This window comes from Botryllus schlosseri, chromosome 8 (genome assembly GCF_051294905.1).
Source record: "Botryllus schlosseri isolate E-star chromosome 8, Bs_hap1, whole genome shotgun sequence".
Lineage (NCBI taxonomy): Eukaryota > Metazoa > Chordata > Ascidiacea > Stolidobranchia > Styelidae > Botryllus > Botryllus schlosseri.
In genome coordinates, this window is record NC_137243.1 from 12,456,809 (window position 1) to 12,528,897 (window position 72,089).

Genomic DNA, 72,089 nt, shown 5'->3' on the forward strand with positions numbered 1-72,089 from the left:
TATAGAAACGATGCTCACCAAATTTGGTTCAATTCCAACCAGTGGAAGCGGAGTTATTGCCGTCGAAAAATTTTGATTTGAATAAAATAGTATTCACGGTGAGCACAACTACAATAAATAAACAAGGAATCGGTCACCGTAAAATAGTATTTACGGTAACCGATTCTTTGTTTATTTATTATAGTTCTGCTCACCGTGAATACTATTTTATTCAAATCCAAATTTTTCGACGGCAATAACTCCGCTTCAACTGGTTGGAATTGAACCAAATTTGGTGAGCATAGTTTCTATAGACAGCCTAACACTTTTATGGGGTGAACAGAAAATTTTCAAATTTTTTATTATTTATTTTTATATAATAAATAGAAACTTTCATCTCCTGTAGCAAAGCGGTTACTGGCTAGAATTGAACCAAATTTTGTGTGTAGGCTTAAATTAGGTAACCTAACAATTTTAGCAAGTAGCCAGTACGATTTGAGAAAAAAAGTCATTTTTGAAGAGCCCTATTGCACACATTGTAAACTTGTGAGGCCAACCAAAAATTTGATTAGTCAGGCCGCAACACTTGAGATGTGATGACTAAAATATCAGTTCCGATGCATCGGCGGAGCCAGTCACATATTGGTAGATCTTCGTACACTACAATAAAGCAGAATGATTTGCGATAGATTTATCAGAAGTAAAAATTTTCTACACGCTCCGCGCAACATGTTGTCACTCGATTTCTTGCTTTTAATATTGTTGCCCCTTTGTGAAAATATAAGAACGCCTAATGTATCAGATTGAATCTAACTATATTCGCGATTACGAGGCAGAGTGTCGTTCAATAAAAAAGGTCAACCACTACCTAATTTACGTTCGAGCGGGTCTTTCGGTAGTCAAGTCGGAAAAAATGACCTATTTTTAGTATCTCCCGTAAAGATATCTCGTCCGACATCCGATACTATAAATTTTGTGATTTGTAAAAAGTGTCCTGAAAATATGGTAACCCTGGTTTAACACCTCCGGTTACCACTATTCATAAGGTCTCGCGCGTTAGCTTTAGGCGCATATTGATAATATTTACTTTGTAGAAGGAGGTTGTTATTTCGTGAACGCAGGTAATGATTGTCACTACTCAACAGATATTGAAGTCTCTCACACGTACCAGGCATCATACCAAACTAAAGGAAAAACTCTTTCGCGGGACAAACGCGCTTTCAAATTCCTTTGCAAGCTGGCGCCAGTGTCATCAAAGCCGAGATTCGCATGACCTTTTGCGCAGTGACAAAACTGACATTGGCGTACCAGTAACATACGAAATGGAAGTCACTATATGACGACACTGCGCAACATCAAAAATCAATCACGACTGCGAGGGTAATCCAAAATACGTGCCTACAAATCTTCAATTCCGAAATGGTCCAAAAATATTGTATCGATCGAGAGCCGACGCGCCGTCGATTTACAGTATGAAGCAGTGCAGTAACTGCTTAAATATGCACAACAACGCTGGTAACAGAGTAAAGTTTCTGCCATAAACCACGCCTGAAACAATCACCAGCGATCGAGGTATTTTTTTCAGGCTTGTGTTCTGAATTCAGACTGTCGACGATCGATTGTTCTACGTGTCCCATACGTACGGACGAAATGAATGTATTTCCAGGCATCAGCAATTGTTACACCATTTTATATTGAAATGAACTTCAAACATAGAAAGTAATACTAATAATAGGATCACCAAGATTCTAGAATGCGCGAGCGTTGTAAGTACAAAAGTCAGGAATGCGATACCGAAACAAATACGTTAAACAGTCAGCGAATATCTCTGGCGCAATCTCTGATCAACAAGGTGTCCTGGCGTGAAAGGACCGATAGCATGAGCGTACGTCACGTCCCGGCGTACGAAACCGGTAACGCCGCATAAATCGTGCTTCCTGCAATAGCAGGCAAGGTGCCAGAGCTGCAACGTGACCAATTGCCGAAGAACCACTCCAGTACTCACACGTTCACGCAGACTGTTTGGAAATCACTGCAATCACCAAATTCCAACCTAAAATTCTTCCAACAATGAGGAGATCCATTCATTGTGGCGTAGGTAAAATGTAAGATGTCATAATATCAGAGTCGAAAGTTAAGGGTCACCATTCGGCCGAAGGGTTCGATTCTATTGATGGATGCATAACTAGCTTCAAGCCAACATCATTATTGATTAGATTGCTGTCAATGTGGAGAATTTTAATGAAAAGCAGCCTCAGGTGTCTTTGACACGAGTTTGCATTTCAGATTCACACAGTTTGAGATTGTAACAGAGCCCGCCAGCTCACGAATTGCAATTTTCTAGATAGCATATGACGGCAACATTGAAATGTTTCATAATTGCTTATTCCAAAGTGAATAATTTAATGACAAACTGATACAGGGCTGTTTGATATTGCAGACCCTCAGGCTGAAAAATCCGACAAGATGATCTAACAGTATGGTACGATATTTGTGCACGGCTGATACACAGTTACTCAGATGGCCTCCGGAAGTTTTCTTTGAAAAGGCATTATGATCTTACCGTGGGAATCAACGCCTGGCTTTGTATATTTTATGATGTCATGTGTGATGTTGCGAAATTTATTCAATAGTGATTAAATTGGCGAGATGCGAACTGTCCAAGGTCACCATATCGATGCCGATTAACCTAAAATGTAAATCGATTGGATTCATCAGTCATTAAATGGACTGACACCAAATCCAAAGAAGTTGTACCAACATACACTGCTGCCCATGGGAAATGTCAAGGTGAGATATTTTCACAAATATATATATAAGAGCAGCTCACGAAAAATCGCAGCCTCGAAATGTTTACAATGAAAACCAATCAAAACATAAAAGCAATGGCTAAATATTAGATGGCAGCCAATTAATGTAAATCCAGAGACACATTTCAACACGTTCACTCAAACAAGTGCAGCAATAGTACTTAAAACGTTGTGCAAATCTTTCAAGTAAAATAACGGGTTCCTTGATACAAATATATCAGATATATAATTAGCCAAAGAGTGATATTGGTAAATAAAGTACAGAGTTTGTCAAAAAACTAGCCAACATCCTCTAGTCTCTATGCAGTTTACATCACACCGTAAATAAACGCAGTGTTCAATTGAAGACATCTACCACCCTCAGTGTTCTAAAGCTACGAAATGGGTCACAAATAGTACCATGGAAAGTCATATGTAGGCACAATACTCACATACCTGTATAGGATGTGTTGTGTATGATGGACAGTATGAGATAAAAATACAGTAGGCTACTGCAGAATGATATATTTTAATATATTATATACAATTAGCAATATTATCCGGTGATTTATAGTAATAGTATATATATAACTCTGATATTTGATACCATGCCACCTCCTCGTAAGGGACATGTATGGGTACCATGGGTATTGTTCTGGTTATATGTTCGCATCTTTTCCAAGGTGACCTAAGTCGCGACTGTATTTATTCGCATCGCATATTTTCATTTCTCATGAATTTTGCGGAATAAAATATTACAAACAAAAATATGAAGAGAAACAACTTCAAATTTTTGGTACCGGTATCAAATTCTTCCTTCACCACTGATTGATTGAAACTCTTTACCTTTTTCTGGCAGTCGGTGCTGATAGCGACATACAAGAGCAGCTAGTCCCTTATAGATGCACACAAATATGGCTAGTCCAGAAACTGCATTGCCAATGTTACACATTCAAAATGTGCAGTCATCTTCAATCTGCTCCACAAGCATATTGTAGTATTGGCCGTCCTCTTGTATCCCGCCGATTATACTTTGCTTTCTGAGAAACTCGTGACAGGTCTTCTTGTCCAGCCCCAAGCATTTCATATTGTTAATAAAACTGCCTAGCTGGCCGAAGGTAATATTTACGACAGACTCGTTTGTCATTTCCTTCTCGTCATCTGACTGCGCGGTCCACTGTTTTTGGATACACCGTCGTTTTCTTTCGTGATGTACGGCGGAAAAGAATGCAGCGTTCCAAAAACGTAGCGATTTCCATATTCTTTGATTCTTCAGGTGCTCGTATAGAAATATCTTCGACATGGGGTTGTAGGTATCCGGTTGCTGTGATGCCGGTGAATTTTCGCTGTTCGATCTCTCATGTGGAGGCGCTCGCGGCTTGTCGGATTTCGTCTGTGATTTGTTACGCCACAAACCTTCTTTCAATTCCTGAAACGAAGGTGTGTCGGTGAATATTTGCTCGATGTCTTTCTTGAATCGTTGCATGAACGAGTTTTTTCTGCCGAAAGTGGCTTCACCCTCCGATTTAGACCGCCGGCTTTCTTCGCTAGTCTCGCTCGAAGGTGATGGCGTAGTGTCGCCGGAACCGAAATTATCGCACGTCACTAACTTCTGATCGGGAATGTAATAATATGTGAAAGACATATTCATCAACGTCTTGCCAGGTAAATAATCGTCTGCTTCGCCGCATTCGAAAAGGACCAGCGCAAAACTGTGGACAAGCTTGTAAAATGTTGTCTCGGCGACACATTTACTGCTGCTTCTTTGCGCATCAATGTATTTAGCGAAACTCATCCGAGCCGCATCGTCTTTCATGAGATCTCCAAACTTTGCTTTATTTTCGTACGAGATTTCGTAGGTGTTGTCAAACAGCCAACGGACGTAGTCCTTCACGAAAATATCAGATTCCCCATCACTTTCATCATCATATTCTTCCGCGGAGCCGAATCCATTTTCTTCCGGCGGATTTTCATTCGGAGTTGAAGCGGCGGAAGTATCTGGGGACGGGGAGACTGTGTGTCCTATCTGAAATGACTTGCCATGATCGATGTTTAAAGACGCAGGCGGAACCGCTTCTCGATATGATGGCAAGGAATCGCAACCAACCTGAACCTCCATTATGACAGTAATTGAATCATACCTATCTCACCAAGCACTAGTCCACTGATAACGAAAATGCATAGTTCAGTTAATAAATATATTAGCTTTGTTGATCAAAACTCAACATCTGTCCAACAAGATGAACAAGGCAAGCTTTCATTCTAAACCAGGTACGAGTGTTGTGACTTTTCAGTGTCACTCGGTTCGACAACAGTCATGTTCAGATGTTCTGGCAAGTAAACACACTAGTAATAACACGGAGAATTTGATTTCAGGAAAGATGCGCACTGCGCTGCTGCATGATCGTTCGTACGTATCAACATCATGGTAGTAGTCAACATGACAGTTGACACTATAATAGTTTCGACGTGGTGAGTAACTTGCTGCCACTATCGGTACCTCACTGATAATATTGGAGTTTGGAGCAGGAAAGATGCGAAATCACTTAGCTACATAATAAACAGCAATATGCCAAACAGACACGAACGAAGCAAGACAACATCCGTCGTGAGGTGCATCCTTTTCAACACCGCTATCTAGAGTAGATATCCTAGTAAATAGCAGCAGTAAATATTATACGAGTACATGCCATCTTCTACCTTCTCTACATTCATCAGAAATACGACTACATGCAATTGCACATACTATTGATTACCAACCCACTGCGCAAGCAAGGAATTGTACCATCTTCATTCTACACGAGCAAACCTCAAATGATGGCCCTGTGGATATCAAGCAGAGATGAGCAGTGAGCACCTGAGCAGATTTACGATTTTGAAATCCAAATCCTGCTGAAAATTCATTTCAAATCCAAATCCATACAAATCTCTAGTTTTAATCAAATCGTCTCTTCTAGCTTGTGGTGATCATGATGGCCACAAGCTAGAAGAGACGATTTGATTAAAACTAGAGATTTGTATGAATTTGGATTTGAAATGAATTTTCAGCAGGATTTGGATTTCAAAATCGTAAATCTGCTCAGGTGCTCATCTCTGCTTGATACCGTAATGCACACAGAACTGAATGATCCATATTATGTATAAATGCTAAGCATACTATAGGAAACTGCTTCCGATATTGCTTAGACTACAGCGATGCTACAATTTTCATTCACTCGAGGCACGCAACGTACAATATGATGCACAAGACACAATGGGATGCACAGACCGAATGATGTCTAAAAGATTAAGGAAGTCATATTAAAATCAAAAGACCACATCGGCCTAGTCTTTATTTTGACGCTTCCTTATTGTATCACCCCTTCATCTGGTCTTTTTTCTGCGCTAGTGCTGCTTCAGTGCTATGATGGTGACGAGTAACAAGCACTGAGTTATATAAACAGTAAACACATGTCATACATTTCACATGTCATATCGTCAGGTTTATGGTTATTTTGACGAATCCATAAATTGCTGTGAAAACAGCGACGTATAAGAGGAGCCAAGATTAACTTCCGATACGTGCTACAGCCGATAAAACCGCAGTGGGTATAATGAATTAACCAACTGGCCCATCGCCTCCTAACATTATCTTTTATCACGCAGGTGGTATAAGTAGTCAAAAAGCTACTCAAGTAGAAGTAGAAGAAGCGAAGCAAAAATCGACTGAAGTATGAGTAGAAGTACTCGCTTTAAAAGCATCCTGAAACTACTTGAAGTAGAAGTAGAATTGGGTGACTGTTCGATTAGCGCGAGGAATGAGGATAGTAGTAAATACCATCATTACCGACTAACATTTGCAAGTTACTGTGTAACGAAAATTTTTACCCCTTCAAGGGCTATTAAAGTATGGACCGCAAAGGGTATTTTGGGCCGACACGGTGCCAGCGCTGTTAATATGCTATGTAATATTTGTTGAATTTATTGCAAAAAATCCTGCGATGGTTTTTACATATTGTAACAGTATACTATTAGTAGACTCATCGTGCCTGAAGCAATCATAGGTGGTCAAAGTAGTCAAGAAAGCTACTCAAGTAGAAGTAGAAGTAGTGACGAAAATATCTACTCAAGTACGAGCAGAAGTACTTCTTCCATAAGCAACCTAAAACTACTCGAAGTAGAAGTAGAATTGACTGACTTTTAATCTACTCAAGTAAGTAAGTATGTGAAAACGATCGTGATTCATTCGCATGGATTGTTAAAAGCTGTAAATTGAGCTATGAAAAGGGGGAAAGAGCATGATTCATATTGATGCATACCGCGAGGTTTCCAATTTTCGACAGCATAAGTATTCGTCCGCATCATGGGATGAAAATGATAGTATATTGATATGGAAATGCGATGCTAATCCTCTGTTTATTCGAATTGCACGTTTTAGAAAATATCATGGTATGGCGCCCTCCCACATATTAGAACGCTCTATTAACCATGGATAGAACTTTTACCAAATTAGCCTTTCAGCGAATATAAGAGGATGACATCCCGGGTTCGTTTGGTGTGACCGAGTTCACAATCCACATTCACACGCGCACTCCGGCAAAAGGATATATCATCATTTCCAAATCCTAATTTTGATGTGGCTACCTAAGATAACTCCGAAATTTAAATTTCAACTTATATATTTTTGTATTCATGTTGACACTTCGTATCAATCAACAGTCAAATTCACGGAATATAGCCTAGCTACTTTCTCACGCTGTTTCGGAAATAGATCGTTGAATTCGAATTCGCCGAATATACTGCAGAGGCCTGCATGCAGTGGCGTAGAAGCAGATGCCGCCGCCTTTGGCTTTCCGCTGAGAATGCCGCTCTAGAGTAGACTGCAGCAAATTTTGAAATGGTTTCATGTTGAAGCAATGTTTTCAATAAAAATAATGTGCTGAGTCTTATCAGTTCTATAGTATAGCCTATATTGCTTGAGAAAGCAGCCTCAATGTCTCAGCGTTAAGGTCAAAAATAAAAGACAAAAAATGGATAAATGCATTATAGGCAACTAAAAGATGATATCAATCCCAATATTGAACTTTTGTCGAAGCATAATCAGCGATAATATCTTCAAAATCAAGTTTTTGAGGATAGTCTCTTTCTATATAAAGAATCGATACAGCTGACAGGCCATCATCATTCATATATGATAGAACGCAAAAAACGTCTTTATCATTTTTAGCTTTGAGAACCTCCTCTCACAAAAAAACTTCTTTCGCGCAAGATATTGTCGAAACCAATCACTGATTTCAGTAGGGTTGTAACTAGGGCTGGGCAAAATCGAGTACCTCAGTGATTCGATTCTGAATCACATAATATGCTTCGAGTCGAGTCGAGTATTCGAGTATCACTCATTATGACGTCACAACAAAATGTACTATGTCAAATTTCCAATACGTACCTTTTATGCCACCACAAAGAGGATATAATGCCTGTTATCCATCACAATAAAGATACTCTGGTATTTTTTGTCCGTACTGATTTCATTGCACTTCTTGACAATGTTGTGGGATGATCATGACTTCGGAAATGTGTTATTTCCAGTAAAGTTGGTAGCTTTGTACTTTGCCCCGTATGCCGCGACATGGCCAATCAAGGATTCAAGGCATCCTCAGTGGAAAATAGTATCAAAACAATAATCCTCGTTAGTAAATCAACAATCAGTTTCGAGGAACGTATAATTTCAGTACTCGAAAAACTCGTATTTTACTACTCGACTCGAATCATTAAAATCAATACTCGATTCAGATTCGAGTACTCGAATCATTGTGCCCAGCCCTAGTTGTAACCAAGTCACATGACTCCGAGTCACAAGTCAATCTCGTTTTTATAGTTTTGACTCGAGTCATTTTCAATTCCCCACCGAGTCGAGTCCGAGTCCAAGTCAGCGAGCAGAGGGTCGAGTCCGAGTCATGGTATTATGAACCGAGGCTACCCTAAGAAACGCTGCACACCAAATTTGGTTCGGATCCAATTAAAATCTCTAAATTAATAAAATAAATTTTAAGAAAATTGAGCGGAGTTACTGTAGTTTTTCGTTGATAGTTATCGGATTATCCACCAATCAAGGATAATCCGAGAAGTATCAACAAAAAACTCCAGTAACTCCGTTTCTACTAGTTGGAATTGAGTCAAATTTGTTTAGTATCGTCTTTGAAGAGAAATCATGCAACAATTCCATAGGGTAAACAGAAAAAATAATTGGATCTGCGGGGTCTTATACCTGTGTCAAATATGGTGTGCAGCGTTTTTTAGGGTAACCTGACAATTTAATCAGTAAATGGCTTGAATCCGAAAAAAAAGTTATTTTTGAACTGCCCTACCATGCAGCTTCATTTTGCAGCCCCTGGCGAATAGCCAGAACCGCCAAGTGGCTGTTATTACACTGCTTGCATATTTAACACGTTTTACGAAGAACAACAATATGCCCTTTCAGGCCCAATACGCCGAAATTTGCCAACAAATTTACCTATGACGTTGACACGGCCTACCACATCATCTCAATAAGCGTCGATTACCTATAATCAGGGTTGCCATCGACATGGACCAAAAAATAAGGACAGTCGAAAAATTAAATTAGTATGAAAAAGCGTTTTTGTACATATACTGTATTTATACGAGCCGTGGCATATCGCATTTCATACTTTTCACCAGAAACAATCTGCTCCAGCAACCCCTGTTATTAGAAAGTGCTTCATGGATCTCGCGACAGCTTAGTTTTAGGTTTACCTTTATTTAGGGCCGAAACAGTACTTCGTCAGCCACCCCCCAAAAAATACCGTTGGTGTTGCCCCCTGGGGTGATAAACCAAATTTCGTCACCTCGTTAAGACGAGGCCTCAACTAAGATGGAAAAAGGCCGCACACCAAGTTTAGACAAATCATTTTTGAGCGTATGGAGCAACAACTCCAGTAACAGTGCTTGTCGTCTTGGTCCTGGCCGAAGAAAACTTATTTGCAATGTTGGAATCGCTTCTTTGAGGTACAGAACTTCAATATACAATTGAATAGTATATTCATAGTGAAATGAACCCGAATATTTTCGGCTGACACTCGTCAGGGGTAATCGTCAGCAACTAGTGGAGAATTTGAAAGAACAGCGTATATCAACAATCGTAACACAAAATATGACGTCACCAGCATGAAATGTCGAATACGAGAGCGTTCAATGTACTATTTTTAGATGATACACGAACTCTTTTTGTTGGCACAGCCTTGGCTGGTGTATTTTGATAAAAGTCGACTCCAAGGCACACAAATGAAAGTGTGAATGTTGGAATCGGAGAATATTGCTTTGAACAATTGCGATGTGTAATCGTTGGTGAGGAATGATTGCTGGTGTTTGACAGTATAGAATGCCTACAGGTACCCTCTGCAGCTGCTGCCTTGTAGTCTGAGGTTGTTGGTGCTGATCGACTTGTGGAAAAATTATTCATTGACTGGCTCAAATTAATCATCATGACACACTTCTTGTGTTTTGGGGTATAAATGTGGGTTGAAGTAGCGGTCTCTCCAATGGCTTCCAGGTTAATGTCACAATTGCAGATATTGCTATGTGCGAAACACTCGCCCTTCAATCTTCGTTAGATACCGTTGAATTCTCTCTCATAATCGACACGAAAAACGTTTTTACGCCTGTTTATTTCACTAATCAGATTAAGTCTTCTTTGTAGCTAAAACTATATGCACAAGTGCAATATAATTTGGAGAAATTTATCAATGATTTATAGCTTTACTACTTTTTAACCAATGTGTCGACTGCACTGCGCCTTTTTTCAGGACGCAATAAATGCGGCTTTCCCCACAGCTTGAGCTTATTCTGCTGTGGACCAAACAGCAGAAACCTGGCATTGCTGTTTACTGCTAAAATGACGTCCGCTGCGGTAGCTTGGTACAGCCGAAACTGCTGTACCCCCACTCACTGCCCTAGCTATCTCACCATTTAGAAGTCAAATCTTGTGGTGTGTACGTCTCGAGAGTTCCTTTCATTTATGATGTCATAAGATCTCGACGAATAAGCTTAATTTTAGAATATTATGCAACATAGATACCAGAGGAAAACGATCAAAGTTTTGTAGCGGTTGAAAATAAGACAAAATAAGGACGCAAGTCGAAAATAAGGACATTTCTTAGAAATAAGGACAGTCGAGTTTTCTAAGACGTGGCCCTTCAAAATAAGGACAAACCTCAGAAATAAGGACCCTGCATATAATTATACGTCCATAGCTTTCAGCAAGAGTATCCCCTATGTGCAGAATTTTCAGCAATTTACATATATAACCCGAGGCTCTTATCATTTGTAGATTTGAAGGCATGAAGTTCTTTTTAAATGACTTGACTCGAGTTAAAATTTGCATTGACTTAAGTGACTTGATCCCAACACTGCTTAAACCCCCCGCTTACAGATGAATCATACAGTAAAGCTAATGCGATATTTCATAATGAAGACACAAATATCAGAAAAAGGCATTTGATAACGATCATTTCAGAAAATAAAGAGAATAAATTAAATCTTTTTCGTGCGTCATTAGAAAGGAACTTAGAGCATGAGTATGCGAATAGCTGAAACATTGCACAAATAATCAATTGATATTGAATTACAAAAATAATTTCATATAAATATATGTCTATAAATAAATGGGTAATGGATCTTTGATTAGATTTAAAGAATACTTAACAACATTAAATGCATATTACAAAATTACATAGAACTGTGACACGTGAAGTGCGCGAAATAAAAGAGTTCAAGATCAAATGCTTAGAAGTACCGAGATAAACTTTTTATAAATGCAGCGCGTCATGAATGGATATTTCATATGTTTTACAGACTAGACATAATGATTCGCTCACGATGAGGTTGTCATCTGAAGAAGAGATAGTGCAGAATGGAAAGCACTGGCACAGTCCCGAAAGCAATGAGCAGCAATCCAGATCCTGATCTTACTTTGCTGCATGCCAAGTCCTTAGTCAATAAATTCTTTCAAGTATAATTACTTCTGTGCTTCAAGCTGAGATTCTCACACCACAAAGGTACCGGTGTTTGCCCAAATTCACAGAAGAGGTGTCCTTTCGTCGTTATCCTCCACCGTTTTTGTTGGAGGAGTGTCGCTTGTGGAAAAAGCGTTCGCAACTGCCCCGGTGTCCCTCGTATGGAAATACCTAGAGACCACGTACAGCAGAACCATTTCCGGAACAACCACATAGTGATGATACACTGGAAATAGATCAAAATGATGTTCGATTGGAGTGAAATCGATATGCGGTATATTTTACGTATGCACTGTTTGTGCACACATGAAGAAACAGACATGTTACAAATTCGACTGGTTTGTAAACCGACTCCATTGATTAGCACCATTGATGTATCAGGTTAATGTAGAATGTAGATATAATGCAACCATGTCTGGATATCTTTGGTAATTTATTGGTTCGACAGACAAATTAGCGTACTGTTAAATACAAAGCAGATAACACAAGTCCAACCCCATTCATAAAACTTGGGCAAGAATTCAGATATCGTGTATATATTTGCTGACTGTACGAAAAATAATTTAAGACTAACTCGTACGTGAAGACAGGTCATATTATTTTTTGGGTAAAAATATGTAACTAGGCTATATTTTTGGAAACGTCTTATATCTTCTTGTTTTAAAGGTACTGGAGGTGTCTGTTAAAATCATCACTAAAATCCAATGTTGGTCTCATTCTGGAGCATCAAAATAGAGATAAAATCTTATCGAGCGGTAACACGCCGACACAGAAAAGATGGTATCCACAATTTACCTGTGGCCCGATCCTGAGCACTCAAGATGTTTGTACACTGGAAAACATTGAAGAACACAAGCAAACCAAAAATCGTCCTTTGAAATCCAGATATAATCATTGTGATCTGAAATTTCAGTGCGGCTTATCATACAGTCACGTCGAAAGTGAACTACAAACAAAACAGGTCGCACACAGTGCACACTGTGAGTGACTCTTAGTCAGAGGTGGTCACTGGTTCATAAAGAACTACTTCTACTTCTTAAGAGTGCCCAAGTGAGTTTCGTCTATGCCAGCCATTTACTCAAGTGGATATGTGTGAACACTGTTTCACGCCACACTACTTACTTTTTACGTTTTGGATTTTGTCAAGCGGATAGATATATTCTCAACACTTTTGTGTGTGATGTCGTCATGGAAACTGCGAGCTGTAGTACTATTGGAAGAACATGTATTTTTTTATATATATCACATGGAATCTGGTGCCGGAACTCGAACCTCACCGGGTGGTGGTAGGTTTTTTCTGCTAGACCGCTTTCTTCGGATTTTTATAAAATTCACTCGCATTCACGAGTGAGCTTCTCACAACAACCGAGCAAGTATCACGGAAATTTGCACCTATTCGTAGCGTCATCAACTGCGAATAGTATGCAGGCCCTCGACCAAATCGACCGTTTCAAACTACTTGTTCGAGTACTTTCCAGAGCTTTCATTTTCAACTTTTACTCAACATGTTCTGAAAATACCTACTTCCACTAGTAATCCAGTAGAAATTTGTGGCAATACTGCTACGTCTACTCGAACAACTTGGACAAAGATCAGTAAGACTCTCTGCGTTTAAGTTTGCGCGATCACAAACTCCCTCACCTGAATACAGAGAAACTTTCCCATGATATGAAACGGCGCAAGCTGGCGGTATGTCGTCATAAAAAGCGACGTCAGAGAATACATGGCAAACAGTATGCTCATCTTCTCCATGATTTCCAAGTAGAAAGAAAAACTACGAGGGTTGTTCTGAGAAGCAAGCGACATCTCAAAATGAATTCTGCGTAAAGTGAATCGATAAGGAATACAATTACTAAGCACATTCGAGTGAACGATATTTGCTGATCGGAATTACAATCAGAAAAATCAAAATCAGTGTGCAAACATACAGGAACAGGGTTGCAGAGAAACTACATCCAAACAATTACAATTCTAACTCTTTCATGACCCGCGCAACCCTGTTCGCGGATATTTGCAGTCGTTTCACACTTACATAACCCTCGTAATAGAGTCCATTGCTCCACAGAAAAGCGGAAATGAAGTCAAAAATAGTATGGAGGAACGCGCACTGGTACACTCCGAATTTTATCCAATAAAAGTACTTTCTGAATGTTAGGAATGTTGTAGACAATCGGAAAGAGTAGCGAAACGCTCAGTGTTTTACCTGGTGACGAGAACTGCGGGACAGCACTGGCCAAACAAACAGCACAGAGGAGAGACGGCTAAACGAACTCTCGTGTCTTCTAGATGGCTTGAAGCGCAGATGTCGCCGCCCAGATAGTCCATCATCACCCATAAGATCTCTTTAAGAGTGTATGAAAAATATCTAAAAAACAGAAATTGTTTCAAGCCCAGGCTTTATATTTTGATGTAACTGACTTAAATTTGCGGCACATTCGGTGACGTTGGCAGGGGGTGGGGAAAAATGCGCGTATGACCCCTCCAAATCTTCGACACAGGTATTAAGTTAGGCCTATTCATTGTCACTACGTCATGCTGGATATTCGTGATATCACTGTATTATTTTAAAAAATTCGCCCCCCCTGAGGAAATAAATTTATATCACAAATTATCCCAGTGGACCCAGATTTAATAAATACAAATCTCCCATTTGATAGCAACAGACATTTAGACAGACAAAATACTATCTCATGAGCTGTGGGCAAAGGAAGGCAATAGAATAGTGATGATATTTTTCATAGTGTAAAAATTTTGCAAAAAGCACATCTTCATAATGAATTCACAATATCACGTCGGGTAAGAGGGTGAAAATAATGGAGGTTGGAATAACAAACAATTATTACAAACAAAATTGGACTAAATAGAGTGTGATTATTTTATCATACTCTTCCCCAACCTACCATCTTCATTAATCTAACCTCAACACACATAGTAATGTATCTACTCGGGAATATTTGCATAGTGAGGGTAGCGCATAGGGCTGGGCACAATGATTCGAGTACTCGAATCTGAATCGAGTATTAATTTTAATGATTCGAGTCGAGTAGTAAAGACGATTTTTTCGAGTACTGAAATTTTACGCTCCTTGCCACCGAAAGTTACTTTATCAACGAGAATTATAGTTTCGATACTAATTTTCACCGCTGAGGCCTTGAAACCTTTATTGGCCGTATTGTAGCATACGAAACATGTAGTACAAAGCTACGAAAGTTAAAGGAAATAGAACATTTCCGAAGTCATGATCATCCCACAACATTGTCACAAAGTGCAATGAAATCGGTGTGGTCGAAAAAATACAAAAGTATCTTCAATGTGATGGATAATATTCATTTTATTCTTTGTGGTCGCATCAAAAGTACGTATTTGAACTTTGACATAGTACATTCTGTTATGACGTCACAATGAGTGATACTCGATTACTCGACTCGACTCGAAGCATTTTACGTGATTCAGAATCGAATCAGTCAGGTACTCGATTTTGCCCAGCCCTAGTAGCGCATCATGCGTCACTTTACTTACACTGTAAACACAAGATCTATCAACGTGCTCGATGTAGGCGAAATGACGGAAAGCAATGAAGTGGTGGCGTAAAACACGAAGGTTGACTGTAAAAGAAAATATGTAATTAAAGCGTGGAAAAAGATGTAATTTAACAGATGACAAAAGTAATTCGCCACATCGCAAAGTCACTAATCCCTAAACAAATTCTAACTACATCCACCAGTTCGGTCAAATAATACGATGGTAAACAATGATCTCATTTCAAGTTACAACAACCGGTGACTGCGTCCACCATTCAACAAAATAATCGCATTTCGCCTCTGCAAACAGATTGGGTAATTTTGGAAGCTGCGGGGCAATCACATGATGAATACTTCGCTAAGTTATCTTACCATTTGATATTGGGTGTTGGCATACTACAACAGCCGTATGTACACAATTGCATGATTGTTTCGACCAATGAAAGCACAATTCAGGTTGGCCAACCTTTACTTTACAAACAATGCTTCTGGGGTAGGATTACCCGATATAATCTTCACACACTAATTCAAGTTACAATTGAAATAGCTGCAAAGATAAACACTACCGAAAACCACTAAAATTGCATTCAGGCATTATTAATAAAAATATGTGTTCAGTTCAGTCTATTAGCAACTTTATCAGTTCAATACACCACAAAAATTGCGATACAATGAAAAGATGGGAAGGTATCGAAACGGCTTGGAGGAGTCGTTGAGATCAGACACCCACCTGGCCACCTTGTCCTAGGCGATGTAGAGAGGAGTAAAATGAATAAGTAAAAAAGGATAATATAAAGAAGCAAGCGACAAAAATGGGGGTGTCGTGTCACGGGAGGCGAGATCGATAGGTCAGGTCGTGGCCCGGTAATCTTGGGCGGACTAGTATTCATTTAGCAGAAATTGCTTGTATTTCGACTTGAACGTGGACATGCGGATATCCGGCGGGATACATTTGCCACACGTCAGGTCCGGCATATTTGATAAAGCGTTGATCTTTTCAGTCAATCATATGATAAGTGGACGATGTGGACCCGTGTGTCGTACTTGTGCGCTTTTGATTCCGAGATAAAGAAGTCATTGAAATATTCGGGACAATGACCGCAGTGGAACTGATACGGTAGGCTACATAAACTTGGCAATTTCTAGATTTCTAGTTCAATTGTTCATAAATACAAATAAGTCAGAGGCGGTAAGTAACAAAGTAGGTACTTTGACCTTTTTCAGAATAGGTTACTTCATTAGATTTTGTCTACTTGCACTACTTGGTGAATAGATTTTTCGAATACTTCGACATGTATGTGTATTCAAGTTCTTTTAGGGAAAACTACATTGTAAAGTAGAAATGAGTCATAATAACGACTGTGTAAAATACTATCTGTAAGATCATCTGAACATATTTTTGAGAATTTCCGAAATTTGTATTGTCATTAGTCAATTTGCGTTAGTCTTGTAGATTCACCCTGCATTATCAATATTATGCAAAATCGCGACCAACCACCTTCTTCAAACTACTTGAGTGCCGTACTTTTGAAATTTTAATTTCTACTTCCGCTACCGGCAGTAGTTTTGACATGTTTTGGAAATCGCTACATCTACTTGATTATCAACGATTGCCCATCTGTCAGGGTAATTTCACTCATGAAGGCGACGAGAATCTATCCGAATAATACTTTCTGCTTCTACAAAAAAAAAACGAAGAAGATTGGCTTAAAAAACTGAGTAGAAGTAACTAAGTATTAGTAGTCTAAAAACAAAACCACTCAAGTAGTGGAAGCGGACACAATACACGCCAAGTACTTTAAAAACATATAAGTACTTTGTTACTGACTGATGCTGCACCCAACAATGTAACGTAGTCTAGAATAGTGCTCTTCAACCGGTCTGCGCAGTGGTTCATGAAACATGACGCTCTAAAGCAGTGGCATATATCATGCAGGTAATGCCCGTGCAGATGTCAACCTTTTATTCCCTAATCAGCCAGACACATGGATATTAATTGGTAAGTAGACCAATATATGCGGATTTGGCAGAGACAGCAGCACTGAAGATCGATTGAAAGATTAATTGAGCAGTCATGTACGGCCAGTTTGCATGGTCACGCACAATTTCCACACGGTACCCACCTGAATGAATAGAACGCTTTGAAGCCTGGGATGGTCGGTCAGCATTTTTTTGAAGTAGAAGTAATCATATAACAACAACAGAAAGAGCCAAGCGCACGCAAACGTCTCACTGTAGAAAACAACCCTTTGCGTTTTCGTCATCCCTAAAATTGAAAAACAAAGGATAACCACATTCGGCGGATGTGACAATTAAGATTACATTGAATAGCTTTTACGTTGAGCTGTACTTTTGTGTCACCAGTACAGGAAATCCGATGTGATTGTAATGTTGCAACTTGAACCAATACTAAAACCACAAAGTATGATTCATTTTGGGTAATAAAGATCTGCGCAGGCCGGCTGTGTTTACCACATATGAAACACTGATGCCGTTTATATTACATAAGGTAATGTCATTGATGTTAATTGTAATAGCCTACACTGGGTCATTGTATTTGGTATTGTCGATTTCTGGTGAATATTGATTTTTAAAGAGAATTTACGCAAGTAGTCATATATAAATGTCAATAGTGCAAACAGCTTGCGATATTGATTTCTCTATTATCTAGTCTTTTGATATGCATTAGGCCAATTATTCTGAATTGAATGAAATGTGAGTTTCAGTTACGTTGTAACAATTTCATTGCTGAATAATTTTGGACAAGGTTTTACTACACCAAATACAACTCTTGTGGCCGTGGTCCACTCTTGTAACAGATACCACATGTTAACTAGAACGAAAAATCAAACAAAAGACGCCTGAGCATTTTGGAGATCACTAACCTTGAAACATGACGGTGATATTCGGTGTCGGCAGTGGCAGCGAACAATTTGGAGATTTGTTGTCGGTCATGCTGCCAAGCAGTGTTAGAAATCATACTGGTAGCATTCCCTGTGGCAAAGTAACTGAATGTTAAACTTAACGGTCGGTAGTTGGCAAATTGAAGCAATTTATACTGAATTGTAACAAAGTATAGGGATAGCAGGTTAGCAGCCACTACAAGGGATGGCTAATATAGAACAGAAGGTTATGCGAAATCGAAATAGGTTACAAAATTGTGGAAAACAGTTTGTAAGGTCAACCAGAATGTAAATATTGTTCGAGTAGTTAAGAAATGGTCGCTGTGGAGTATTAAAGTGATGGTCCGAGTCCAAACAAAAGGATTCCTTTTCAAAATTGCTTTGAATGAGAAGCCTCACTATACATTTACACTCAAATTCAGATACCAAACATTATTTTGAGCAGTTGAAATTGTATTTCAGTTTTGCCCATCCCTAATAACTGCATGTATGCGATTCAAGAAAACAAGTCATTGTTTAAATGAAGCACATAACAGTATGGGTATAACATTTTTAGCAAGTGAACCCCTGCCTAATATAATGCATTACAGTTTGGCTTACAATCTGAGCATGATTGTGGTTTTTGTCTTACTTTACCAACGCTAGCCAGCTGCAGGTGCCACAACTAGAAAGCACGATACTATTAGAAATGAAAATACAGAAATGATACTGACATTGATGCACGCAAATCCTAAGGCACTTTTCTGTGATCACATAATTGCTTCAACGGCACAATTAAAAGGCCTAGTATCAATAACAGTCGTGATATTGTACTGATGACACAAATATGCCAGTACTTGATAATTACTTGCATGCAAGACACAGGTTGACCACAACAGCACATTTAATGAGAAATTCTTTTAAAACTACACCCGTGAAGTCTCGGAAGTTAGCTGGACATCAACAACTTTTGTCTTATACGCGAGAAATTATGGATCACGGCACAGTCATTTACAGTGTGAATCCAATGGCAAGCTGTAAATATGTTAGCATAAAATCCAATAAACACCAGAACACATTACAATTGTGCAAGTAGCATGAGATCTTAAGGTACCACGACGATCTCCATACCGCAAGTCCCAGAGTATGTTGCAAATTCAAGACTTCCAAAGTCCATCCGAAAAGTAATCACAACGAGGTCGTGGCACCATGTGCGATTCGCTATTACAAACACGTGCCACAGTCATTTCTTTGTCTTTAACGTGAGACATTGATTGACAACGCTCAACAAGTGATGATTTTCCAGAGCGGCAGCTACCCTTTCCTTATCGGCTAACTGTTTGTTTACGGCAGCTTCCGATTGGTGTGTGCCTTCGGCGATCTTGATCTCGACTTTAAAACGTGGTGGTAACGCCCGTATCAATTGCACACGGATGGCGAGACCGATTAAAGTGGCCATGCTACAGTGAGGTATTGTGGGAGTGAACGCTACAGTAACAGTGTTAGCGGTGTCGTCTACTTTTATATCATTTTCGTTGACAACTCTCAAGTCCTCCAATGTCAACGGGTGCTCTGGGTCGTTGATATCACGAATGTGATCGAATATCTCCCTTGCATCGATAGCATCGCGTACGCTGTCATCTTCGTTTTCAATCCTGTGTCTGGGTATGGTGGGTCGATGGATCATGGGATTGGCATTGTCTTTGGATGATAAGTCCATGATTTACTTGACGGCTCCAACGATACACTGGAGATTCAACTTTGTGTACGCATAGGTCGTAAAAGCTGTCAGTAGAATGCAATAAGAATTTGTCTGACATTTCCCATGACCATTTATTGCACTGATTTGACAGTGATTTCCCCAATACTGGATGTATATTGTTTAACACTAGTTAGATCGAGGGACCACTACCATGGTATTGCAGACTGCGTGACAAGGGAGTGTGATTTCTGACGTGCTAGGGGAAAGGAGGTGTGTCTCAAACAGAGATTATGCACTTATGCATATCTCAAGCAAGATATATAATATTATTAAACTGTAAGGCGTCAGAGATAAGCAAAGACGACAACGCACGGGCCGTCGAGCCATATGGCCCGCACACAGTGACATCCACAATGACACACATTGACAGACTGTCATGAAAAGCAATGCGAAATAATGTGGTCGGTCTCAGTGGTCATGGAGAACACTACTCGATGTGGCGCGTGTCTATTTCTGCATAGTATTCCCGTCAGTTTACCAGCGTGGAATTGGTGGCAACGTCACGCAGAACTTTCTGTTTAATTACTTAATTATTCTATGCAGGAAAGCTCTCATCACGGAGGATTTATTTTTAAAAAATGAACCGAGATTCCACAGGGGCGGTCACTGCGTCAGTGTACATCTTCAATTCTTCATGTATTAACTATTACGTTAAGTCAAAACTACTCAAGTAGAATTCTAACATAATATCTAATACCCGATCTAGATATTATGTGACACGTTCCGGACTTCATCAAGTCTTTTCTACTCCGTCCTATCGTATTGCAATCTTCTGTTTCTAAATGATAAATATATTGATAAAGGATAATGACACACGAAAATATTAACTCCATACCTCTGCTAAGCTCACTTTCACTATAGCAACCTGAATGACTGGGCCCGTACTTACAAATTTCTAGGTGCATCTAGTATTACTATCGTTGAAGGCAATATATGCCTATCTAAATGCATGCATGGCTTTTATAGCGAAATTTCACCAAGGCTGCGGAACCGCCGACCACCCCTGCAACGTGCATCGAACTCTAGCATTACTACGATAAAATGTAAACACTGCAGCTTTTCGATTCTGCAGCGCTCTTCTTAGCGTAATCGCATTCCGCCATCTCGTGGTAGAGAAGAATGAAAGCGTCGCCAAGCGGAACTTAGCAGCTCAGTGGTGCAAGTAAACAAAGCCTCGCGCAGTTGTTGATGTGGAAAAGTTCAGCAGGAACTATTCTCGTTTCACGAAGCACGGCACGGATACGAAGCGAGCCAAGGATGTCTGGCGTTTCTTATGGAGAAGCTGTGACAAAGGCTCCGTCCCCAAGAGTATTCAAGATAATAGTTGTGGGAGACTCAGATGTCGGTAAGACTTGTCTGACATTCCGATTTTGCTCAGGTCATTTTCCCAATCGAACAGAAGCAACCATCGGGGTCGACTTTCGAGAAAAGACTGTTGTAATCGATGACGAACCATTGAAGCTTCAATTGTGGGATACTGCAGGCCAAGAAAGATTTAGAAAGTCCATGGTACCACATTATTACAGAAATGTTCACGCAGTTGTATTTGTGTATGATGTTACAAAGCCCGGGTCGTTTGAAAGTCTGATACATTGGATTGAAGAATGTGACCAATACTCTTTGGATCGGTCAATTCCCAGAATATTAGTTGGTAATAAGTGTGATATACCTGATGCTCAGCAAGTGGATACCAATGTAGCACAAAGATTTGCAGATGCACATATCATGCCCCTCTTCGAGACTTCCGCAAAAGACGACAGCGAATGCAACAACGTAGACGCTATATTTTTGACCCTCGCTCATAAGCTAAGGAGTAGTAAACCAATGATGGGTGAGGAATATCCCAGCGTTAAACGAGCAACTGTTCTGTCAGTCGACAAAGAAATTGTGCATTCAGCAGGTTCAACTACATGTTCATGCTGATGCTATCAATTTAATACTGTCCTGTTATGTTCAACTATTACTTGATATTTTGTGCATGTCATCTTTGTTACCTGTGTCCGTGTGTAGTTCAGCTTGTCGACGGCTATGAAGGAGTTCTACTCCTTTGCGATAAATCTCTATGTTTATTTCGAAAGAACTGTGTTATGTTGTATATTCAGCCTCTTCTCGATATTGCTTATTGTCATTTAATTTACCAATAGGTATTTGTTACATGTTACACCCTCAACCAATCTTGAAGGTATATTGCTTTAGATTTATCATTCATCCTATCCTCTTAACCTTGCTGTAGTGATGTACTGGTAAGATACTGGCATCTGTGTTGGTACAGATTTTTAAAACCATGATATATCCTTTCATCGCATACAGGTTCCCCTACAGTGGGGAATATGATTTCCCATGAACAATTTCGCTAGAAATATCTCCATGCTATTTTCCAATAATTATTGATGTGTAATTTGATTCTCAAAACTATTATATCAAGGGTACTACCATAATTACTCTTGCATGCATATTAGACTACCTTTAGTAAACTTAATTTTACTTCCGGTGTTTAATCTTATATTTGACTTCTAACAGAACCTGATGGTTGGATGTCAGCTAGCCTATAATATGGTACATCGAGAATGCCCTTTGAATCCTAGTTTAAACTTAGGTATAAGTTGGAATGCATTTTAAGGAATGTGACCCAACATCTTTTCCTCGACACATTTTAGCATTCACCACAGATTCTAAACCTTCGCAATTCACTTGATATTGAGTTATATAACTATTTGTCAAGAAGGAGAAATTACATATGGCCTGTGTTCTTATCCTTCTACGGTTAATATTGGGACCAGTAAATGCAAGCCTGTGTGGCGGCTGTGACTTGCCCGTTTCGAGATGAGCTCATTACTTGAACATGATTCAATAACAATAATGTAACTGGTTTCTTTCTAGCAAGTTTGTCCCATAGTCCAATCCTGCATTCAATAAAATGCTGTGTTTGGCAGTAACCATTACGGCATATTTCGATGGGTGACGTAATAGACATAATTTCGCGTCATGCCATCAGTGATATTTTGCTTATTGCCTGATTTTCCGATCTCATAATCCTGGCCGCATTCGTCATGTCACGCAGCTAGATGCATCGCACTAATTGCTGCATTGGTCGCCTCTATCATCGTGATGGCGGTCAAGTGTATGTTAACTGAAGTGCAACACTGGAATCAATTGTTAATCTGTAAGACGGATTGTTTTTACAATTTGTTTATGCAATATAAATAGTGACATCTTTGTACGCGTTGTCGGTCGACTGTTTCAGAGTGGGTAGCTTCGGGCTCGTGTCGATTGATAGGGAGATGCTAGGGACACGCTTTCTAATTATACCGCAACGCACAGCACCCGCGTCGCATATGTCCTCGTGCAGAAGGTATCGGATTGATTAGTATCAATATTCTCCCGCGATTTCACGGAGAGATTGGGCAATGACAGCCGTGAATTGAATAGCGGGCGTATCGATCATGTGGGAAAGGTTTCAAATGGGGCCAATCCTGCGGCTCATACGCTCACTGACGTGAATCGATATGAAGAAGAATATGGAACGTTTGACTCGAACATTTTGCAACAATTTATCGTACATGTATTTGAACGCGTTGTAAACCCGGCCCAGCATACATACCAAGATACTGCGCTAACACATCATTGATCCGGGGTGAACACAAAGTAGACCGACGTAGGGACTAACTATCACGAAAATCGGAATGAAATCTTGGGTGCTTGTCCATGTCCAGTCCAAAGGTGGTCACCATGAAAGTAATTCTGCTGTTTCGAAGATATCTTGTAGGTTTCGCCTACTTGTAGGCCTACTGCTTCCTGAAGTGGTTATGATTTAGCCCAGTGGATCTCAACCTTATTGTCTTCGCGGACACCCTTCGGACCTTGACGGATTCAGCGGACCCCCCTCCCGTTTTAGTTCAACGTTAGCTCAATTGTCGTGCAACCGTCATCTGTCTTGCGCAAATCTTTACTGTAGCTAATGATAAATGGCAACAAAATGAATTTTCCTGAAAATAACGTTATACTATGTAGGAATTGGGAAGACTTTTATTATTTCAAAGCGAATTTTGTAGCAGCATTTCTTGAGATACGTGGTCGTGTCTTGAAAATCCTCGTCAATGATTTGATATGAACTAGTGCCGAAAATCCCTTTCCACGAAGGCAGGTGGCGGCGAATGTAATAATAATGCGGGACGCTTTCAACGATTCCTTAGGTATGATTAGGGTTGCATTTAAAACAAAAATAAATTTCAAAGTAACATGTTTAAAACAAGGCCCTTGTTTCAAACATGTTTTTTTTTGTGAATTTTTCAAAGCCATGACGTCATGAATATTCAATAGTGACGTCATATTGGTTTGGCATTGACAATTGAAAATAGCTCCTTTGACGATTTGAACCGACTATATTTTGAGGGTTCCAACCATCCCATATCGTATACGTCGGCTATATCGGGTGGTAATCGTCCGTAGGCTCATACAACATGTTTTTGGAAAGTATTTACACAATTATGCCATAATTATACAACTTGAAAAAAAAACATTTTTTTTTCAAAAAGGCCTTCGTTTAAAACATCAAAATAAAAAACGTCCGTGACGCCTGGTAACGAGCTTTTTAATACACGTCAGCTTGGTGACTGTGGAATGACGTTAGCTGGTGCTGGAGGTCTTCAAATTCCATGACGGGACTGATTCTATCTTTGAAAACTGTCACAAAACACATTTCCGGCAGACAATCTAAACACGATCGTGCCAACTTGTAGCGAGCTTTCACTACACGTCAGTTTGGTGGTGACTGTGGAAAGCCGTTAGCTGGTGGTGAAGGTCTCGAAAACGTTGGAATTCCTACCACAGCTAATTCTATCTGCGGAAATGATAAATTCGACGGATTTTAAGGGAATATTGGAATTTCATGACGAATTTTTGATACGTTAATTGGTGTCGCAGTCTTGTTATTTGTTGAATGAGCCGAGAATAGCAGATCTTCTGCTTGCTCAACACTTTGATCCAAGGTCTATCTATCGTGGACATTTACATGAATATCCGCCTTTAAAAAAATATTTATTAACGCTCAAAATTTGTTGCTCGAACGTATCATCGGTCTCCACCCGGCCTGTTTAAAACATGTTTTAAACAGTGTTTCAAACAAAGGCCTTTAAAATTTTTTTTTTTTCAAGATGTAAAATTAGGCCATAATTGTCTAAATACTTTCCAAAAATCATGTTGTATGAGCCTACGGACAATAACTACCCGATTTAGCCGACGTATATCGATATGGGATGGTTGGAACCCTCAAAATAGTAGGTTCAACAGTTACAGTACAGATATTTCGTCAAGGAGCTATATTTACCTAATATTTTCAATTATCAATGTCAATCGATTATAACGTCACAATTGAATATTCGTGACGTCATGGCTTGAAAAAAACTGTTTTAAATTAGGGCCTTGTTTTAAGCATGTTTGTTGTTAATTTATTTTTGTTTTAATGCAACCCTATCTATACACCCCGTCTTATGTGATTCAGAAATTAAAACTGATACGATGTATCGATGGCCGAGACTGCACTCCGACTTGCCATCTACAACCCTATTCGGTTTAACTATTTGAGATTAACAACTGCACACGGTGCTCACTGCAGTGCATAGTTTCGCATCGTTTCCAGGATCAATCGGGCCATTATCATTACACGACTTGAGAGAACGATTACACGTTTGATCTAATTATGTCCGCTATAAACCGCATTGCGGCGCATTGGGAGTTTCAAAATTATTAATGCAATCGCAATGGACAGTGATGTAGGTCTTCCATCGTCATAACCTCATTTCTGCTTCCGTTATTTCTCTCAATATACGTATATGCCGACAGCTAACAGTGCCATTTGAGTTTATTTCAGTAAGGGTACCATAAGGAAAAGGTCGCTTTTGAGAGGACATTGATCAGATAAGTAGACGAATGTACACTGAATTTTTATGGAATATTACCGTGGCTAAATTCGCTACATTAACGTACACCATGTGTAACGCTCATATTTCTATGATTAAGAATTTATCAAATGGATCAAGTGACACATTCATTGCATCGAAGTGAGCTTCAATCATCATAGTCAGAGTGGATGAGCTCCGACCCCTTGTTAATAATATTATTTGGTTTAGTTAAGTGGTGAAAGCAATGACGTCTATCTGTGGTCTATAATGTCATAAGACCGAAGGAAAAGTATGAAACGACGGATAAAGTCAATTACTCGGACATCAGTAGATCTGCAGATTTCACGCAGGCTGCTGTGCGTGGTCACGAATTCCACGGAAAGATCAAATTCCACTGGACATGTGATTGTCTCGAAATATCCTCCAGTTCAGAAGTTCGCGCCGTTGGATTCAGTCGATTAGATTTCGTGCTTGCAAGTAGCACAGGCATTCTCCTATTCATCAGAAAGAGGGAATCGCCGCAGGGAATAGACTTATGGTTAGCAAAGCAAAGGTTCGCTGGGTCTCTATGTCATGCAGTAGAGTATCGTAAAGGCCTGTTACACAGAGGGTTTGTTCAGCTTATCGAAATTGTCAACATGAGCCGAAGCCAAGGTGAAATAATATTTAATGACCAGCGCATAGATTTCTAGTTCGTGTTGAACGAAGGATGACTTTTAGAGCAACAATGATATCCAGCAGTACTACACAGTGAGATATCACAAGTAAGAAGAAGAACCCTCGAATAGTCGCCGCAAAATAGCAAGGCCTGGGTCAAACGGTTCAACCTATTTGAATGATTTGAGAAAATCGTTCGACAACAATTCAATTTTCGTGATTGCATTGTGTAACTCATTTCATTTAGTCGAGACATTGATTTATTGTCAACAGACAGTCGCAGTCACAGTCGCAGAGAAAACTGTTAAAACCAACGCCATTCCCAATTTCGTAACATTACCACGTTACGTAATCGAAATCTAAAGTTTAAAACCGTCATTTAGTCTTCTTGGCTATTTCCATGTCTTCGTATAATATTTACGATTGCAATGGTGGAACGAATATTGATTACCTGTTTCTCCTATCATGGGTCGACGTAATATGTCAGGAAGCTGACGAAGCGAGATGTGCAGTATGCAATATGCATTGTTCACACTTTTCTGTTAGGTGTCTGTCAGCGTGCTTGTCGAGGCCAAATGAACTTTGAATCAGCCATCGATGTTTCAGTTTTATCATCGATGGTCTCAGTAACGATCGGATAGTTTGGATGAATTTGTGTAGGTTATGTCGAAGTTGTATTTTATATTGTATCGATAATACCTGGTGCAAGCTACTTCGTGAATCACAAACAGAATCTAACATTATAGCATACATAATGTATATATATAAAAATTATAAATATATCAGGAGTTGTGTATAATAGTTAATTTTTGCTAAATTCTTAATCATTGGGAAACATGGAAATTATAGGCCCATAAATGTATATAAAATACATGTGCGACTTCATATCAAGGTATGGTACGATTGGATAATGACGAAATGTCCGGTGCGAATTTACGATATTCTTATCGTGCCGTATCGTACTTTTTCGTACTTTTTGCAGCAGTTTTGGAAATGTCGATATGAAGCAGTTGTGTTGCTTGTCATAGACATGCTATACTATGCTACTCTATTACCATCGAATGCTATATCACAGTCTAGTTTAGTTAGTCCTGAAAGAGATAACTCCACAGGGACAGACAACTAAGAAATAACACATTGTACTGAAATAGCCGCTGATGATGATGATGCCATGGGGAAAAATGGCAGTTTTTGTGACGAAAACCTTTTCGAAATATATTTATAGAATGTTAATTTGAATCTATACTATAGAGAGGTATGCAATTCTTCTACATTCGAAGTTTGATCAAGCCTCCGCATCGTATAGAATCTAGTCGTGTATGAGTTGAAGTTGGACGCTGGCTCATTGTGTATCAGTGTCTATTTTTTCGCAAAAAAAAAATCATTACTAAATTTTACTTACTCAAACAATTTGTAACCATAATTTAGAATATGATCAATTAGGCTACAATTCACCCCATGCTTTTACGAGGGATCAACATAATTTCTTAGACGAGATCTATGCTATCTGCTGAATATCATTCGTGCATATGCCTAGTTAGGATAAAATGTTAATTCATGTATTTAAAATAAGAAACAATGACATTACGCCACAAATATCCACTGGAAAGTAGTGGGATGACAATTAATTACGTCACAATGCAACACTCTAAAATTCGGTAGAGGCATGGGCTTGGGCATGGGCACCTTTCGCCCCTTGGCAACGCCACTGAAGGTCATCACTTCGGCTTTTTTGTGCGCGGCACACATTTTTCTGTGCGCGGCGACTTTGTCAGCAGTGCGCGGCCGCCCACGCACGCAGCTTAGAGGGAACATTGGTCGGTAGTATATTACTACGCTATAAAAACTGATTGAGCTAAGGTTTGATTCAATTATTAGGTACGTACGTCGTACATATCCATTAGGAATTCTATGCCATTTTTCTACTATACAATGTGGTCAATATGACCAATGTGCTCGAACAATTCAAAAATGTGCATCACATTTTACGATGAATATAAGAAATTTTAAAATGCCAAACTAGTGAGGGAGAAAAATTCATAGTACGAATTGTGATCAATTTTATCGTACCGTACGAATTCCTTGCTTTCATGGATGCTGAATGAGTCATTCTAAAAGTGCGGTTGCGTATCCGGCGATCACTCATAAATGATACATTTACAATCTTAAAGATATGACTTTGTTTCAATCCTACAGTCTAGGAAAATGCTTCGCATTTTAGGCCTAGTATTTTTATGCGTTTGCGAAATGTCGCAAGGCATACAAACCGTGTCGAGATGTTCGAAATCACCAATTCAGATTACGGATGCAACTGGACGGATAACATCACCAAGTTATCCTAATAGATATCGACGCAATCTGAATTGCAAATGGAGGATTACGTCATCCGACAGTATCAGGTTGACTTTGGAACATTTGGACAACTCTGAGATGTTTGACAGCGGACCGAAATGGTGAGCATATATAGGCGAGAGAGAGAGAGAGAGAGAAAGTTTACCGTCAATTACTTATTACAGCAATAATATACAACATGAAATGAAAATATGTATAAACGGCACAGATTGGGTGATGCCATATGGAAAAGATACGAGTGAATCTTAAAAGAATAACAGAATTCGTTTGTCTTCTCTTTCAGTTTATACAAATTGATTCTGGACGAAAAGTTAGCGAATGTCTACGGCTTATTTGAAATTTATTTCATAATTTATAAAAGTGTCGCGATTTGATAAATGGGCACTTGGGCAGTGGTCATTAATACCTCTACGTGGAGGAGAATAGGCGTATAGTTAGTAAATCTTGGTTCGAGTATTAGCAGCAGCATGCTTCATGTTGTGGGAGGTGTCTCCCGTACGGCAGTGGTTCTCAGCCTTATATTGGGAAATCACGAGGCAATTTTGTTCACACCTGCTAAAACTTCAAGACTCACATCAACAGCATGGCCGTCTGAGATGAAGCATCCTCCTGTGAAAAGTCATTTTAATTGCCAAAGTCCCAAGAGCCTACTGATACAAACATATTGTCGTTTAGGGGTGCGTTGATGGATTTTGTGGATAAAATAATGAGTTCGAGAAGTAAGGTCAATCAGGGTGACTTCGAAAGGTTTACAAATCATCTTGGATTTGAAGTCGCAGCAAATTAGTGAACAGTAGTTTGAAATAGAACTACCTGAAGTTTTTTTCCTAATTTGTCCCAGTAACGGGATTGAAACCTCGTCACGGAATCTATTTACATCTGTAATATACATTGCCACTATTCCAGAATAAATTCAATGTGAGCTCGGGGCCTACGATATATGACTGGGCTTAACGTTCATTAAAAAATATGTTTTTCAATTTTGGTGCTACATATGTTGCGATAATACCCACAGGTGTTGTCGCAAGCGTAACGCGTTAATATTTCATTCGCCACCAGCTATCTTTAGGGATATATATTTTCGGTAATCGTTTATATCATATTGAAGGCGCTGATTTACAAGACACGACTGCGTATACTGATACCGACTTTCTACACATTATATGATGTTATTTCCGCAAAAAGTAATTTTGTTGCTGTTTATGACTAATATTTGCACAAGACAGATGACGCTTAAATGGTAATTGAGCTAAATTTGAACTGAAACTTAGGGGGTCCGTGGGGGTACGTGACGGTACAAAAGGAGCCCGCGAAGACAAAAAGGTTGAGAACCACTGCCCTACGGCGTCTTTGCAAAAAGACCAGTGAATGGAGATTGGAGAATGAGGAGCAAGGAGGACAGCCGAAAGTTCAATAATAATAATAATCATTATCGAACATTGTTACATCGGTCACTGAGAGACCGTACTTGGTCTAGTCCAGAGGTTTTTAACAGGCATTCCCGTGAACTCCAGGCGTTCCCAAAACCATAGTCTCAGCATGCTGTCTTCAAGGCTCACACTTTTTGTTTTGTTTTGTTTTTGGGGTATTCATGGTGTTTGTCGACTACTATGGTCATTTACACCAGGCCGATATTCTTCCTATTTTCCGTAACTGCCGACTTATAGCACGGCCCACCTCTAAGCTTTTTTAAGACACCGCTGACAGATAAGGTGGCGAGGAGGAGCCTAGGTAAACCTCCAACACTTAGGTATCGGAATTCGGAAGTCGACCTCGGTTGGACTCGAACCCGTACCCATTGGTAGCCGTGGATTATACCACTGCGCTATCTCGCCACACAAGACACACACTTAACTCATCCACATGATTTGTGATGACGCGCCCGTCTTATCCGTCCTTGGCTGAAGGCAATTGGGCGCGATAGTAGTTGAATTGTTGCTGTTGTGGTGGTATGTCGTGTGCAGTGGCGTACACATGGGACGATGCGGTTCGAAATCGAAACCCCGTCCATCTGAGATGCCATTTCTATCTCCAGTTTCTATACTGTACTGTGAAGTTTGATGCGTATTTCCAACAATTTTCAGCCCTGACAAACTTCGGTTCGCATCTGTTGCTGCAAACGGCGCTCTGGAGTATAGTGACGCCAAGAATGAGCTTTGCGCCCAAGACGTGTCTGAACTCCCACGAAAAGTGTTTATCTTCCAGAGAAGTCCTCGAGCCGACAACACCGTTGAGATCAGCTTCACATCTGATGTCGGCGAAGGTGGAACAGGATTTTCGGTCTACTTTGAGACAAGTAAGTTATAAGTTATTACTTTCTCCAGGCGGAATGAATTTCGTCTAAGTAACACGGGGCGATCAGATTTTATCAAGTGAGATCCTATCAACTACACGGATATATCCGATCACCATTGCCATAAGATAAATTGGATCATACAAACTAACCTACTAGTCCAAACTTCACTTGCGGTGTTACATAGGGTTGCCATATTCTGGAATCGAGAAAGGACGACACTTTTACCAAATCAGAAAAGTTAGTTGATCAAAATTGAAAACAGCCATTTTTGCTGGAAAATGTGTGCAGTTGACTAAAAAAAGATCACTAGTTTCGTTCGGCTCCCCTTTTACCCACTTTTTACTTCAATTTGGTGGTGCTGACTAAAAAAATATAGGTCGTCACTAGGGTTAGTTCGGATATCAATAATTTTCACTATCCGGATAACGGATATATCCAGATATTTGGAATTTATCTAACCGGTTAACCGGATAATAACTGATAAGTGAGACAATCGATTTCACGAGGTCTGCATGAAAAACGGATCGCAAAATCATTACACAGTGTTATTGTAGAGTAGACCTATACGTACACGCGCAGTACGAGCGAATACGAGAAAAATCACGGAAATCTAATGTTCCCTGCTTCTGCAACGCCCTCCTTTAGTTATAAAGCACAACGCATGAATTGTGGCATCCTGTAGCCGGGACTGGAATCTTGTAACAAATAGTCCACATGCATCGAATGCTCTTTTAGCTTCCACAGAAGTGGGCTGAATAGTAAGCAGCGCTCCGTAGAGAGTCTAAAGGTTGGCAGGTCGTTTCCCGTAAATTTCAACGACTTTACATTCCCCTTGACCATTCTTCTGTTAAGGTTTGGAGTACTAGAAGGACGAGTAGCTGATACTGGAATTGATGCCGACATGATACATCGCTCTAATTCCTCCGTGTGAAATTCACGTGATCAGGCACGCAGCCAGCCGAAAATTAAAGGGGTTGTTTGAAATAAAATGACGGCGTTTCGATTTTTTTCGAATTAAGTATCAGCGGGAATCAATTACGCTTGCACGCACGCACAATCGCACATGTTTGCGAACATTCGATGTCATTCAGCTTCGCGATGTCACTATCACAGTCGCTAATCAGAATACATTTAACGGCATATCGACACCAAGCCATTGAGAGATATAGGAGCCAACGCATGATAGGCCCGAGACGCGATGGTTAGGCCATCGATGATATCTTTCGTAGGCCCATTGCAGATACGATTGTGTAGGTCAGCGATAATATCGTGAGGACCAAGCCAATGCAGATGCGATTGTGCGGGCCAGCGATGGTATTGTGTGCTCACTGCACAGGGCCTATCGCAGATGCGATTCTTGTATCCAGCGGAACTATAGGTTGGTTGAAGACGCAATAAATCAGGCCAGAGGCGACAGCCGAGAACGCGGCAATCAATGACCTATTAATAGGGCTGGGCAAAATCGAGTACCTGAGTGATTCGATTCTGAATCACGTAATATGCTTCGAGTCGAGTCGAGTAATCGAGTATCACCCATTATGACGTCATAACAGAATGAAATACGTCAAAGTTCAGATATGCACCGTTTATGCCACCACAAAGAATATAATGCCTACTATCCATCTCATATGATACTTTGGTATTTTTCGGACCATATCGATTTCATTGCACTTGACGACAATGTTGTGAGATAATCATGACTTCGGAAATGTGCTACGTCCTGTAACCTTCGTAGCTTTGTACTATGCTACGATACCCCCAATCAAGGTTTCAAGGCTTCAACAGTGAAAATTAGTATCGAGACTATAATTCTCGCTGATAAATTATCTTTCAGTGACGAGAAGTGCATAATTTCAGTACTCGAAAAAATCGTATTTTACTACTCGACTCGAATCATTAAAATTAATACTCGATTCAGATTCGAGTACTCGAATCATTATGCCAGCCCTACCTATTAACGATCTTCTCAGCGGGAGATCGCGTCGCGTTACATTATGCAATGTACACAGACGCAGCTCGCTATTTGGCAACACGCTTCTCGCTAATCGGTCGCCCACAACACTGCATAGGACTTATTGAAGCTTACTAAAAAGTGTAAAACACGCATTAGCAACGATACTCTTTTATCCGGTTAACCGGCAGAATTATATCCGGATATCAGATATTAAAAATACCCGCGGTTAACCGGTTAACCGGTTAACCGTTATCCGGATAATCCAACCCTAGTCGTCACCTTCTATCGACTCCCAAATGACCCGCCCGAATGTCCGTTTAAGCTATTTAGCGTCATTTATACCCATTTCCGATCGAATATATCCATTATCCTTGCTGTAAAAGCTGTAAAGGGGGACGAATTGCCAAAAAGGAAGACATTTAGGCGTATTCGAAGGACATTTCCAAACACCTGAAAAAGGAGGACAAATCCTCCTAAAGGAGGACGTATGGTAGGTGGTAACCCTAGTGTTACAGCAATCGTATAGTCTTTGTCATGACCCGATTGAATTCGGCAGCTTTCGATCTGAACAGTCGGGTCGTCGCTCTACAGTACAGTGTACATATATACGATTTTCAATCACAATAAACGCGCCATGTATACGGGAGACTGTTCTGTTGGCGATTGCCTGAGATATTGCACGTCTGCGTAGGGTTGCATTTACAACAAAAATCAATTTAAAACTAACATGGTCAAAACATGTCCCTTGTTTAAAACATTTTTTAAATCCATGACGTCACGAATATCCAATTGTTACGCCATAGGGGATTGACATTGACAATTGAAAATATAGGGTAAATACAGCTCCTTTGGCGAAATATCTACGGTTCTACGTACTATAGCTGTTGAATCGACTATTTTGAGGTTTCCAACCATCCCATATCGTATACGTCGGCTATATCGGGTGGTAATTGTCCGTGGGCTCATACAACACGTTTTTTCGAAAGTATTTACACAATTATGGCATGATTTTACAGCTTAAGAAAACACAATATTGTTTTTTAAAAAGGCCTTTGTTTACTTTTAAACAAAGTGTTTTTAACAACCATTTGTTTTAAATACAACCCCACGTCTGCGTGAAAGTTGATCCAAGTTTCGTACCGCATCCACTTTAGGGTTCGATTAAAAACAAAAATCAACTTGAAACAAACGTGTTTAATACATGGACTCTGCTTAAAACATGTTTTTAAGCCATCATGTCACGAATCTTTAATCATGACAGCACACTGGATTGGCATTGACAATTGAAAATATAGGGTAAATATGGCTCCTTCGACGAAAAGGGCTTCCGGTCACTGTCATGAACAGACCAAATAGATCTTTAACCAGGACTAAATCGTTATGCAGCGTTTTTTCGGTCGGCCCTCTTCATCATCAGAACACCCATAATCTATATCTACAAACTACATGCTATATAACTGTTGAACCGACGACGATTTCGAGGGTTCCAGCCACTCCATGTCGTATACGTCGACAATATTGGGTGCAAATCGTCCGTAGGCTCATACTACATGTTTTTTCGAAAGTATTTGCACAATTATGGCATAATTAGACAATAATTGATTTTTTTTAAAAGCATTTGTTCAAATGCAACTCTAATCCACTTACTGAGCGAATACATGCAGCATCGCGCGGGGTTCCGTGACAATACTAATGTAGCGTATGTTGTACTAGATTCGCGTAGTAGGGAAGAAATAATCTAATGCAGAATGATAAATCCATATGGCGAAAATATTTATGAGATGGAACGAGGTCAGGGATATCGAGAACTGTAGATATCCCTGCGAACCAGGTGAGCATTGAAAACATTTCTTGTTATATATCGAATGCCTTTGAACCGACCAATGCAGAGGGTTGAGCGCTAAGAATCCAACGCTAATTTTGATTTTCAGTGTGTAACGAAACGCAAATAGGAGCATCCGGAGTAATAACGTCGCTCAACTACCCGGGTGAATACCCAAACTATGCGAACTGCTTCACACAAATTCACGCTCCACCAGGAAGCCAGATCGAAATTGAATTCACATCGATCCAGTTCGCAAATCTTAACGCCAATTCCAAGGACTGCGAAAGTGATTATCTGGAAATAAATGCCGGACTCCCTGGTGAGTGGTGACATACGAAACGTATCGGTGTTCTGCAGTGGAATTGGCAACTGCTGCATCTCAAACACTCTTTTGGCTGGTGAACTTCATTGTTTAAATACTACATAGATATGTTTTATTACTACTCGGAGTGAGTTAACCAAATGGTCAGCATGCTTTATATGTAGGCCTATTGTGATATGTGAATACCTGAAGCTTGCTTCGTTCACTGATGTGTACACTGTACAGTGTACACTGTACAGCCTCGGAATGACATCAGCACCCAATACCAATATCGAACTGAAATAAATATATGAAATTGATAATGAGATGGTGATCGGATCATGTCGTCATTGTAACAATTTTGTCTCTTTTGAATTCACACCATATAATCTACAATATATACTAAGATCATGTTCACATTTATGAACTCGTACATTAATCTCTTGCTGTATAAGACTTTTGCAGGCATGTTTCCAAGCAATATTGCTGACCGTGAGCAAAAATGCACGCAATCACGTCAATAGCTATCGATACTATTATGGTCAAAAGTCAATTGACGCTCTTCCATACAGCTTCTTACTATTCGAACAGATATTATGCCCTGGTCAGTGACGTCATAATAAGCACAACGAAATAACACGTGTGTTCGAATTTGAATGCGTGTCAATGCGAATGTACTAGGGATGGTGTGAACCCCTAAAAGGTTCAGGTTCGTGTGAACGCGAACCGTTTTGAAAGGTTCTGTGTGAACGCGAACGTGAACCTCATGACGTCACATGACGTCATATTCCTAGTTCCAACCCTATACATTTCAGTGAAGTGATAGCCTATATTAGTGTACTACTGTACACGATACTTAGCGGCGATTCGGGCCACATAATGCCGCAATGCTGAAGTAGGCTACATATATTACAGTTTTAAACGTCGCCAAATGTATCAATTGGGGCAATCAAATGATATTAAAATCCCATAAAATCAATATCTTCCGTCGCTTTGACAGCAATTTCGACAAGGACTTGCAAGGGAATATAAGCCTACGCCCAAACGGTCTAGGCCAGACCGGACATTGTATTCGGCGTCTGAGTATTGCTACGTTGACATTGAGCAGAGTGTAAAACGGGTTTCTGTTGCTACCGATATTACCCCGAAATTAAGATTGTCCCCGTACGCGGGCCAGATTTTTTTTACATCAGACAGCGATATCAATTTCATTGATTGGTTGAATAAGCATCATTCGCTGACTACCTACATGCAGTACAACACTCTTGATGTTGTGTGATTGAAAGTCAAGCTCACAGCAGAGAGTCACTAAATATTCACAAACGGAAAACTGGATATTTCGAGCAAACTTTTGTAACAAAGAAAATAATATTTGTGAGATTGTCAAGGTGCATGTTCGTTTAGTGTTGATTTTTATGTTGCCAGCGCCATGCAGAGAGTGGCCCGCATTTGAAATGAAATAAATTTCAACCAAGGATGTTATAATGAAGCGAAAATTGTAATGTATGAAAAAGGTTCACAGTGCAGAACCTACCAAGGTTCGTTCTTGAACGTGAACCTCTAAATTTCCGAGGTTCACACACAGAACGCGAACGTGAACCTCACGTTCACACCATCCCTAGAGTGTACCATTGGAATAGAATGAAATTCATCATGAAATTTCTGTGAAGGTGCTTACGGATCGATAAAAACTCGGTATTGCGAAGAGAGTACTAAGACGGTGAATATCAAATCCGAGATAGCGACGGTACATCTGGTAACTGACAGCAAATACAGAAAACACGGGTTTTCTGCTACCTGGAGAGCAGGTATCATGATATAAGATGTGCCATAGTGCAGTTCCGTGAAGTGTACTTGATGGCATCTGTTGCGTTTTAGTATTTCCAACGACGGCTTCCCCGACCACAATCACTATCGCCGCATCAACTACGCTTGCTGAAACCAATACCTTGACGACCACAGCAAGTGCATCGACTCCGACAACTGTACCATCATCCGTTATCTCGAAAAATTGTTCATACACGACGGATGGTTTCGTGTGTCAAAGATGGGATTCGGAATCTCTTAAGCAGAAGCTTCTACCTGATGCAGACGATAGAGGGCACAATTTTTGTCGCAATCCGGGCAACGCAGACGACGGTCCATGGTGCTACACCACCGACCCAACGATAGAAAAAAGTTTCTGCGACCTCGATAATTGTGAGTAATTGCTGCAATTTATTCCGTGATATATAACTGTACTGTCCTACAAAAAATAATGTATTACATTATGATCGATCACTTTGGAAGGCACAAATGAATTTCCCGATTTTCCAATCGGCCGTACGTCACGCTGCTTTCCGGGTTTACGAATGGCATTTATTCATGTTTTTATTATTATAATGGGGGAGGGGGTTTCTGGGCAATCAGCACTTGGTTCGACTTAATAATTGCCTGCGGCTATACATGAATGAACACTGAACAGCAAACACTAATTGGCTTCACCCTACGAGCAGCAGGCATTCAATTTTGCATATTGCCGAAAGAAAGCTCAGTTTACACATATCCGAGTCGGGAGATAAATGGCTATTAGCATTACTCAAATTTATAAAAACAAAAGCAAATTTAGAACAATATATAATGACGAAATTGCATACGCCTATTTTCAAGATGTTTGGGATCAACGCAAATCTTCTGTCTGCATTACAGATCAATACTGTAAATAGATATCGATCTTGATATTTTGGAAAATCTTTTGCGGCATTTGCGATGCTCGTTCAACGTTCGTTCCGTCATTACACGCATTAAATTACTCTTATAGGTATCGAACGTACTGCTAATGAAGCGTCCAGCACCGATCACACAGCCATAACTCAAACTACCAGTCTTTCTATAGCGAAGAATGGCTCATTAGTAGGAGGTATGCTTTTGGTTTGCGATCAGTCGACGCATTGCATGTAGTAATTTTGATAACACGTACATTTATCAACACTTTATCCTCTAAAATGAAACCACAGCATAACGCACACGTTGGTAACATATGGTTATCAGATATTTTGTGTTACTGTATGAGCGTATATTTCTGAAAGTGTGACGCAGTCTATTCAATAGTAATTTTGTACTTTCTCACAGGCGGTGATAAAACGGCGGAAAAGAATGTTGCAGAAGATTCAGCTCCGTTCTTATGGTAATTTGTAAGCATGCGCTTTCCTCGGTTAACTAACGGCTGTTCATAACCACGAAATGAATTTAGGAGTGTAACGATTAATCTGCAGGGAAAAATGTCTCTGCCGAAAAGAATCAGTTACAACTATAGCATACGTGTCAAAAGTCAACCAGTCGACGCTGTGGTGGAGTTGGCAATTGGTCATGTCATCACACGCCCTATTGCCACACCCCGAATTCGGTTTCGTCACAACATGTCAACACGTGCCATGGTACATGGCGCCACAATGAGGCGATAGTTATGTCTGGCAACATCTGTCCGGATGTAAAATTTTGAGATTTATATTCAGTGATGGATTCATACACTCATACATATAAACTTGAGTCCTTGACATGACATGCATTTTTCAGGTATCCGATTGTAGCCGCAGTCGCTCTCTTGGTAGTATTTGCGATTGGAATGTTTTTCTGGTGCAAAGGAAAAAACAGAAAGAGCAGCGTAGCCATAAGTGAGCCGGTTGCGATGGATGCAGTGGCGTTCCATAGGTTTGACGATGACGACTATCGGGTAAATATAGCGTTGTATTGTTTTGATGCTGAGTCAGTTGCATGCTATATTAGTAGAAAGCATACTATTCACGTCTCTACAGGAGCAGTTACATAAGTCGTGACAAAATTTCCACGCATTCCTTTCATAACTCGCTACATAATCGCTGAACCACGAGTGTGAATTGAAAAGCATACAGTTCTCAACACGCACACGGCCAACAGGGAATGGTCTTCTCACTACATCAGAAATACTCATCGATTTACGTCGAAATGTCAAAATACGTCCATAGCTCTCTGATTACCAGAATTAGAATAATAATTTAGAATTAGAATTAGAATTTGTGAAACTGATAAAATGTTCTATAATCGGGTTTAAACATTAAATCAAGAGTACAATTTCTCATATCTGTACTTTCGCTCATGTTCATATTCACATTACAAATCTTATTAAAAACCAGTACATGAATAATACATTGTCGCGGACAGCATATTCCCACAGTACACTCGGCACGAAATATGTCTCTCCTGAGAACATGAGTAATAGAGATACACCAAGACCGATTTGGAATTTCACAAATACATAGCCCGTTATCAATGCCAGCATTCCTGCCTTTCAGCCAAGAGAGAACACGTATGTCGAAATTCCGTTCCTTATGGAAGAGGGAAGAGGAGACGATACAACTCGTAGGGACAGTCAACAAGGTCAGTTTACGACGTATATATCAGGCTCGTCACACTCACTCTCACCTAGGGCAATATCAGCATACTGGTGGCCTTAACAGGCTATACAAGGGGTGATGAATATAACCGGAATGAAATATCACAATAAATCCTGGTAATACACTGTGGGAGCATTATTGACCTCTTTATATTTGACATAAGAAGTAACTTTAAGGGCGTGTAGGCATGGATTAGATGACGCAACATATTTTCTTGGTAATTCCAGTGATTGTAGCGAAACCATTTTGGACCAGCACTCCGAACGACTACTCATGCCATTTTAGTTGGACGAATGAATGGATACGTGAAATCGCGAAACATTCAGTAGCAGCAATGCGACATGCAGACTACAAAGAATGTAGCAGTCTTACATTACGCGAAACAAATAACGTCATATTGTTAATTTATTCGGTATAAGCATTTCGACTGACTATCATCGGTAGCGAACGTTCTGAAGTTCTGTACCACAAATGACTAGTTTGAGTCCTACATTCTTTGGCAGACTATGCATATCGTTTCAACTATTTGACGTCACAAAGATTGTTGAGTCGCATCACATGCGTGAAAGACTCAGTTACAGTTTGACTCTTATCCACTTCATCCAGTTATTATTATTATTATTATAGGTAAAAACGTTGGCATGAGTGGCGCTTATCACAGCTGAAGGCTTTTTGCGCCATGGACAGAAACAAGTTAAACGCTACAGAATGTTCATAATATATAACGGAGATAGGTACACATGTGCACATAAAAAGGTTTTACAATATTCCTCGAGTCGATCTAACATATTCAACAACATATCGCAGTACTTGTGGATCAGTCAGTAGGGTTCGCATGTCGAAATTAACATTCTTCGACTCTGCATGCCGTCGTAAGCATTCATCCAGTAGATTGAATGTTTGATACCAAGTCCGCAAGCATTAGTATGTACGAGATTCACTCACCGAAATATTGATGACATCCGATAGTCCTCTGATATAGTATCCTATTATTATGTTCATACGCCACGTCTCCTATATGTCGCAAAGCAAGCTACGATTCCAACGTTCCGTGTGCAATCATACGTCGTAACATGTGGCGTTCAAAGTTCAAACCCCCTTGTATCAACACCCTTCATTTTCACAGATAAAAGTGACATGTGTGGCAAAAACTTTGTGAGGCTGGATACTCAAGGGAGCAGGTCAGTACTGTACTTTAAATGCACGTTACAGTTTAATGATTCAACCGATTCAACCCGATTCAACTATCTTAGCTGTAAGTCATTGGCGATATTCAGTGACCTACAACAACCCATTTCGTATAGGAGAAACATAAATATGACGTGAAGTATATTTTGTATTCTGCTACCTGTGTACATAATAGGAGGGCGTCACAGTGCTGACTGGTGGTCTACAGAATCAGAAGGAGTCACATAGTAACTGAAATTTAAGCAATGAAATGTGTGATTCGGATAGTTGGAGATGCTGAATCCGAGACTATGGCTATTATTCATATAACGCAATAGTGTTTTAAACACGGAATGTTAGTGGCACATAATTTCGACACTATTTTCGTTCTAGTAATTAAACTTTCGATTTAAACGTTCTCTGTTACCGTATTTTTCAAGCATATGATCGGAAATAATTTAAGTGCGACAAAGAGGCTAACTTGTTCAAATTGATGATAAGGTGCGTGTGTAAAGGTAAATCTCCTTTAAATAGCATAAGCAAACACCTAAAGTGGAAACAGAAACATGTCTATCATGAAACCGACGGAGGCAACACACGCGCATATACCAAAATATACTGCGCAGCGTAACAGTAGATAACATTAAACGTGAACTATGTTCACGCAACACATTATTCTAATTTGTATAATTTCCTTGAACAGCAGGAGCTCGTCACATGCCAGTATAGATTCTATTCTTGCGGCGAAGGTAGCTGCGCAAAGAGAATTTGATAGAGGGGCCAGTACTTCACACGATACCACAACCTATTCCGTTGCTGAAGATGTTACACAAAGTCAAGGTTCGCGATTAGGTTACGTATGTTGGATACATATATTATGAGATCGGCAGCATAGTGGGCTTTATATACGTCACTGACGTAGACGCATCGCGGGTATTAGGACACCGATTAGATGGTAACACACATTTGGAAAAAGCATAGCTGCTCGCACTTACGAATTCAGCAACAGCGTGTGATAACTGATATAATCAATAATCATGTCAGGTAATTCATCAGAAATTCACGTTTCATGTTTAGATTGCAGGCAGTTTCGTAATAGAATAATGTATTGAAAATATGTATCTCTTATATGTAGGGCGATTTTTTTTGACATGTCAAAATTTGTCAAAAAATTGTCAAAATTGTTAACAAAGTCAAAATTTTTTTGCCCCCTGCATTTCGTTTGTATTGTAGATTTTGCACTGTCGGTTAACTAATCCTTTGATATTTTACAGCTTGTAGCATAATTTATAGGCCTACCGTTATAGACGGCCTATTGTCTGATGATTGTGAATCGTAAACGGTCAAATGGAACAAATAGCTGGACATTGTGTTATGGTCAACGTACCGCAATATCCTAACTGAAGCAAGACTGCTTGGGCATTGCATGATTCTAATATCAAAAAGCGCATGATGAAAAATTGTGATTTAAACAACATTGTCAGAATGAAGCAACACGGTGTTTCACCAGCAGTGTACGCACAACTTCTGTATTGTCAGCCAACAATTGCTGCTGCTTAACGTTCTTTCTCCATTCTTGGCAAGCTACTTCGTAAGGACAGACACTTTCCACTCGAGAATGTAGGAAAGTATCTTTCGTTGTGCTACAACAAATTTTAATTATTTCTACGATAATATGTGATATGACTACTGGTATTCTTCACAGGGCCAGATTTCGTTAAAATAAAGTATTTGTCAGTTTTTAAGTCAAAAATGTTTTTTTCGGGCCAAACTACTTCGTAAGGGCAGACAGTTCCAACTAGAATTGAAGATGAATAGTATCCTACAATTTTAAACTTATGGGCGAAAACACCTAATTTGCATAGGGAAAGTCAAAATTCGGTCAAAATTAAGTTTTTTTTTAGGTCAATAAATGTCAAAATTCTGATGTTTTAGAGCAAAATCTTCCGTTTATTAGGTCAAAAAAATCGCCCTACTTATAAGATAAGGTATACATAGCGTAGAACCAATAGCTCGTTTACGGTTGTTTAAGAAAGACTACCGATAATCACGCATAGCGTGTTAATTCTCAAGAACCATTCGCAAATGCGACCGCTATGGTATGGAATGTGTCACGCGATGGTTGCGGGTCTCTCGCAGTCTTTCCGTGGGGTATGTAGCTTCAAATGTCAGTGTTTCCGCGAAATGTACCACTATCTAACGTTATCTGCTTGTAAGTGACATCATATCTTAAAATTTAATATGGAATCTGAGTAATTTCGGGCTATCGGTGTTAAAAGCCACATGTGGGCAATACCGAATGTGATAAATGACGATTTACCGCCAAATATTGGAAATCGTATCGTTTCAAAAATGATGGGAAATAGTTTTTTCCTAATCATACATAGCGCATTGACTGTTATTGTTTTTTATTTGCATTCTGCTCATCTGCATATGCATTTCAATTGGGTGCATTTGATAGCCAATATATTAGATAACAGTAAAATTTATGTGATAGAATATGAAATATTAAAGATTTTCATTGGTATGATTTCCAAGGCCATATTGGTATCGTAGCCTATTGTCTTTTTAGCCGCGACATCACGATCGAAACAGCAAGAGAGTTCTTTCAGTCAGCAAACCCCGCCGGAGACCGGTCCACCAGCGCAAAACGTATATCAAGCGATAGAGCTGGAATCACCGGCCGAAAACGGTACGGACATTCACAAAATGCTTATCCGAAAGATCGCAAACATACGTCATCATTCACACAGCTACACCGGTCAGTAATACAGACAGCGCCATATCGTTATCATCACACGCAGAAAAGGGGAGAAGCTCCACCGACACCTCCGTAGCGAGCACGAAGCCCACTAAAAAGTGGGGATTTTGGAAGAAGAACTCGAAAACTAAAACGGGCGCAAACAATGGCTTCACCAACCCCACATATAGAAAAGAATCATCTGTTGTCGCCGACAACCAATCTATCGACAAAAATCCGTTTGACTGCGACGGTGAGTGATCAATACATCTCGATTGATATCGCGTGACATCGTAATAGCTGCGTGTCACGGACAATGATGTAGCTTGTCGCGAACGCATTGTCGTATGCCTCACCTTTACAATCCAGAGTTTGAATTCGTGACATTCGGTCTGGAATGCCATTTTTCGTCAAAATGCTGATGCAGTTTGTTTATTAGCTTGGAAACTTCAGCACGTAGCGGTATACCCGTCGGTAAAGCTCTTTAAGAACCCTGCGGCTGTAGGTCCCGAATTTATTTGAGTGCGAATTCAAAGATGGTCAAAGTATTATGCGTTGCTACTCAAGTATAGAAGTATATATAACGCCTTAAATTTCTACTTGGTTAAAAGTAGAAATATATTGCGATTTCCAAGACCTGTCAGACCTACTTGAAGCAGATGCGGGAATTAAAGATGTGAAAAGTAGTCAAGTAGGTAGTTTCAAATAGTTGATTTGATCGATTGGTCGCATACTTTGCGCAGTTATTCGGGGTGGCTGTTTTCGAAAATTGTGGGGTGCATCTTCGCGACTAACGCAAAATGACACTACAAATAGGTGCAATTTTCTAAAATATGTTCGGATACCGTGATACAGGGGCTCTTTCTCTCGGTTGTCATAATAATTACGGTCATAACGGTGATGCAGACATATTCTCGTTATACTCTCTACTTTACAAAATCCATATTCTAAAAAGTAAGCTGTTTTGCCTAAAAGTAACTGAAAGTAGAAATAGTCTAAAACATAACCACTGGAATCAGGCGTATGAGTAATAGGCAAAACCTACTTGGGTACTCCGACAAAGTAGAAGTACTTTATTGTAGTTACCGACCACCTCTGAGTGTGATTACTGCGTGTCTAATGTAGTACAAAACCATCTCGTGATCACGATATGTTGTTGATGTGTACTGTGCTGAAACTGTGTTCTCCGAATTAGCTGATGTAATGCATTTTCAGTGAACGATTCATCGGTACCTGTGCAAGTGGACTATAATGATGCAACGCGAGTTGATGATGACGCTGATGTGTACAATGCCCCTTCCGTAATCCCCAAATCGAGTTCAATCCAGGCCCTCGACGCGACAAACGAACAGCACTTGGCTGATCTCTCGAACTCGTCGCCGTACATGATGCCCAAGTTATCAATGCCAAAGAGTGAGTCGAATACAAATAAGAAACGATGCCTTTTACGGTGACAGTATGAAATTTAAAGCTATATTAGGCTATTTGCTTTGGAAGCTTGAAATAGCCGATTGCTATTAGTGACTAGCATCTACACGGTACCAGGATAATCTAAAATTAATTTCGAAATCGTCATATACGCCTAACAGAGCAATGCCTATTCGAAGTCAGAGTGTTGGCCTGTTGGGCCTTCGCCAATTACTTGTTATGTAATAACGCAAAGTCCAGTCTTGAAACGATTACGCGTACATCCACCGATACATGTTTTTCTGGTACGACAGAAAAAATTCCAGCGCAGACGGATATGGTTTCAATAACGCCAAATCTGATCGACGACGCGGACCAAGCGAAAGCAGGTGAGATGCAATTTATGCAGTTCGACAGAATGGTTCCATAACAACGGATGCGCTATCGATTTTCGATGACGTCAAACATCTGGAATGGTTCTCGGCAATCATGTGGCGTGATATTGCACGGTCATTCCACGAATCTTTACCTCCCGATTTAGAACTCTTGTATTTTGCTGTGCGACTCAGTGAATGGTGAATAGCATAAGATGATCCAACGATGAATGTCATATAACCTTTATCATTGTGACACGCAACCGTATGACTATTGACTAAGTGTGTCAGTAGAGGGCACACTGCTGGTTACTGTATAGCGCAGAATGCGTCCATCACGATTTGATAACACACACGACACTCCGCTGTTCCATGTATCTCCACTCCATCTCGTCTCATTCATCTAGCACTAAATAGCAAAAAAGATTCGATGTAAACATGTTGTAAGTGTCAAAACGTCCAACATCCAGTCCATGACTAGGATATACCTCATTCTTGAAGTTCATAATTTGCAAACATGTATAATCACCAAGGTTTGCGTTTCGCTTTCATGATCACATCTTCAACCGGAAATGACTGAAGACAGCATTTATGTTTATCGGGCAACGGGCAGTCTGTGCATGACAAAGTCCATGATTCCCGTGATGTGCCTTCGTTGCTAATGGCCAAATTTTAGTTTGGTATGGTGAGTCAGACAATCTTGAGATTTTCTGACTCGGATCCTGAAATTTATCCGCCTCGTTTGCGCTACGACATGAATTATTTCTTATCTGTAGGTTCCATCAGTGATTAATCATTTCCCATTGATTTAACAATTTCATCACTTCAATACACCACAAGCCTGCGATAGAATGACCAGATAGGTGGGTGTTAAAACGACTTGGAGTAGTTTTTTCAAATCATTACACCCCCTCGCCTTATAAAGTGCGTGAGTGCGATATTTCTCTCTATTTTAAGATGTTGGGTTTAGGCTATCCTGCGAAACTATGCGTGTCATGTATTTCATTGATACTTTGGCGCGTAATACATTTAATGCAGTCTATTTCTAGACCATATTATTAAACATAACCTTAATACAGCCAAATACTCAAATACGAGGCTCGCGTTGTGAGTGAAAGATTGACTGCATCCTTATCGTTGTTGTTGTTCTTCAACAACATTGATTTTGATCTAAATGCGCGACGTTACTAGATATCATGTTGTGACTGCTAGGAATTCATCCAAACTAGGGTTACCATATTTTGGAATCGGGAAAGGTGGATACTTTTTCGAAATTTTCAAACCCAAAATTCCGGAGAAAAACCTTGAGAAAATGGTAAATTTTTCTCAGTTCGTGGTCGATTGACAAAAAAAAGGTCATCTTTCCGGCTTAGCTCCCTAAATACCCGCCGGACCTTTACTTCGATACTGATTTACGGTATCTCACTCCAATTTCCCAGTAAATTTGACCAAAATTCTCAAAAAGTAGGGCAAAATCTCAAAAGGGAGGACATTTGGGCGTCCTCGGAGGACATTTTCAAAAACCTGAAAAAGGAGGGCAAATCCTCCTAAAGGAGGACGTATGGTAACCGTATCTAAACACGCCATTGAGTGACTTCCATCCCATTCGCCAGAACATTTTTCTCGCCTACGAGCAGTAGGCAAATAGTTCTGCACGTGCTCAGCGGTGCTGCCAGATGCGCTATTATCCCTTCAAATTTCGAAGTATAACACCGTCACTCCTGTTTGTTGACAGTCTACGTACTCTCATACATACTTTGATGCAGTAAATTATTGGCATCATGAGCATTTTTGACTCAACTGCAATCATCTTCAGATCTTTTCCCCGTGGCTCGCTCCGGCACCGACCCGATATCGCCGACGTTCGATCTGCCGCCAGATTTCACCTACGACGCCCCCCAGATGCGCACCACCGCCAAATCCTTTTCCAGCGACCAATCGGACTCTAGCCGCAAGGCTTCCACCTTTTCGTCAAAGCAACGCGACAGCGGCAACGCCTCGTTGCCCTCCGCCGGCCACGACGATTTCAAAGTCGACGAGTATTGCATTATGGGAGACAGCGACCACGCGCGTAACAATTCGAACAATACGCTACCTGACGCCAGTCACGTGACAGGCAACAGGGCGTCGCACGTGTACGTAAGTATGCGAAGCGTTGACAGCGACGGCAGGCGGGATAGTGAGCCTAGTGTGGCAGTGTCTGTTGATATTCCGAGAACGGCACTGTAAGTCCTGTATTGGCTATCTTCACTACCGCCAGACTTCACCTACGACGCCCCCCAGATGCGCACCACCGCCAAATCCTTTTCCAGCGACCAATCGGACTCTTGCCGCAAGGCTTCCACCTTTTCGTCAAAGCATGGCGCGATGGCGCGTGACCACAAAAACGAAGATCACCGCGTCGATATGCAAGCATGAATAAGTTAAGATTGCAATGTGATATCGGCGTATTTAAATTTCGAAAATGGTTGATTCTTCGCCTCGTTCTTGGTCTGAACCTCGCAGAGGTGGTCAGTAATGAAGGACTTCTGCTTTTTCGAAGTACTCGAGTAGGTTTCTCGTACTCGCACTACCTACTCGAGTGATTATGATTTTAGACTACTACTACTTCACAGTTTTCAGTGTTTAGGCAAAATTAGGCCTATAGTACTTACTTTTTACTGCCTTGGAAATCCCAACTCCTAATTATACATGCGTAGAAATTTATGCGTAAAATTTTAAGTCTATTTGAGCAACAACGATGCCTACTTTGACCACCTGTGGAACCTCGATGTGTCCGCTACTGTGTGTTACGGGGTATGATGACGTACAGTATATCTCTGGGCAAAATCGAGTACCTGAGTAATTCCGAACCGAGTATATTAGGCTTTGAGTCAAGTATGCGAGTATCACTCGTGTTGGCGTCATGTGACTGTAGATGGTGCGGTAATATGCGACCACAATGAAAATATTGCCTGTTCTCCGACATGTTAACGATAATTTGGTATTTTCTTATCTTTATTCTTCCAGAGCATCGTATTGACATTCCGTTTCCTTTTGAATTTTTACTGTTCGTTATATTTCATGCATCACGCGAGAAACTCCCATTAGCCGACGTATTCTGACGTTTCTGACGACCGTTAATCGGATGGAGTAAAAATAGCAATAAATGTTTAAAAACAGGGCCATCGAATTACAATGACGTTAAATGACACGAATTCCTGTCGCTTGTTCTTTGGGATCTCTCTCGACTCACGGCCTGCTTCCGATGTTGTGCCGTGCGCCGGTGGTACTTACACTTTTAAATTTCTTGCCACTTCTATATTTGCCCGTCCGAGACAATGTTAATCCATTGGTAAGGTAATCTGTTGCAATAGCAGACATAAAATAAAATTCATCAATGTCAATGATGATATTTACGTAAATTGTGGTTTGTGGCTTATGTACAAGGGTAGGCTACGCACCATCTATTCCTGGTCAGTAAGTCCCAGTAGAGCAGGAGGTTTGGTAGAATAAAGAAAATGGTATCTCGTATGACTGAAATTCGCCTTGTCTCACTTTTTACCTTCACGAATTACCAGTGACGTGCGGTGAGGTTCATGGTTGATTGGTTGGTGAGGCACTTACCCCCTGAAGTCAGATTTACAAACATATATAGGCTTGCATACCCAAAATGGCAGCTGATTCGTTTAACGACTTGTTTCTTATCACATTAGCACTCTTTACACGCAGGCTACGGTAAAAGATACTATACATATAGCGAGATAGTGTAACGGTTATGCGTCCGGCTTCTCGAGCGGTAGGTCGTGGGTTCGATTCCCGGCCGGGTCATACCAGAGACTCGAAAAATGGTATCCGCAGCTATCCTGCTAGGCGCTCAGCAATCACGGATAGCATGGAGGAGAAAAAAAACGGGGGCGCAGACTAGATGACCTCATGGGGCCGTATCGCAACTCCGTCGCCAAAGCATCTCGATGGTGCAGGCGAGAAAGAATATCATATCTCTCTCTCTCTCACACAATTGAAGGTAGCTCTGGATGGGAAATATCTAACAGATATATCTGTAAGGGAATGTATTTGCTCTGCACTACATAAAAGCCATAAAAGATTCATACTTTTCGCCGTCGATAGCGCAATGTAAAACTTCGTGGGGATTGTCCGATTGTTAGCTGACACTCGGGGTAATCGCGATTAGTAATCGTAATCGATTACGACGATTACAGCATTTTGAAAAAAATCCGAAGTAATCGTAATCGTAATCGACTACTTCCCATATCTAATCGATTTTTTGTGAAAGAACGATTACTTTTTGTTTGTACAAGGACTATGACATAAACTGAATATTCGTGAACAAGAATGAGATGAGATACCACGTTAGCGATAGCACAAACGTCTGTTTTCAAACGCCACTGACTCATTATTACGTCAGAAGTAATAGCTCCGCTCGTCATTGCGTAAGAGGTATCCACACATAGTAAACAGACATGCGATGGACATTGTAGTGTGATTGTAAGAACACCTCCCGTGGTGTATATCAGGTTATCAATACACTACAGAAGCCCCTACCTCGCAGCAGGATATTGATCACCACTCTGCCTATAGTTTCAAATAGTAACTTATCTATTGATGTTTGGTTGTGCTTAGTTAAACGCAGTTTACCGTTGCTACTTGGCGAGCAAGAGGCCTACGTACGCACGTGCACCTGACGAAGATTCGGAATTTTGATCTTGTCGAATAAAACATTGCAGTTTCCACAACGAAGCATTACAAATAAACAGCTGCTGATATATATCATAACCGAGCCGTGATTAGCCGTTTCTCGTAACAGCAACTCGCAGTATATGTATCAAGTTGAAGGCAGAATTTTTATGTTCACTATATCTTATTCTCATATAACTACTTGAAACGGGCGTCAATCGCTATTTCACAGTTCGTTACTTAGCATTTGGACCTGCCGCTATAACCATCCGCTTATATAGCCTGACATGTTAGCGTGGGTTGTGGCTAGAATCAGCAATTCAGCCAAAACAGCAATTCGTCCCCCTGTCCAACCGTTGGTCGATTTTCAAAACTGGATTTCGTCAATAATATTGGTAATTGCATTTTTATTACTGTTCATTTATAACCTCTCTCAGCCCCGAGTGTCAGATTTACCTGTAGAGCTGGGGCACGTAATTCATAATCATGGCATCTGGTATGTTGTTACAATTACTTTATTGTATGTTGTTAATTCGCGACCTCCAGTCTGTTGTATAATCAAAAGATATTGTACTCGCCCAAACGTAGCAGACTAAAAGAATATCTTTTGTGAGACGCTCACACAAATTGTCGTGGCTTTATTCCTTTGTGGATGCGCCGGGTGACATTTGCATTGTGGGCCCAGATTGGAAGGACAGGAGTTATTAGTCACGTCCACCCAGCGCGACCATTGACAATGGACGAATACCCTAAGTCTCTGCCAAGGTATTTCTTTGGTATCATATCTCGTGGAGTTGCGTGTTGGCCGAAACTGCATATATGTCTTTTGGGGTGTTGTGGGATCGTGGCGCGGTAATGACCGGCTCCGAAATGCCTGTTCCCTATAAAATAGCCTATGCATGTTTTTTCTTGAGGGGAAGAGGTATGCATTTCAAACCCAGCTATCTACTGGAGCAGGCGTCACCAACCGTTTTGAAACAAAAAGCTACTTCTTGTGTAGTGTGTACTGATTATTGCGACGACCGACGGGTTACCACTTACTCCCGCCGTTTATCCGTGTTCAGTTGGATTTCTTCACTTAGACAATCAGAGCACTGGGTCGGGTTTCCGCCCCTTACCAAGAACAAAAAACGCTCACTCGCCGGGACTCACACCAGCTCTTCCGGGCTCAGTTGCGTTGCTGCGGTGCGCGCCGAAGCGTTGGCGAGACTTACCGGCCCCCCTATAAGTATCTATTCATAGCTAATGGGGGGCTTGGCCCCCCAGACCCCTCTTTCGCATCTGTTATTATTATCTATCTTTCACCACGGCAAGGTTTGGCCAGGTGCTGGATTCGGCCATGTCTGTTTTTTCATGTGTGCAAGGATATACTACATCAAAACAAAGTAATTCTACCGCATGCAGAGACGTGATGATTATCGGGATATGGTACTTTTCCGACAAATGCAGAGATTTGATGGAGATTGACACATCTGTACGGAATCCTATTCTTGCTTTACACGGATTTCCATGTTTACTCGTTATTATCCTTGAAAAAAGCGCATAATCCAAATAGGGGGACCCTTCGAACAGGGGGGCCCGGGCGACCGCCCACCTCGCCCACCCCAAAAGCCACCACTGCTACAGCGACCACGGGCGACTCATTTGGTCCGCGTTGGTGACCCCTGTACTAGGGACATATTTGAATCGCAAAGCTCGAAGAACATTTTCAAGAATTATTTAAATTCTCGAAAATACTCTATAATTTATGTTGGTTTATGAAATACTTTTGAGTCCCCTTCGAGCACGCTCCCCACCCTATTAAGGAATTTGGGGTGCGGCAGGTAAAGACCTGGCAATAATGCAAATTGTTGGATGCGATAAATCATCTACTATAAAGATGGGCAATTGGTATATTATGACGTAATAAGCATATGACGCATGATGTATGAAGAGAGTTGATATCTCATTAGGCCTTTTCATCGCAATCCTTGTATTGTCTTCCAATATATCATTTAAGATTATAGTCCTAAGAAGCAAAACAAATGTAATCGTGAGTAATCGTGATTACTTTTCCAACGTAATCGTAATCGTAATCGCGTGATTCCGAAGTAATCGTAATCGCAATCGAATACATTCATAAAGTAATCACCCCCTGACAGTAGGTGAGGCAAATCCAACTCTGCCCTATCTCGTCATTGTTTCTCTGCGCTGTCATTTTACGTAACAATGCCTAATTTAACATTTCTTGGCAGCTTTGAGGGGTTCCGGTGTTCTGATGCTATTAATAATTAGATTACCGGAATCAGTGCGACAATAGCATTCGATTAATACCGGTTGTTACAATTTTTAAGCTGTTTACGATGAATAACGCTATCACAGGTGAGGCTCCACCATTCTGTGCCTCACCTCTCCTTCCGCGCTATATTTTCAACAATAAATATGCACATTCCGTGATTTTGTATGGTCAAATGTTTCAAAATTGTTCATTCATGAACATCGATGGAAAATACTCATACTTTTTGGTATTATCATTGAAGTTGTCACAATTTTCCAGTTGTCATGGAAATGTTACTATAGCTATGTTTTGGACACAAAACGCTACGACTGCTCGCGATCGAAATAGCGAGTGGAAACAGTGAGTTATATAACTGCTAGTGACATAATAGCGAAGAATTCGAAATAGCCAGTTATTCAAAATATAATCGAAGCTAACACGAATACAAAACTAACCTGCCTCATAACCTTAGTTCGATATAACCTGGCCTCATACCTAACCCTAACCGCCACGTAAGCCAACATGATCCCACAACCGGTATAATTTTATACCTGATCCCTAACCATACCCCAAGCCAACTCTGTCAATACCTCGTTATTTTGAAGCCTCCCTATTTCACTTAGCATTATTTCGCTATGTATGTCGTTAGATATGAACGCAGTTTGCTCCAGTGAGAATATTATGCTGAATCAATCCTTATAGAAAACGGCGTTTGTTGCAATTGGATCGAAAAATTCAAGAAATCTAAATACAAGTCTTACAGATCTTACAGAATACACACATCACAGAATATAGTTACTTCAACGATATTGTAGCAAATGTAGCCTACTGTAGATGTAGAGTTTTCTGATGCCAAACATTAACAAACCTATAACATATATTATTAAAAGGGTTGGCTTTACTTTTACGGAAAGTATCTTATGTTGTATATATATCAAAACATATTTGGTCCTGGTACTAGCTATAATTGGTAAGACTTGCGCTGTCAATTGCATATCTGGATTGCAATTTGCCAATAGCGTTTCCTCGTGTAATATAAGTAGGGACAATGAGTTGCAGTTCGTAATACCTAGAAACAAGTTTCAAAATATCACAATAATCGAGCAAGTATTGAAACTGAAGGTTTGACAAGGTCGGAGTGCATTGCATTGTACCGGGCAGAGCAGATATGGCGTTTGGTAATGCATTGAGTGGTCAGCTCTTAATATGCGTAAGAAACAAAGGTATAGGCCGAAGTAGCGATGCAGATGCAATAGATGGCCGAGGTGATGCGATAGCTTCTATACTCTGTAGCTAGCGTCATGTTATACAGAGATTGAAAGAGAGAATGGCAGATTGGCTTTCAATATTGATCGCAAAAATTTGGATAATTCTAATCTAAAAGTCGTCGGAACCATTGGTTATGAAAGTTATCAGAACTGTTTCTGCGCGAATCAGGCTACAAATGGTAATCAGTGGGCTCTGGGTCTGCTATTACGGTGTTGCGATTGAATATCATAAGTAGGGCTGGGCACAATGATTCGAGTACTCGAATCTGAATCGAGTAATAATTGTAATGATTCGAGTCGAGTAGCAAAATACGATTTTTCGAGTACTGGAATTATACGCTCCTAGCAACTGGAAGCTAATTTATAAACGAAAATTATAGTTTCGACAGTAATTTTCAGTCTTGAAACCTTAAAACCGTGATTGCGGGTCGTATCGTAGCACACGAAACAAGTACAAAGCTACAAACATTACTGGAACTAGCAGATTTCCGAAGTCATGATCGTCCCACAACATTGCCACCAAGTGCAATAACATCGGTATGGTCGAAAAAATACCAATGTATCTTTAATGTGACCGATAACAGGCATTATATTCTTTGTGGTGACATAAAAGGTACATATTTGAACTTTCACATATTACGTTATGTTATGACGTCATAATGTGTGATACTCGATTACTCGACTCGACTCGAAGCATATTACGTGACTCAGAATCGAATCACTCAGGTACTCGATTATGCCCAGCCCTAATCATAAGTGTCAAAGCCCACAACTTCGACTTATTTCCCATCGACCAGTATCTGATATAGTGACGATTGATCGTCCAGTAATTTACTTGAAGCATGATATTCGTGAATCTAGATGTAGCTTATATCTATTGGGACAGTAGAATGCATACAGTATTCCTGTGGTACAGCATAGTGAAGAAGTTATTCCAATTTGGATGGTTATAAAACGTACCGGAATGACTAATCCAGAAGACTGCTGACTGCTATTCTCCATTGTCTAAATCTTCGAATTCGTAGCTGAATTGGATTTGTAGAATTCGAAACAGCAATTAGGATATGCGTTGCGCGTTTCAACGAATTGCACATATTTCACCGATATATATTATGTAATTCTAAAGACATCCTTGTCACCTGCCTAATTAGTAGACTATGTCTACGCCATGACCCATTATGTCTGAAGTTGCTGTACAAAACCATTGGAAGTCGGTCTTGGTAATATTGGCACACGAAGGCCTACATTTCTCTATGGCAGTGATCGGGAACCTTTTTTGTCTAAAGAGCCATATTGGTCCGATTTTTTCCATTCTAACTCCCAATGAGCCATACATGCCAATCAAGTGTTACGTCGCAATTGAAATTGCGTGACGTCTTGGTAGCACTAACTCGAACTCACAACATGGGATTCGTCGTGTGCGTCACATTTTCTTTATAAAAACTCGTACTAATTATATTGGTTGCAATATTCAAGCTTGAGCTTGAAACTTGAGTTATGAGAACGTACGTTCGTGGTTATGTTCCTTTAAATGCGAGAATCCATGATCACATGCGTAGGTGGAGGCAAAAATCGTCACTACCACAGTATATATCCATACCCATGTTAAGCTATTATCAGGACCCTAACTGCCGCACCCCAAACCCCCCAATTGGGGGGGGGGCGAGCTCGAAGGGGGCCCAAAATTATTTCGTGAATTAGCATAAATTATAGAGTATTTTTTTAAGATTTATGGAACATTTCAAAATTTTTTCGCGCTACGCGGGATTTCAAGGTGCCAAATATCATCATTATTTGGTACTCTTCCCCAAAGAAAAGAACACGCAAGATTTTTAGAATGGGGAAAACGGCGTTGGCGAATACCGCGACACGACGCACCAAGACATATAACGATTTAGGACATATTACATGCGACTCCAAAAAGTGTGCCAGAACGATCGATCGGCAGCGTAAAAACCTTGGCCGAAAAGGACTGCCCTTACGCTGACCGAAAACTTCGTTATATATACAAAATACATATAGGTTTAATTGTCCATAGCCTAGGCGCCTAAATGAATGTCGCCGAATGTTCCTGTCTTGCCAATCTGAACCTCAAAAGACGAATTCCATCCCGCAGGAAAAAATTATACGCCAGTGAAGAAATAATTATTTGAAATCGTGTGCGTCTTTTAGTTTATTACGTTTGCCCGATTCTATATTGTTTCATATAGCAGACAAGGAGGTCACGAAATACCATCATGCAACGAAGTCATACCAACGGGTCCGCCCGCCCGAAGATGTTAAATTATTATTTACGGGCCTTACAGTTTCCAAGACACCTCACTCAGCTCTACCGGTAAATCTGATAATGTGAGCAGAGAGGACAAGAAATTGATAGCAATATATATGCATTCCCGATCTTATAGACCGATTTTATCATTAATTATCAAAAAATTTGCGCTTCGCGCTGGATCACTAAAGGTACGGCTGATTTCGTGGCAAAAGCGATCAACACGATGGAGGGGGCAGTTTATCACCCTATGGGTGCCCAAAACCCAGGGTTTTTGTGGACCTGACAAAGTTCTGTTTCGTTCCTGCCAACGGGTATACGCCCGAAGATGTTCAATTATTATTGAGGGGTCCTACCTTTTAAAATACATCTCAGGTCTATCGGTAAATCTGATTACGTCAGCAGATAGGGGATAAAAATTGATAGCAATATATATGCAATTCCCGATGATACTGACCGATTCAATGACGAATTCTTGAAATTTTTCGCGCTTTGCGCGTCTGGGCTGGAATAGGTGACCCACTAAACGAACACCCACTATTATTGACAAGTAGCGGCAAAGAGCGGGTACACAAAGGGGGTCTGGGGGGCGAAGCCCCCCAGAAGTCCGGTTTATCACCCTCTGGGGAGCCCAAGACCAACGTTTTTTGGGGGGGCTGACGAAGTGCTGTTACGGCCCTGGCTATGATACATCAGTGACGTCGGGTCAAGGGAGGCAAGTGAGGCAGTACCGCACCTGTCGCCAGGATGAGTGAATGGAAATTGTGAAACGTTAAATTACTATTGGTATTTTTTATCGATGTTCAGCTCATGAATGAAAAGAGTTTGAACATTTTTCTCCAAAAATCACACAATTTGCATATTTATTGTTCGAAAATGAAGTGCGAAACGAGAGGTAAGGCACAGGCGGGTCAAGCATCAACATTGGTAATGCAATTTATCGTGAATAACCTAAAATTTATCATAACTGATGTTAATCGAATATAACTGTAACGATCCCGAAAATCTAAATACTGATCGACTTTTAATTCTCAAAGTATTCGAATGTAACATATAACGTTGCACTGCACACCTACACATTATCTCGGGTCCTACATAGCTACTTACCGATCAAGAACGTGGATAGCTATGACGTTGTTTGTAATTCAAGTATGTAATTTTGAAAGTAACGTCCACGGCAGCTCATTCCGCGCCGTAGATCAGGAAGACAATGCTTGTTGAAAACTGCATTGTTATATGGACATCGCCATGTTTGCTATTCTCTTCGATCAATCAACTTATCGTGCAATCCAAGATTTTGTGTCGGGTACATCAAACTCGCAATGGGATATTGGTCGCCGGCGCGACAGCAACTTAAATTTGAGGAATTTGGAAATAGGGGTACGAGCCCCTAAACCCGACGACGGCATTATCTTTACCTATCAAAGACATGTTTATACTTTCACGAGACTAATAATTCTGGCATTGAAAATTTTCAAACTATTGCTGCAAAACTGGTCAATTCAGTGCGAAATTAAATATTTGGCAAAGAGCCATATCTTGTACAGAAAAGAGCCATGTATGGCTCGCGAGCCATAGGTTCCCGACCACTGCCCTATGGTGTCTCAAATATTGTTCCAGGCCCAAACCCATGCAATGACATTTATCGAAAATAACCCATCTCGTGACTGATGTTGGATTCCAATTGTTGAGCGCCTTATGGGCCAAGACATGTGGAAGCGATGTACATTTGCTCAATCATAAGAGGGGTGTCAAGGAATTGAAGATGCATCTCACTGATAACAGAAAATCTGTCCAATGCACGGGCGCGGCATTCATTCTGAAATGCCTAATTTTCTCATTGCAAGTCGCAAAGGATTTGGATAACTGTAATGCGACTAAATGACATTTCCGCGAAAACAGATCAATTAATAGCCTACGTTTGAAGATGTCCGCATGGTGGATTTAGTTTTGAGTATTAGATAACACTCGTCACGGTTCCTTAATCTGTAACGTGTAGGCTATCCATATGAAAACGGAAGACATTGATTAATTTATATCATGCATCAGTCACTATTTGCAGCAAAGCTAATGTAGATCAGAATACTATGCTATGCTATATATACCTCCTTGCATTCGTTACCGTTTGTGGATCGAATTGGACATGTTCCAAAGATGTCTCAATCATCACAGAATCAGACGGGTGGATCAACTCGCCAAATTTCCCGGACAGATATGACGCAAACACTTCTTGTCATTGGAGAATAGTGGCGCAAGGCGATATCAGGCTGAAAATTCATTCTCTAAATAACATTGCGAACAAAACCGACAAAGACAGAGTACAATTTACGGATTGGTGAGTCATCAACTTGAGCATATTGGAATTTGGCATGTTGCGGACACGAACTTTTATGAAAGGTTATTTGTGAGCACAAACACGAACAGAAACACATGGGGTTTTGTGAGGTCATAATGATATTTCAAACACAACTCAATTTTTGTCATCCTGTCTACGACCCCGTCTGTGGTCGCAGTAATACATGCATCCTTTTGAAAGCGGTGGGGGTTTTCGAAAAATATGACAATATATATTTTTCAAATTTACGATTTTCGCGAACTAACGTAACTGCTCGAACAACCTCCAATATCGAGTTATGACGGAAAGGCCGTCTTGGTCCTTTTATAAACGGATATGTCAAAATTTTTCTTCTCCTAAAATCAATGTCTCTCAGTCATATATAGGAAAATGTACAATTCGCATAGGGTTAATGTCAGGGCGTGGTATCAAAGTCTAATTGGACCCTTACAAACACTGGAGTGGCCCTGTTCGCATGCTAAGGGCGCACATTATTGTTGAATGTTCAGAGCTTGGTTAAATAAAATCAATCGCAAATTTCGATGATACCGTGAGCTTGAAAATGTCCTGCAAGGATTTCGTGACTACAATACAGATGGATGAACATTGGTTCGTACAATACAAAAGAGGCTTTTATTAAAATACTATGAAGAAGAACTTTCAGCGACATCAACCTCACTGAATCGATAACTTTTTTGCAGGGATATCTAGAAGTTCTAGATATACCGACTTATTTTGTGTTGAATTGTGTTTAATGGAACTGCGGAGGCTACAACTGGTTGTCTGCACTCTATCTATACCACATATGCATTGAAGTAGCCTAGAAGTAGTATACAAACAGGACTATATGAGTAAATGAAACTAGTATATAGAGTAGACCTACTTGAGTATCACGAACAAATTGAAGTACTTCCTTGCTGATGACCTCTAGCTTTTATGGGAGCGATAAACAAAAAAGTTTGGGAACCACTAGTATCGATAATAGAATATATAGATTCCTTTATATTTCCTAAACTTTCGAAGACTTAATTACTTTCTGAATCTAATGCAATTTCACCATGGCGTCCAAACATACTGAGTCGGAAAGCAGCCCTTAAATTATTATAGTTCTTGCAATTATTTTGTGATGAGCACTTGTGCTCAACTTTTCCCGTAGCGCCGATGGTCTTCGAATAACCGGAAATGGAAATATATCCCCGCCCATTCCACGCGCTTTATGCGAAGAACACGCGGACGACTTACTCTACGACCAATACACTTTGGAGAAGGGCGACCTCGACAATGCCACATTGGATGTTTACTTCACATCGGACGATCGTTTCCAGGGAAAAGGATTTACGATACGATTCAAAACAGGTAATGCCAAGGGTTGTACCAAAGTCACAAGGTTCTGAGTTACGTCACAAGTGAATCTCACTTCTACAGATTTGACTCGAGTCAAGTCGAGTCGTTTTCAATTCACCACCGAGTCAAGTCCGAGTCCAATTCACGGAGCAGCGTGTCGGTTTATTGCTTATAAAGGCCTAGTGCTGTATATAGTGCTGTGTTAGTTCGGTCACAGACCCTCCTAACGCACCATGCAAATGCCGCAGTCCTAATTATGCCTTATTCGCTTTGGTTCTGCAAAAGAACTGGAAAAGCTTAACCCATAATTCGCGTCGGAGCCTTCGGGGCTTCGTCACCCTCTCGAGCAATTCATCGTCTATATCGCGGCCTTCGAGCAATGCGGTAAGTTGACTTGATCCACATGATTCATTCGTGGAAACCTCCATCGCATACGATTGCTGCCATTTTCCGGAGGTGGGCGACTGTCATGCCCACAGATTTGATCAGTTCTTCCGCGCTTCTACCGTCTCAGGATTCTCTCAATCTCTCTCAATCCAGCACTATACCGGCGACACGTATCTCCTCCGTCTTTGTTCGCGATTTTGCCCATTGCACGATATGTGCAGTCTAGTATTTCTCCACTTTGCCTTTCCTCTCTTTATCCAGGTCGGCGTTGTCAGATACAACAGTGACATCCATTATAATAGTTGCCACTTTCGCATTCAGCAGTGCTTTTCACGTACTTGACAACCTGGTTGTGATTATTAATGTGAGTGCCATAGGTCCGCGGACATACTTGTAACATATGCCCAAGAGAAGCTATTTCCCACAGTATTGGTACCTGGGGTTCGTGTTCGGCCTCCCCATCGATTTTCGTGATGTGTTAGGCATCAGATCATCCCCGATTTTAATCGCGCCGACGTAGTTTCGGCCATCCAGAATAGGGGTCTTACCAATCCATTCCGATGGCGTTCCAATGTTGTTGGCGTTTGTTAATCCACGACCATCCACCATTGTGAGAACTTCAGATCTGCGTTTCTCTTGAGTAGCAACACTGACTAGTTTGACCACATTTGAATACCAGTCAACATTCTCCTGACCTAGTAATAGTCAATGCGTTTTTTCAATAACCCACAGATGCCCCGATAAAGGACTGCAATTATACCAAAGTGGGGATCCCCTGTCAGAGATGGGACGAGCGATTCCCGCACGAGCCCAAAAGTCTCCCTCCGATAGGCGACAGATCGCACAACTTCTGCCGGAATCCGGACGATGATTTTCGAGGACACTGGTGCTACACGTCCAACCCTCGAGTCAGATGGGAGTACTGCGACGTTAACGACTGTAAGTGTGATGATATTCTGTCTAATTAAAGTATACGAGAAGGGTAGGCTGTATTTTCGCCGTGTCATTAGCTTGAATGAAGAAGAGGTCAGCAACGAAGTACTTCTACTTTTTCGGAGCTCTCAAGTATGTTTTCCCTACGTGCCCTATACTTCGTTAATTGTTTTGCTTTTAGACTATACTTTCACTGCTCCAATTCCGCACTCTGCCAAGCCTAACCATTTGCCTTTTGCAAGTTGGGTATAAAGTAACATGGATTTGAATCACTCTGAAGGATGAATATTCAGCGTATAAAATCAGGCGATGTACCAACCTCGTATTAAATTGAAAGAATGAAATCATTCTGTGATATTCGCAATGATGCATTCTTGAATTTCGAAAGTTGTCGCCTGCAAAAGTCCATTCCACGTTTCTATCTTTTCGAACTGCTTTATAGAGTATAGGCTTATTGTCGGACTTTCGGTTTTCCTCGTCTTCTTTAAGTAGTCTTGGCGTGACTTGAATATCACTATTTCTACTTGTAATTAAGTTGAAATACGCGACATAAGTTCTGCTGCTAATACTATGAAAAACTCCAGTTGAATGACACTCTCGATCTTTGTCTAGTGATTGGATATCTCATCACGGAATAAATAAGCATCGATTAGGCACCGCTAATATCTGTTATCATGTGGCTAGTATGGAGTTTCCTAAGAATCCATCCGTGTCAATATATATATGTTCAAATCAAGGTTTAGAGGTTAAATCAATCAATAGAATATGTGTACTTGTTGCTTGATGTGTTTAAATACGAAAAAACTGAATGCGGCGTCAGAAACTGCATTTGACGTAAAATTTATTACAGGCGATGGCCCACACACTCTCACGATCTCGTTCAAAACATGGCTCTGGTGAGTTATTCTTCATAATTACCATATCAATTCCATAACAACAATGCCATCACGAGATTGGTTTGTAACTGTTCATTTGGTTGGTTTTGTAGTATGTCGGCTAAGGCATTCTATATAAAAGCTTGAAATATACATGAATTTGTGTATGTTGGGAAAATTATATATAAAGCCTTTCATTTGCATATATCATATCTGATTGCAAATCGTGTTTTCCTTGCAGGTATCCATTTCTCGGAGTCATCGGAGCGGTGGTACTGGTCGCGATCTACTTGTGTTTCAAACACAGATGCAAGAAAGTCACGACACGAAAAACTAAAATTGTGACTTCTCATGGTATAGCGATGTACGAGAACGTCAGCAGTAACACGACGGTAAGAAATACCTTTCGTATATCATTCATAATACTACCGGATATCGAGGGCAATTCAGACGCAGAAACGCGAATGTGTCCAAATACTTCAAATTTCCGACACGTGTATAACATTATAACCGCATGCCTTATAGACGATTATTCACAAACGAAAGTGTTGACAATTCAGTATCAAACGTATAGGCTATGTCACTTTTTCCGCTTGGCGTGACTATGACTATGATGACTATATATATTCAATACAAATTGTTCATCAAAAAATTACGCTTACGTATAGTACTGTATAGTACAATGAATGGAATGTAAAAAAAAAACAAGAACAAGCAACAAAATGAGGTGTCATGTGACGGCAGGCGTGATCGACATATAAGATCGTGGTCCGGTAATCTTGAGGGCTGGCTAATATTTATTCAGCAGAAGTTGCATGTATTTCGACTTGAATGTGGGCTGGGCATAGTCGGCGAGATACTTTCCACACTTGAGGTTCGGCATATTTGATAGCCTATTTTTGATGTACGACTATCTGTACTGACTATTATAGTGACCACGTATATCGACATATTTTTGGAATATATATGTTAATTTGTTACAGGCATACAGGACGCACGAAGAAGTCATATCATCGTAAGACACCCCTGCTACAACAGAGGAAATTATTAAAATTATTGTATGTTGCAAATGCGCCTCGCTGAATTGTGACGTACCAGGCATGTGTATCTATGTAGCTTACTGTACATAACCTTTATTTTTTACGCTCATCAAATCAATGAGATTTCGGAATAACCGGAGTGAATTGGAGACATATTGATTGTAGGACGTTTTGTAGGTAGCAAGCAGGCTATTATTCATAGCTTCTTTTGTTTCATAATAAACTACTAATGTATGTTATCTATCACTTTTATCACTTATATAATGAATCAGTGGGGCTTCGAAATAAGACAATTCAATTTCTTCCAAGTGATTGAAATAAGTTAATTCCGGTGTGGAGCCTTTTGATATCATATGCCAGCATGATGAATGCCGCGCGGTGAAGCGAGAGGCGCAATGTGCTAAGTGGGAGTGTTCAAAAATTACTTTTTTCTCAAATTGTACTGGCTACTTGATAAAATTGTTAGGTTACCTAATTTAAGTCTACACACCAATTTTGCTTCAATTCCAGCAAGTATAGCCACATTGCTACGGGAGAAGAAGTTTCTATTTAATATATAGAAATAACATAACAAAAATTTCAAAATTTTCTGTCCACCCCACGAAAGTGTTAGGTTCTCTATAGAAACGATTTTAACCAAATTTGGTTCTATTCCAACCAGTGGAAGCGGAGTTATTGCCGTCGAAAAATTCGGATTTGAATAAAATAGTATTTACTGTGGGCACACCTATAATAAATAATTGAAGAATTGGTCACCGTAAATACTATTTTATTGATAATCCAAATTTTTCGACGGCAATAACTCCGCGTCCATCGTTTTTATAGACAACCTAACACTTTCATGGAGTGAACAGAAAATCTTGAAATTTTTATTTATTAATTTTTATATAAAAAATAGAAACTTCCTTCTCTTGTAGCAATGCGGCTACTGGCTGGAATTGCACCTATAATTTGGTGTGTGGGCTTTTATTAGGTAACCTAACAATTTTATTAAGTAGTCAGTACAATTTGAGAAAAAAATTAATTTTTGAACACCCCTAGTGCTAAGCGACACCGCCACGACACCAATGGTTGCTGGTTCTAGCCTCGGCACCGCCCTGTTTGTACGTGTCGGAGGTTAATCTGGTCTCCACATCGCCGATCCCGTTGTGAACGCAGCCTCCTAAAAAGCCCAGTAGAAGAGTTAGCCGAACTCATAAGTCAGCAGTAGAGACCCGAAAAAGGACGCAAAACAGCGAAAGCGTATGAAGAGTGGAAGCGCGCCGCGCGCGTGCACGACGAAGTCTCCATAAATTAAAAGGATAGACACCGCATGAACTTTATCAAATGCATTGTCGTGGCGCACAAGGCCTGAATAGGCGATTAGCGCCGCTGTTGTCGATGTATGCTAAGAATAATAATAGTACGAAGGTGATTTAGTAGTGCTTTTGACTTCCAGTTTTGTATAAGATGTCGATTCGTTGATCATTTCTGATACCACGCTGCTATCTCTGTCTCCAAATTATTATTATCAATCCTCAACTGATTTCAACCCCACCACAGGTCGAAGTTAGAAGAATACAGACGGCAGATGTAATGTATATAAGTAGCGACATCACAACTAGGGCTGTGACGCAATATCGAGTATAGGCTATCTGTCTGGGCCGATTTCGGATCGATCTTGAAAGGGGCCTGTGCTTGAAATATGACGTGGGCTCAAATTGAATATGAAAGAATGAAAAAAGTTTTGCCATCATGCCATTTCATTTTATTCCGAAGGCCACCTTATTCGGACTGCAATTAAGGGATTTTCAGGAACTGAAAGCTACCATTGCACTCTAGCTACAGCTACATTTATTTGTGGAACCGATATCACTCGCCATCATTTCTTAACCCTTTGCGGAATTACTCTCACGCATTTCTTCTATGTTGCACTATCGTAACGTGACCTCCGTTCCATCCCTTATGTAATTTGGAAAATATGTGATGCATCACCCGCTTTGCTTCCACTGCAACAGCACAGTATCAGCACCAGTATCAGTTTTATTAGGGATTTCATCATTTCAAAACACCGCAAGACTGCGACACAGTGAAAGGATAGGATGGTGTCGAAACGACTTGGAGTATAGTCTTTGAAATCAGACGCCCTCCTGGGTCAAGGAAATATTTCGAGATTCATTCGCATTCTAGGCTAGCAAAAACGGTCGCTTTGACTATCTTTGATCATCTGCAGTAGTTCCGATGACATTGTGGTGCCGTATCATTCTATCACCTTTGGGTTGGTAGAGGAAGGTCAGCCCGTTTCACTTCAAAACGAACTGCCTCCGTACAGCATGCGGAACCTATGAAGAAGGGGTCAATTTTCCCGTAGTTACCCCAACTTTTGGCGGCAGTTTAAGATAGCAGTTACACTAACTATTCCGATTGCCGATTCCCGACTTTGAGAGCGAGTATATCAATTGCTACTTTCGTGAGAGATCCCCCGGCGACGTCGGTGATATTAAAATTAAAGTTGAAATTTAGCATCTGGTTAAATACAAATATCTGTTGTTTGTTACCGAATCTCTTCTCTGACACTTTGGGTTGATCATCGGATGCTAATAGTCACATTCGAAATCTTTGACCGTATAACTCAAACCAATGAAACACACTTATTTGAGATACTATAGCATGGAATTAGTTTCGCATTGCAGAAGCTCTGCGATCCCAGAAAATTATTATCAGTATGACGCATTTTGAATATACACTAAGCTTGATTGTGCATAGCTGGCCATGACGCGTGGTGCGAGAAAGTCGAGCAATTCCTGTTCAATGTAGGCCAGTCTGCCGCACAACTTGGCGATTTTGTCGCGTGAAATATCTCTTGACTAGCCTACAGCTATCGTATAACTTGCTGGTATTATATGTCGGGCACAATTTCACAATGCACATTGCACATGCTTACAAATGAACCAAATATTAGAATTTTGGATGTTAGTGGGTCATAACTTACAAAATAAAATCAAAAACTTGTTCGAAACAAGTGAAATGTTTAAAACTCACTTTCATTTTGAGCACAGTCCATATCATGCGGATTTCAAACGCAGCATATGATTTGACCTTTAAAAAACTGCTTTGCAAGACTGTGACATTCGCGATTTACCAAGAAGTATTCCAGCCTTCAGTAGATTGGTGTTGTGTCTTGAAAGCGTAGAAAACTAGTGAAACAGAAAAACGAAGTCTCGATCTTGGAATGTAACATACATCAGTTACGGCTACCTCAAGACCTGACAAGGGATGCAAATTAAATCAACCGGTTTTAGCACATCTAAACTTATGATCAACCGATACGTCATCATTATTTCAAGAATTATCATTAGCATTCCCATCTACGGAGCAATATTAGACGCAGGCCGAAGTCCAAAAAGACATGCATTCGTCGGCTTTACGCGATGTCACATGACAAACCAACCTGGTTTCACATCAGTGTGTCAAGCAACGGTACAGACGTTTTACGAAAGCTGTCTTGCAACTGGGTCGCTGAAATGTTGCGTCGTTGGAAAAGTTTCTGTGTAACGCATCAGATGTCAGTTTAGCGTTGGGATGCTGCGTCGTTGGAAATGTTTCTGTATAACGTATCAGATGTCAGTTTAGCGTTGGGATCGTAATCCGTTGGAAGGACTTCATAACGTAGTCAGATAGCATAAAGGGATGTTAATAATTATGTGATATATAAACAGAACTTATTCGTCGACTCATAGTATATTTAATACAACCCGACAAGCATGAAAGATTGCGATCACACAGTGAGCAATATAATATGCCAAAGATGGGATTCCACGACTCCTCATATGCCTAAATTTCTTCCACTGGAGAATGATCGGCACCACAACTTCTGTCGTAATCCAGACGATGATCTGCAAGGACCTTGGTGTTACACGGTAGACAAGACAAAGAGATGGGAATATTGTGATCTAGCAAACTGTAAGTCTTTGCTGTAGTCCAATTAGTCACACTCACTATAATTAGACGAAATGCTTCTGTCAGGGATATCTAGAACTTCTAGATATCCCTGGCTTCTGTAAATATCTGTACCCTCGAAGTCTCGCTTGTGGCGGTGTTGCAATGCTTCCATTGGCTTGGCGCAATGCTGGTGACATACTGTCGTTTGATCAGCACCGACGTATTTACAATTTATTGGATGGTAGGCTACCATCCTTTGCAAGTAAAATAACCGAACATAATTACATACATGCTGGTCTGAGTGTTTGTGAATTTATCAGACGGCCTATACATGCCTCACTGCCATTTTGAAATAATACATGTACGCGTACGTACGTTAATGGGGGTTTCAATGTCAGCCTTCACCCGTCTCGTCTTTTCAGTTTATCGCAATCTTGTGATGTTTTGAGCTGAAGAAATTATTAATGAAACTGAATTGAACTGAACACCAGCCGGAGGTTTCAACTATAGAGCGTGGATTGGGCGACTATCGTCTATGCTGGACTGGAGTTCGAATATTTTGTAATTGATGGCGATTCCATACAGATAAGCAATAATGTCATTATAATTTATATGAAGCAATATTCAGATCTACGCGCGTTCAGTGGTCTGACCCATGAAACACTTTCGATTTCAACCTTTTCTATTTACAATTTGCCGACTAGACAGCTCGCGTGGGATCAGTATCTAGCTTATTGGTCATTTTTAGGAAAATCAGCCCAGGCGATGGTGTCATCTTCATGTAGGTACAATGTAAATAACCTATTACATTTTGCTACAGGTACTTATCAAGAAGTCACGGTTACTGCTTCTACACCAAAGATAAAGGAACAAACATCAGGTCAGTTTCTATAAGGAAATCTCGTCGTTCTGGATAATATGGTATGCAACCACGGGTGAGCCCCTTCACAGTCATGTGAGACTCATATAAGGGGGTGTGGACATTGTCAGTGAACTATAACTATAGATACATGTTCTTGGGTACGGAAAGATTTATATTTTGTTGAAAGTAGCATATCGATTGGAAATACGTCAGTTGCCACGTTGTACTTGAATTACGTATTTTAACCTAAATTAACTGCAGCTGCAGACTACCATAGTGAAGAACGATATGTGATGACTGATATGTATTCGCGATTTACCTAAATGAGCGGATATATGACGTACATCCGCGTGTCTACAAAGAAAGAGAACAACTTTCGAGATTATCAGTGATATTTCGATCATATGCAATGCGTGGTAATCTATCACAATGTAACTAACGATGTATTGAATCAAGACCGTTTGTTGTGTCATCTTCAAATGATGGATTGTGACCACCGAGACAATCTCGTGGGTGTTAAATAATCCAGTCACTTTATGCACCCTTTAAATTGCAAGCATAGAGTGCATATTAGATCAAACCCGAGATAGGGCCATGTATATCTATAATTTGATTACCACTAAGAGCTACACCCGTACCATCAATGGAAAGATATTTGTAAATCGCAGCGGTTGTGTAATTTTGGTTGATTCAACTATATAAGGGAAATCGCCGCGTTCGAAGAACTGCCATTCTAGTACAGGGGTGTCAAACTCAACTTGCGTCGCGGGCAGGATTCAAACCTTCCGAGTACTCGCGGGCCGGACCAGTCAAATGATTCCAAAATGTTACTTGAAAATCCCTGACCGTGTTTGTCACGTGAATACTCAACAGTTTGAAGCTTATATGCGAAATAATAAGTATGTATGGTATGTCACGGACCATATGGTTCTATTCTATCAACACCTTTATTCGTAAACAATGGATTTGACAAAATTACGATGATTGGCCAGTTGAATAGTTTGATAAACTGATAAAACAGCTACTTTACTGACGATATGCGTTGGGGCATAATGATATGATTGCTTTTTTTTCGTCGTAATCTGTCACCTGTGTAGGCCTATGCATTGTGAGAGATACAAGCGATTTAACCGTGAACGCAGACGTTGAACTTTGATTCAATATTATGGTATCGCAATTTGGGTTTCTCTGAAGGCCGAGGAGCTGTTGACTCATGAGCGAACAAGGAATGCGACCACAGCAGATATTTAAATTATATTTTTGAGTCATAATTATGTTCTCCATGTATGTATAGACCGGTATCTGACTGACGTTTTCACTTCACTTCTTTGAACTCACTGTGCACTTATTTTGCCTTCTCTGAATTTGGCATCAATTGCTGCGACTTGCTCCTAATGGTGACTAGAGTGATACCACAACATCGCTTTCGGGTGGTTATAATGTAGCCTATATGAACACACTCGACATCTTCTGTCTTCAGGGATTGTTTAATGAAAGTATTTCGTACTAAAAATCTCAACATTTGTTAGTAATGTGTTGGATAATACAGGCATTTTTCAAAATCGCATCGCGGGCCGGATGCGGCCCGCGGACCGTGTGTTTGACACCCCTGTTCTAGTAGATCTAGAAGTTATGATTTGGAATTATATGGATGTATACAAATCTAAACCACCCTATAATCCTTCATGAGTGTCGATCTTTTGGCATATATATTCGAATCCGTTACCGATACCGTTAAAATAGCCATCTGTGTATGGTCTTACGATCCAGGTATAGAATTAACAGCGCCGTTTTGCATTCTAGTCTCTTTCTACGATGAAGGATCTCCATCTACAGCCAACGATACTACACTCTTATTGGGACGCACATCAGAAACACCGAATATCTGGTACATATCCATACTTTGCTGCTTATGGTTCTTTCGTCATTAAATATTTACTTGGGTCCATGAAAAACCACGCCAAAAACTCGGAGCCAAGTAGTAAAGCGTGAGAATCGATGATGACGAAGTTATCCAAATTCATGGCTAGCGGTAGAGACGACGGTGCCGCATTACACATACCTATTCACGAACCAAAGTATTGTTACGTGTTGGCTATCTATTAATAGAGTCTCTGCGTAATAGATCCTTGCGTTGTCAGTTTTCGTGCATATATAACGATAACGCATTTGGAAATTTCAGGTATCCATACGTGATAGCGGCCGCCATCGTGATACTTTTTATCGTTTCCGTGACTCTCTTCGTTATCAAAAGAAAGAAACAAAAATCGCGAAATCCCAACGAAAACCAGTCCGCACCGATTGCTTATTACGGGAATTTCGAAGAAGAAGGAATACAACGCGTAAGGAATTCCTAGACATCCGCTTATATTTTGTAAAATGGAAATGCATAAGGGTCAATTAGAAAAATAGGAACGACATCCTTACCAGAAATACATTGTGTGTGAATTCAGCAACAGCCTGTCAGAGTTTACCCGTAAAACTTGTTCTCGGTAATATCAAGTGTCAAGACACCATCATTTCATTATGACGCTGTAATTTAAGATGGGCAATAAGAATGAGCATGTTGGTGAATTGAAGACCTACATTTCATCCCCTATTTCAGAGAGGTGTTGGACCCCACCTGACACACATAGGTCAATCTGCAATTACAAACATGCATTGAGTAAAATTATAAACCACAACTATAGTGCGGCGGTGATGACGTAACACGATCCGGTCCTGGTGCGGCCTGACTATATGTGTCAACATTTTCCTGGGCGGCATCAACAATTCAACGTCATGACAGACTTTAGAGTTAGACGGTATGCTGCAGCCGATATTTCTGCGCTTGACTTGCATCATGGTCGCAGAGTCGAGGTGTAATCGTAATAGCACTCCCACCGGAATGAATCAGGTTTTCTGTCAGATATTCAGATCCGAGAGTTGGCCTGTGATATAGTATTCCAAGAATATAATTGTCATGAATAATAATCTAGTCTAGATTAAATAGTATAAAATTGTGTACTCGATGAGATGATGATTGTGCACTGTGAAGTAGAAGTACACTCACCCAATCATTGCGGCCCGGAGTCCTGATTAATACATAAACCGCATCTCCAGCAGCACTTTCACAATGCATTTAGGCATATGGTTAAGAATCAATAATCATTAATCAATAATCGTCAGATTATATTTTCATCTGAACAAGACACACACAATGTAAAATGCGATGAGACACAATGCGATGTAATGAACAGATAGGAGAATGCCGAACGACCAGTTGCGGTTGCAGTTGCGGTCTCTTAGAATGGTATACCCAATGTCACAGTTCCTTTGTCCATGTTAGTTTTTATTCTGCGGCTCTTTTATCGGGTATTTTTATGTGTTTTTTTGTCGCCATAAGAACAGCGAGCTGGAAAGAGGAACCCGGAAGAACCTCCGACGCGGAATCGAACCCGTACCTACTAGGTGTACTTCCATGTCATGTGGTCGTCCGTGCACCACCTCGCGTATTTAGGTTAATCAAGAGCGGGGTAGGGAGGGCGATTAACATTTGAGTCGATACCAATTTCGTAATATGGTCAGGGTCACGTCCAATATATTACCAAACATTTTTTACCTCGTCAGGCAAGAGAAAACACGTATACGGAGATCCCATATTTCACCAAGTCTTCAACTGATTATGAACGACCTTCTTGTTCAGGTATGTAGTAGGCTTCATCACAGGAGATGAATACATGAACTGATCCTTACTTTCTAGATACAAAACTACAATAATGTCGCATTTCCAGGTACACGTACATCGGATGAAAGTGGTGCCGAATCTTCAAACACCTACAGTAATGTTTACGGAAATTTTTCAGAGGGGCAAATGGACGAATGTAAGAATTTCTTTTCATTTCAAGCGTTATGTGTCATAATTTATCTAATTCACATCTCGTGAACCATTGCAATGTACATATACCAGGGATTCTCAATATTTTTTTCTGTGGTCCACCTCTTATCCTATAAAGCTATAGTCATGTTTGATGAGTGGTGATGGCATGCTGGGACCGATATGATCATTTCTCTAAAATATGCGCATTTTCTCCTACTAATCATATTTAATCTAGACCTCTAGGGAGATGAAATTGCTCCAATCGCGACGGAAATTTTCAAGTTCAATGAATCCCCTCCAACAAACAACCAACAAAATAATTTTGGGCCCCTTCGAGATCCCCTCAATTGGGGGCTTGGGGTGCGGCGGTTACGGTCCTGGTAGATCGTATGTAACTCTTGTGTGCATTATGGCCGCCCGCTGTTCCACTTACGTAGCGACATCCAATGATGTGATCCCCGCATCCACCGTGCGATTGGGGTTTTAGTTCCACTACGGTGGGGAATAATAATACCATTCTGGGCCAGCTTCAAACAATTCTTCGGTGAATGGGATACTTATAATACAGAGAAGTGGAGAACGAATGTTTTAATAAGCAAGCTGTACACGTGCAGTGTACACTGTACAATGTAGGCTACGCAGTATGTCTTGTACCTACTGAAGTTTCGATGTCAGAACATAATCCAATGATACAATCAATTCATGTGACTCTTACATTATGTACCTACAATGA

General features: G+C 40.4%; 7 protein-coding genes across 10 annotated transcripts in view; 4 read left to right on the forward strand and 3 right to left on the reverse strand.

Moving 5' to 3' along the window:
• Positions 1–1,619: 1,619 nt before the first annotated feature.
• LOC145445529 (uncharacterized protein KIAA0513-like) lies at positions 1,620–5,535 on the reverse strand. Its single transcript, XM_080323710.1, has one exon. The coding sequence runs from the start codon at positions 4,885–4,887 to the stop codon at positions 3,721–3,723; it is 1,167 nt and encodes a 388-aa protein (XP_080179836.1). The 5' UTR covers positions 4,888–5,535; the 3' UTR covers positions 1,620–3,720.
• Positions 5,536–11,209: 5,674 nt separating this feature from the next.
• LOC145444374 (organic solute transporter subunit alpha-like) lies at positions 11,210–20,963 on the reverse strand. Of its 2 annotated transcripts, XM_080322342.1 has the most exons (10): positions 20,780–20,963; positions 20,642–20,722; positions 18,186–18,294; positions 17,424–17,566; positions 15,299–15,384; positions 13,983–14,144; positions 13,812–13,923; positions 13,421–13,567; positions 12,575–12,680; positions 11,210–12,005 (listed from the first exon to the last, which is right to left on the reverse strand). In XM_080322342.1, the coding sequence occupies exons 3-10, from the start codon at positions 18,253–18,255 to the stop codon at positions 11,842–11,844; spliced, it is 990 nt and encodes a 329-aa protein (XP_080178468.1). In that variant the 5' UTR covers positions 18,256–18,294; positions 20,642–20,722; positions 20,780–20,963; the 3' UTR covers positions 11,210–11,841. The 2 variants fall into 2 exon arrangements, with proteins under 2 accessions (XP_080178468.1, XP_080178467.1); XM_080322341.1 differs by lacking the exons at positions 20,642–20,722; positions 20,780–20,963 and having other exon boundaries at positions 18,186–18,326.
• Positions 18,295–20,600, reverse strand: LOC145444377 (MIP18 family protein galla-2-like). Its single transcript, XM_080322344.1, has one exon. It carries the CDS (start codon positions 19,900–19,902, stop codon positions 19,426–19,428), a length of 477 nt encoding a protein of 158 aa, XP_080178470.1. The 5' UTR covers positions 19,903–20,600; the 3' UTR covers positions 18,295–19,425.
• A 128-nt stretch (positions 20,964–21,091) lies between the features above and the next one.
• Positions 21,092–23,164, forward strand: LOC145444376 (putative Ras-related protein Rab-33). Its single transcript, XM_080322343.1, has one exon. It carries the CDS (start codon positions 21,133–21,135, stop codon positions 21,865–21,867), a length of 735 nt encoding a protein of 244 aa, XP_080178469.1. The 5' UTR covers positions 21,092–21,132; the 3' UTR covers positions 21,868–23,164.
• Positions 23,165–28,676: 5,512 nt separating this feature from the next.
• On the forward strand, positions 28,677–48,725 carry LOC145444705 (uncharacterized). Of its 3 annotated transcripts, none has more exons than XM_080322711.1 (16): positions 28,677–28,954; positions 30,938–31,149; positions 35,035–35,247; positions 36,900–37,037; positions 37,108–37,428; positions 38,030–38,128; positions 38,341–38,395; positions 38,785–38,941; positions 39,540–39,624; positions 40,768–40,822; positions 41,512–41,648; positions 43,381–43,500; positions 43,562–43,801; positions 44,764–44,961; positions 45,270–45,344; positions 47,146–48,725. In XM_080322711.1, the coding sequence occupies exons 1-16, from the start codon at positions 28,707–28,709 to the stop codon at positions 47,556–47,558; spliced, it is 2,766 nt and encodes a 921-aa protein (XP_080178837.1). In that variant the 5' UTR covers positions 28,677–28,706; the 3' UTR covers positions 47,559–48,725. The 3 variants fall into 3 exon arrangements, with proteins under 3 accessions (XP_080178837.1, XP_080178838.1, XP_080178839.1); XM_080322712.1 differs by having other exon boundaries at positions 41,515–41,648; XM_080322713.1 differs by lacking the exon at positions 38,030–38,128.
• Positions 48,726–57,469: 8,744 nt separating this feature from the next.
• On the forward strand, positions 57,470–64,201 carry LOC145444697 (uncharacterized). Its single transcript, XM_080322701.1, has 6 exons — positions 57,470–58,135; positions 59,292–59,491; positions 60,599–60,805; positions 61,650–61,695; positions 61,916–62,066; positions 62,658–64,201. The coding sequence occupies exons 1-6, from the start codon at positions 57,888–57,890 to the stop codon at positions 62,691–62,693; spliced, it is 888 nt and encodes a 295-aa protein (XP_080178827.1). The 5' UTR covers positions 57,470–57,887; the 3' UTR covers positions 62,694–64,201.
• A 2,166-nt stretch (positions 64,202–66,367) lies between these two features.
• Positions 66,368–72,089, forward strand: part of LOC145444696 (uncharacterized) — an 11,844-nt gene continuing 6,122 nt past the window's right edge. The window contains exons 1-6 of the mRNA XM_080322700.1: positions 66,368–66,656; positions 67,456–67,515; positions 69,301–69,385; positions 69,680–69,839; positions 71,107–71,182; positions 71,271–71,360. Coding sequence (XP_080178826.1) covers positions 66,458–66,656; positions 67,456–67,515; positions 69,301–69,385; positions 69,680–69,839; positions 71,107–71,182; positions 71,271–71,360 — 670 coding nt within the window. The 5' untranslated portion in view covers positions 66,368–66,457. The remainder of the gene's footprint in view (positions 66,657–67,455; positions 67,516–69,300; positions 69,386–69,679; positions 69,840–71,106; positions 71,183–71,270; positions 71,361–72,089) is intronic.

What these genes read in the sequence shown, in the direction of transcription:
- LOC145444697 (XM_080322701.1), top strand. Translation starts at nt 57,888, where the DNA reads ATGCTATGCTATATATACCTCCTTGCATTCGTTACCGTTTGTGGATCG. An exon ending in GTACTGCGACGTTAACGACT is followed by an intron (nt 60,806 to 61,649) that starts GTAAGTGTGATG and finishes AATTTATTACAG; the next exon opens with GCGATGGCCCACACACTCTC. An exon ending in TCGTTCAAAACATGGCTCTG is followed by an intron (nt 61,696 to 61,915) that starts GTGAGTTATTCT and finishes TTTTCCTTGCAG; the next exon opens with GTATCCATTTCTCGGAGTCA.
- LOC145445529 (XM_080323710.1), bottom strand. Translation starts at nt 4,887, where the DNA reads ATGGAGGTTCAGGTTGGTTGCGATTCCTTGCCATCATATCGAGAAGCG.
- LOC145444374 (XM_080322342.1), bottom strand. Translation starts at nt 18,255, where the DNA reads ATGACCGACAACAAATCTCCAAATTGTTCGCTGCCACTGCCGACACCG. An exon ending in ATAGATCTTGTGTTTACAGT is followed by an intron (nt 14,145 to 15,298) that starts GTAAGTAAAGTG and finishes TCTGTTTTTTAG; the next exon opens with ATATTTTTCATACACTCTTA. An exon ending in GACTCTATTACGAGGGTTAT is followed by an intron (nt 13,568 to 13,811) that starts GTAAGTGTGAAA and finishes CTTGCTTCTCAG; the next exon opens with AACAACCCTCGTAGTTTTTC.
- LOC145444705 (XM_080322711.1), top strand. Translation starts at nt 28,707, where the DNA reads ATGCTTCGCATTTTAGGCCTAGTATTTTTATGCGTTTGCGAAATGTCG. An exon ending in TTTCTGCGACCTCGATAATT is followed by an intron (nt 37,429 to 38,029) that starts GTGAGTAATTGC and finishes TTACTCTTATAG; the next exon opens with GTATCGAACGTACTGCTAAT. An exon ending in AGATGTTACACAAAGTCAAG is followed by an intron (nt 41,649 to 43,380) that starts GTTCGCGATTAG and finishes TTGTCTTTTTAG; the next exon opens with CCGCGACATCACGATCGAAA.
- LOC145444376 (XM_080322343.1), top strand. Translation starts at nt 21,133, where the DNA reads ATGTGGAAAAGTTCAGCAGGAACTATTCTCGTTTCACGAAGCACGGCA.
- LOC145444377 (XM_080322344.1), bottom strand. Translation starts at nt 19,902, where the DNA reads ATGGACTTATCATCCAAAGACAATGCCAATCCCATGATCCATCGACCC.